Raw genomic sequence first — 72,089 nt, 5'->3', positions numbered from 1 at the left:
TCCAGGGACAGGAGCAAACAACCGGCATGATCCAAAGACACCAGGAGGACCTTGAGAAATTAATGCATAAATTTTGTACAGATTATGAGAGCTAAGAGAATTATCAATGGTACTAAACTTGGTATTGGATTTGCATATTGTTAATTCTTGCTGCTAGAATATTCCTTTCATCCAATATTTTGTAGTGGATGAATGTGTTTCTCTGTAGTTGGGTTGCTGTGCTATTTTGATTTAGATATGTGGAGGTGAAACTCTCTTGCTTGGTTAAGTTTGTAGACTTTAGAGCTCAAGCAAATATTAACAGAAATTTCAATTTTCTTAAGCAAGTTTATATTATGTACCTTCCATTTAGACAAAGTTGTTTAGATGACAAAAACAATGAGATTAAAAGTATGCTACTATTTTGATTTATAGCTAATTTTGATTAAAAGTATGTTATATTGTGTACCTTACATTCAAAATATAAGAATCGGAAGATTTTAGTTTGTTATACTTATGCTTATCTAGGCTCAATAGAAACGCCAATTCAATATTATTTGAAGTATTGATTTGACTCTTCGAGGGGAGAACCTTTTCCTATTTGAAAATGGTATCAATTTTTATTTGCGTGGAGAAAAAAACAAGAGAAAATGGGTCAAAGAGATTTAAATGTGCAAGAAAGAGTGCATGCCTTTGCTTGCCGCTAATTAGTTGTGAGAAACTGAAAAAATTAAGTCACCACAAAAAATCAATCATAAGGCAAATGAAGGTAGAAGGTGGAGGTGGAGGAAGGTATAATAATTTTTATCAAGCGGTTCACTAAAAGGGATTATTACGTGAGATTGGAACAAGGAAATCATAGTATCTATAAACAAGGAATATCAATTATCAAGTCAAGATGAAGTTGTGGTTTCCAAATGCAAAAGGCCAAAGATCAAGAACAGACTATTTAAAGAAAGATAAAAACCGTTTGACTTAATGTGAAATTAGTCAATTTCCTATGTGTCTGAATCGTGGGATAAGAGTTACTATGTGCTAATATCAATTGAAACAAAAAACAAAAAATAAAAAAAAGGAAATTTCAAAGTGTTAATTTTGTAATTGCATTTGAACAAATTGTCTATGTATAAGTGTATTTGACTGAGTATTGATAAAATTATGCGATTTATGTTCAAATACTTACATTTAGAAAATAAGTTAGTAACAAAATTCAGTAAAAAAATAATCGAACACAAAAATTAATTAAAGTTCGAACCTAGAATCAATTATTCAGTTATGTATACTAAATATATGTATGTACAGCATTACATCATCAGGTATTTTTTTTTTAAAAAGCTATTACATCATCAATAATTTATATTAATTATTACATCTTACATCATTAATAAATTTATATAAAATATAATTTTTATTAATGCAATTGTTAAAATATAAATTTTCAATTGAATAACAATAAGATAATAATTAAATTATTCATATTTGTATATTTTAAAAATATATGTAACAATTTTTTACATAAATATATGTAACATCAATATTTGTACATACTAATACGATTAATGCATTAAATAATTTCAATTAATATAAAATTTTACAAGTGTAATTTATGTGTAAGAAAATTCTAATTCAATGGTAAATTTTGAAATAAAATTATCTAATTGAAAATTATAGAATGATTTAATAGTTAAAGTAAGTTATATTAGTGTAATTTTATTCCTTCCATATAAATTTATAATAATCTCTTTGTTTTGTTCAAATTAAAATTTGATATTTTATTTAAAGACAAGTATACTAACATTTTTAATTTAATATTAATTATACTTGTATGTTTTTAATATATATTAATTTTATACATTGACATCTTTTATTTTTTTAAAATTTACACTTATTATTTTTTTACTTATTAAATATAGTTATTACGTGAGTTATACGAAAAAAATTATTTCTTTTTCTCTTTTGTTCTTATAAGAGAACATTTGGTGACTAACATTTAATAAGATATAATTTGTTTATCATATTGTGTATTTTATTTTATTAATGTAGTGTATTTTTTTATCATAAGTAAAGAGATGGATTATAAATCAAATGGATAGAATAGTCATATTCTCTTCCTACCTTGTCCTCCCCCTCCCCTCTTCCACCACTATCATTGTTGTCATTGCACTACTAATGTCATCATCATTCTTTTCATTTTCATCATTATCATTACCACTCACCTTCACCATTGTCACCACAATTATCATTATTGTCACTACTCATGTAACTATTGTCATTATTATCATTACCACCACCACTATAATCATTGTACTTACTATCATTGTTGTCATCTCGGTTGTTACCACCACTACATATCATTATTTGGTTCGCGTCATACACAAAACATAATACACAATATTTTATGTGTGTGCCAAACATAGGATAGAATTTTAGTTTATCTTATTTGAGTCCTATTCTTATATTCTATTATATCATATTATATCACCAAATGGACCTTGTAAAGTTATTGGAGAAAGACTATAAAATCCAAAAACAGATTACTAATATAAACATATTAGTGTTTTAAAGTTAATGATAAAAATAAAATTGTAATAAAAATAAAAAAATATTTTTTACACTAAAAATATAAAAATACAAAATACTTTTTTAGGTAATAAAAAGTATTTAATAGAATATTAAACATTATTTAACCAATGGGTTTAAAACTCTCCAAAGCAATACTAAGAAAAGGCTAATACTCACCACAAAAATACATTTCTTTGTCTAATCAAAATAAAGCCACCTATACGAAAGTTTTTATTTAGACACAAGGTGAGTTGGATAGTTAAGAGAGAAAGAAAGAAAAAAAAGGTTGCGGGTTTACTGGTTTGATCCTTTCTATTAACAAAACTAACATTTTAATATTTGTCAATACAAAACAAATACGAAGGTCGGAAACCAGAATCTATAATCATTCTGGATTTGATCATTTCGGAAGCCCAAAAAGAGGTTCAGAAAGCAACTTGGAGGTGCAGGAAACAACGGCCCAAGTTTTCCCGTCAACGACATTTCTTTTTCCAGTTTTGATATAAGCTTTTTAAAAGGGAAACAATAAGGCCCAGCCCCAAGCCTGATTAACAGTAAAGCCTGTCATGTAATTAAATTTTTTAAGTACAAACTCTTTTAAATATTAAAAATAGATTTTCAATTCTATAAGTGTCAAAAACTTATGTACTTCCAAACGTTTGTGATTAAATGACAGTTAGTATATATCCTATTTTCTCTTAGAAAATTACAATGACAAAATTGTATGAGATGATAAAGTTTCATAATTATTGCAAGTAAAACAGAGATAACTGGAACATTTATTTTGTTTTGTAATTTTCACGCAAATTTATTTCATGGAAATAATAAATTGGGGAATTTCTCTTTTCTAAAGCGAGGTATTCAGTTAGAATGATAAAGTGAGGAGTTGCAATCATTGATTAAAAAATTAATCAATTGATATTATAATTAATTGCATACATATGGGTAATAAATTGGGTAATTTTTTTAAATCTCAACAGTTGATTTTGAAATAATGATTATAATCCTTTTAATCTATAAAGTAAAAATCTAATTTTAAAGGAGTTACATTTCAAAGTTAAAATTTTACAAACAAACACACGCAGAAGCAGTTAAGCTCATAAATATTTAAATCAATATGAAGTAATTAATGCGTGTTTAGTTTAATTTAATTCAAAGAAATCATTTTTTATTTTTTTCAGTTTGAGCTTTTAAAAATTAATCGTTTTTTTATAAAATTTATTAGTTACTGAACATGATATTACATGAATAAAATATTTTAATCTGTAAGAAAAGTTGTTTTTTACCTGATATTTGTAATGATAATTTTTTTTTACTATATAAGTTAATCTATAATCAATAGATATATTAAATCTGTTCAGTTGTGACCACGTGTTGACTGAACGGTAATTGAATCTTTATTTTTATTTTTTTTTCACTTTCTACTCTTTCTTTCCTTTTACACTTTGTCTTCGTGTTGTTTTTGTTAATAACCGTACATTTGCACGAGACCCATGATCTAGTTACTTTATATATACATTGGAATTGCAATTTTATTAGGTATTTTGATAAACGAAATTGTGTTTGTCAAAGATATTTTTGGAACAAAGAATGGAGTGGGAAGAGTAGAAAACTGGGTGAGAATAACAAAGCCCCCTAGTTATTATACTAAATTATGCCTTTATTATGTTGTTGGGCTCACGAAAAGGATGGGTCATCTAGTCTCTGAGAAGAAGGGGTGATGCTAGGTGCACTCAACACTTTTTTTTGGTGCACTCAGCATTTTACGTAAAAAGACTTTAGTACCCTTGGCTAATTTTTAAAACATTTGTGCACCCAGACAATGCTTCACTTTCTCGCGCTTTTGCTATTCTTCTTCTTCTTCACCCAACACTTCCTTCCCTTTCCCTGTGGCGCTGTTGTTCTTCTTTGTTTGCAGTGTTCGTTGTGCTGTCGTGTTTCGGGGCATTGCGGAGTTGCAGTGACGTGCATTGAGGAGCTTCCTGTGAAGACCTGCGCCACCGTCCACCGTCGAGGTAAGCGCCATTTCCGTTTCTTCTACTTTTGTGTTGGTGTAGTTAGGTTGATCTGCTAGGGATTAAGTTGATCCGCATTATAGGCAGGTGAAAAAATGTAGATGATCCGCAATTGATTTTGATGATCCGTAATGGAATTTGATATATGGATCAAGTTGATCCGTAAGACATGTACTGATCAAGTTGATCCGTAAGAAGCATACGGATCAAGTTGATCCGTGAGCTTCTTATGGATCAACTTGATCCGTAACATGCCTACAAATCAAGTTGATCCGCAAGATGCTTACGGATCAAGTTGACCCGTAGACTTCTTACGGATCAACTTGATCCTTATGTCTCTTACAGATCAACTTGATCCATAAGCCTCTTACGGATCAACTTGATCTGTATGACCCAATTTAATTAAAAAAAATGATAAACAGGTTTAAATTGATGAAATATGATTTTTATTAGGGTTTAGGGTTAGTTTTGATGGTTTTAGGTTGAAGTAGAATACAAATGAATAATGAAATAAGTTTCATATGATGCTGTAATTTTGTGATGCTGATATTGCTTTGAAATTTGATTATGCTACATTTGACTATTGGCATTGTTTGGTTTGTGTTGCACTGTTTGGTTTGTTTGATTATGAACATGTTGATATTGGTTTGAAATTTGTTTAGTTTGTAATAGTTTTGACTTTAGTGGAGAACCTCAATAAATCAATTTAGGGCAAGGAATGTTTTGATGGTTTATCCCAAAGTTGCAATCTACCTGAACCTCTTTTAATTGAGGAATCTTCCATTTGATTCACTTTTTGAACACATCTGTTGGTGTTTGTACACAGTCTTAACCTTGCATTTATCTTGTAATGTAGTTAAAAAGGAGATTATTGATATGAACTAACAGAATTCTCCTTCCCAATTATGGCCTTAACCCAATTCTTCTTTGGCTCGCATACTTTAGTTAACTTCCATAGGCCCATCAGCATCCCTAATTCTTTAGGTGTGTATTAATGTAAAAAGTGTTTCCATTTTCCAACCAATCTTCAAATAAAAACAAATGTTGATGACTCCCTCTTGAAATCCAAAGTTCCTTACAAGGTTTAAGTATTCTCATAGGGACTAAGATACTAATACTAGATAAGATTAAAATTAATGATAAGTTAAAATTTTAGCAATTTGGCTCTAGCTTTGAAGTTGGTGCCCATTTGTTTCAGCAGTATTCTACAACCACTTCTATATCTAGACAAGGCTATATTTGGCTTTGGCATGTTGGTGAATCCTCTCAACTTAAAGAATTAAAAGCTACAAAACACAACATATCTAAACTATTTTTACCATCCCATAGACAAAAAACCCAAAGAAAAGCCCAACAATCCTCATAGGAAATATACACAAAGTTACTCCACCTTAAAAAATAAGATACACAAAGTTACTACCTGCTGAATAAGTGTGTCCCACTTGACAGAACCCATTTCCTCCTATAGTTTTTCCTTGAGGGGCTTTAACCTTTCAACCAAGATATCACAACAAAGCCTAACAACTTCATAGCTTGACTCTAATGTTGTGCTTCCAACAGTTAACCCCCCTTGAATCAAGTTCATCGTATCAATTTGCACAACCCTCACTTTGTCCAAAAGACTATCAATTCTATGACATTGCACTGCACCAAGTGCAAATGCAACCATATGTTTCACCTTTGTCCATAGACCCTGACCCAATTCAATCCATCCAGGCAGCAACAAATTTTTCCTTGTATGGGATTATCCATGTTTCGTTGACATAGTCAACAAACATTGGCCAAGGTGAACAAGCCATTTCAAATTTCATCAGGCATTCATCGAACTGCTGCTCCAAAGGACAATCAACCAGACTTCCCAAGCATCTATGACATACTCCCAAACATTTTTTTGACCAATTAATGATTTACATTTGGCCTTGACATTCTTGTTTATGTGAAAGTTGCACAACAAATTTATACACTCAGGAAATACAGTTTTCACTACATTCATCAATGTTAGGTCTCTGTCAGTCACAATAACTCCAGGGAGGGCATCACGTCTTAAAAATATACCTCGGAACCATTCTAAAGCCCATACCACATTATTAAGATGTTTACCCTCCAAATATGCAAAACCAGCAGAGAATGTCATTCTTGTTGGTGTCACCCCAACAAAATCAAGTAGTGGGAGTCTGTACTTGTTTGTTTTGTAGGTACTATTTATCAAAAACACCAAATTACATGCATTGACTAACTTCACTGCATCTGGGTGACACCAAAAGATGTCACGTACCACGTCTTCATCTTTTAATCTATGCCATTGAATATATTGATCCCGTTCAAGAAGCTTCATTAGATGTTGCATTTCAGTATCACTTCCTCTAATGGAAGAACGATATGCATTTCTTGCATTGTATATTTGTTTGATGGTTGTACAACTATTGACATTGTGCTCCTTCAGAGTTAGCAGATGTTTCTTGGTTTCACCATTGACTTGATCATATCAGCAATAAGTGTCTTTTCAGCTTTAGTCAATCACCCAGCGTATGGATGTCCAACTAATGACTTGACCAATTCATGATTATGATTCCTACACATCAACTTCACCATCCAACCACTGGTTTTCCTTGAAGCTTGAAGGGATACACACATTTCCTAGTCTCAGTATCTCTTCTAACAAATTCTTTTTTCCTACACCTATACTCGTCACTCCTTTCACAACCAATTAACACAAACGAAGTCCTTCCTCTACTACTAGTGTTTGTGTCAGACCTTATAATGACCGCCACAAATCCGTTTTCATGAGTAATAATTTTCTACTACTAGAAAATTTTAGATTTCTACAACACATTCATTTTATTAAATCACTCATAATAATGAACATTATTACCTGAGAAGTATTGAACGCATCCGAACAATCAACTTGAGGTTCATTCACACCACATTCTTGTTCATTTTGATCATCCAGATCAACTTCTTCAGACATTATAGTGTCATACATCCATTGATCTTTGTCCATCTTAACAATATATCATAAATTTCAGCACAGACATACAGCATCTAACCGCACTATACATATAATACAAATTTCTACATAATAACTCATGATTAGTAACTGCACTATACATATAACACACCTAATCTTTTACTGTCAGTCACAATAACTCATCATTAGTAAAATGCAAAAACCCTATATCATTCTACACGTATAAGCAATTAAATTATTTTTTAAAATGACAATACAAACAAAGTAATAATTAAAAAAAAATTAAACTTAAATAAATGTTACAAAATCAAAATCCGTATAAGCTTACGGATCAAGTTGATCTGTAAGGCTTATACGGATCAAGTTGATCTGTATGCTTAATATCAACATACAGATCAACTTGATCCGTACTAGCCTTACGGATCAAGTTGATCCGTATGATTTACGGACCACCCCACTCACGCACACCCAGCAAAAATGCAGAAATGCGTACCTTGTTTGCCATCGATGTCGAACCAACCACCGCAACAATGAACACCGACCCCTTCACCTTCACCAAAGCTCACCTATCGCAAGAAATCACACGGAAGAGAGAAACACAAGAAAAAAAAAACTTCACAGCAAAAAACACTGTGCACCTAGCTTTTTAAAGAAGAAGGGACATTTCTGGCATTTTTAAAAAATATTGGGTGCACCAAGCATCAGCTGAGAAGAAGCGAGACATGGGCTTCAAGAGCCCAGTTTTGCAAGATTCAAAGGCCATTTTCATGGACCACAGTCGAAAAGGCCATATGGGAAATTAGCAAATCTTGGCTATTTTACTATTTACCACCATGTAATTTCTCATATACATGAACAGTTTTGAAATCCTGTTTAACAAAATAAGAAAAAAAAATCGGGGTCGGTGAATTGATGGGTGAAATATATATTTTAAAACAAATTAGTATTATATTTCAATACATTTAAAAATCCTGGCTATTATGATCTTTACTTTCTTTTTTAGTTAATGGGCCTGCAGAACCAATGACTTTTACGCACACGCAAAGGAAGTTTTAAATGAAAGTTGTGTGTATATAAAACAAATAAAATACTGAGTTGGATATCCATTAAAAAATCTGTATAAATTTTACACCATCAATCAATTGAAATCAATTTTGGTGTAGCATTTAACATGTTCATAACCAAAGTAAATAAATTTATCATATTAGATGATAAAGGATTGAATAACAGTATAAGCAAAAGCTTACTATTAGTGCATTTACTTTCTTTTTCTCAAATAATTTAACTCTAACAGTATATTTACTTATATATGCAATCTTTAAAGAACAAAAGTTCCTAAATTTCAAAAGGTTAATAAAAAAATTTAATTTTCTAATAATAGAGAAGTGAATCCCTAGCCCCTACCTAACAAAGAGAAGCCTAATAGAAATAGGATTAATTATAGCATTAAGTAAATCAAATTCCTATCGGAAACAGTATATTCTAAACAAGTAAAAACAAGTGTATGTGTAATCTGTTATTAACTAGAATAATCCTTGTTTTGAAAATTAAAAACTAAACATCCAATCCGATACACGTACTACATGCATGATGCAACCTCCTATAACATGTCACTTTCTCTAGCCATTACATATCATGAAAATTGAAAATAAAGCATAGATAATTATTTCTTTCACTGTCATCAACGATTTTATCGATGTTACACACTCCATTACAACCAATACATTAGTAGCTGAGCTGAAATCCGAAGAAATTTAATGAACCGTTAATTAGGGACTCTTAAGACATAAAATATATACAACTATGTATACTCATCAATGCTGATTGCTGAAACATTTCAAAGTTTGAACCTATCATATACGTTATCATTTGATAAGGAAAAGTTAATAAAATCACTTGGCTAGATTATAATGTACGTTTTGATTTGAATGTATCATTAAGGACAAAACAATGACAAAAAGAGGAACACATTTTGTGGCTTTGGTCTATTTTTTATGGTACCTTTTATTTTTGCAACTTGTGCCTGCTTGCATTTGTTTTTTCTAAAATTATACGGCTGAAATTAGGAATAATCTTCATAAAATGGTTCACTTTATGGATGCCCATTCAGGATACTGGGGATTGCTACTGAAAACTATCCCTCAAATAATGGTAGAAATGTTAAAAGCTAACAGTTTGGAATGAATTATAATATGATTCATGGAAAGTTCCATGAAAGAACAACTCAAATCTCTGCATGGAAAATTAAATATGCAGGCATTTATATGATGTTGTATGAATAAAGTTCATTCCAGAACATAGAGGAAGCAACACATGTTTGTCATGTAAGAGTCAAAATAATAGCATGGACCAGTGAAGCATCTTTGTTTTGCTTGTAGACAAAGATATGTTAACCAAAAAACAAATTAAATTGTTCCTCTTTGACATTGAGGTCCAAGTGATGTCAACAAGGGGCACAATAACTTGTAATTTTACCTTCCCATCTTTTGTCTCTTCTCCTTTTTACTTTTTTAGTGAGGGAGACTGGGCGATTAATTTGCGTAAAAATGGCAAATTAATATGATTAAGATTAAGATGTTCACTCCAATTTTCTGGTCCAAATGCAATGTTATGTGGAGCACCGAAGTCTAAATTGATGTACCTTTTTGGGCTTATTGTGCTGGGTTACCACTCTTTTTTGGTTGATTAATTGGTGTTAAAATCTAAAGTCAATAATGACAGCGGGCCATCATGCGTAAGTAAAAAGGGATCGAAAAATTAGATTAAAAAAAAGATTTAAGAAAAAGCCCACAGAAACAATCAAAAGGGAAAAAAATATAACTTGGAAATTAAAATGAGATGAGATATGAAACTTTAGGGTAAATACTGTACAGTGCAGTGGCAATTATTGGTATGTAAACAGATGATTGACAGTTACATTGTTAAGATATATATATATATATATATATATATATATATATATATATATATATATATATATATATATATATATATATATATATAATGAATGAATGATTCATTATTATGTTTTCCTATGAAAGGAAAAAGAAAAAGGAGAGGAACGGTGTTAGTTGGATGATTGAAAATTGGACATTCACTATGTTAATTAGTTTACTTTCAAAATGATATAATTAAAGCGATAAAACTCCTTTAGTAGTTAAGCAGATGAGTACAATAACAATGTGGAGGTATATGAATATCTTTTTGATAGATGGTGATATATCAAAATATGTACATATGATCAATGTGTTCTCTATATAACAGTTTACGAAAAAGATAGAAAATAGCCCACTCAGCCTAAGGAAAAGATGCACAAATATATCTCCAAAGGATCTATATCAAACATGAAATAAAACGAAAAAAACAGAATGTTCTGTTTCTCGCACACCATATATGGGTTCCCAATCTTTTCATTAAACAATAGATTATGTGTATTAACTAATTTAATCTTCATCATTCGTAAGATCACAATTGTTTTGTTGAAAAAAATGGAGAGACAAAAAGAGAGAAATCAATGTCTTATGGGAACGCAGGAGGGCTACTTGCGGTAGGATATGACAATGATTTTCACCAATAATGTTTCACGTGCAGAATTAGAATAATAGGCCCCACAATTTGGAACATATCATTCGTTAAAATCGAATTATGTAGTCCTTGTTGTCTAGAGAAAAGGACTTTCTTTCACAATTAGATCATTTTTCCATTAAACAAGAGATAAAGATAAATTATTAAAATAAAATATTACTAATAGTCAATAAATATTGATCCGTTGGTAAGGATTAGACTCGAATCCTATAATGACGCATGTTCGAATCCTGTTGTTAATATAAAAAAGTTTATTGGTAAATAATTTGTATTTACTTTTTATAAGTGTTTAGTGAGTGTTGAAGTATTTTTTAAGTCCTGATGAGCTTCGAATATCTCATTTATCTAAATTTTCTTATATAAAAAAAAATATAATGTTAATTATTTGATGTTCAAAAGAAACTTTGAAAAAATTGTTACTCGGTTAAGTGTCCTTTTCAGGCGGGTAATTGGTGAAGCACAGCACAGATAAATACACAAAGTTGTATAAATATATGATACTACTATAATGAAAGGAGGAATGGTGGTGGTACCATTGCACCAAAGTCCATTGTGTTGTCAATAAAGGCTGCGTTTTATGCTCCTTTTTCTAAATATGGGAGAACAAACTTTAACTAATCTCAAAAAGGTGCACAAACATCTATAAAGACCATTGTCTAGTGAGTTTTTGTGACCAAGGAAGACCCCCAACTTCTTTTTTCTTGGGGGAGGCTTGTGTTTTTAGATTTGTTTGATAAGGGTATTCAACTTAATTGCCAAGAAAAGCTAGGTAGGTAGGTATCTGACAAGATCATAAAACCATTGACGGTTTGCCAAAACTCACTGATCAAATTCCAAACAAAGAGCAAGATTAGGAGAAAGCTATGATTATGAGATCCATGATTTAATTGTATATTAAATTTGAAATTGTAGCTAGCCCTCTTTGGACCTACTACAATTACGGCCACTTGTTTAATAGTAACGCGAATGTTTGTTGAAAAGAAACTGACCATGGTGAAATAAAGAGGAACAAAATGTTAAATTGAAGAAGTGTTTGATAGAGGATGAGTTTTGTTTGGCCTTCTCAGTGAAAAGTTTCTAACCCTAATTACCCTACCACGACTTTGCACACGCATTAATCACATCTTCAGTTTTCTTTACTTTTTGGTTATTCTCAGGCTACAAATTAATAGAGATAATTGGCACCATATTAATTATTATATTAATCATAGATTACTTGCTATTTTTTTTATCATTCATAAAGGAATGATTACTTGCTATGAAGTGCCATAGATGGTGATCCTTTGCTAAATATCTTCCAGCATCACATTCTGAAGGTTATTGTATTTAACTATTTCCAGACTCGACATTAATTTGTTAGGCTGATCAGAGAATATATAAGCTTTGCTAATTCTGTAATCCATGGTTCCTCCCAACACTTCTAGTTCGAATGTATGTTAATTAGCTACATTGATAATTTGTTATCCCAAGACCAATTTAATTAGGAAAATGTTAACTTTTTATTTTCCTTTCAAAATAAGTTTCTTCCTGTCTTTTTTTCGCACACATACATAACAATGAAGAAAAATTTACATGAGCCAGAAATAATTCATAGATTTAAAAAATTATAGCACCTGATGATGAAAGCGTTGATAAAGAAGAGAGGAATTTAGATTAAAGATATGTTCCCAAAGTGGAAAAACAAAGATACATGAATGTGGCAATATCTTAAGTTCTAGAGAAGTGTAGAAAATCGTATTAATTCCAATAAACTAAGCTTAGTTTGTATATAACCGTGAAAAAGCTGAACAGATCGAAGTAGTGAAAACAATATTGATTTCATTAAATTAAGCTTAGTTTGTATAACCGAGAAGAAAGCTAAGTTTGAACCCACAATTCATATTGCTTTCACGGGCTCCACTACAGATTAAATTATTAGGACTTTCTGTTGATTTTCTACAGCATGTGTTTAGAAACAAAACTGCAAACGTAAATCAATTGAATTAGATCTTCTCGTAACTATATATCCCAAATAGTTTCCATACAGATAAAGGGGTAATTAACTACCATGATAGTGACTGTAATTTGGAGTGACCTAGCAAGATAGGCAATTAATTAATCATTAAATATAACAAACAATGTTTTAGAAAAATCCAGAATGCATAAATTATTTCGTGGAATATTCAGCCGACACTATTGAGAATTAGGAATTACGGGGACCCTAGTTTTCCTAAGCAACCCTGATTAGTTTTTTTTTTTTTTTAATGCAACCCTGATTAGTTATGATTTTAATTTTCATCCGTAAAGATTTTTATAGTATTACACTACTAGTATTAAATAGTTTTTTTAAAGAAATTATTAAATATTTTTTTAAAAGAAAGTATTAAATAGTTAGAAACAAGTACTTATTCTGTTACTTTTTAAGTGTAAGATTTTTTGAAAATGTTGTTTTTATTTATATGTCATTCGCAAAATTTAAGATTATATTAATTATTCTTCTATCAATTATATTTAATTATTCTACACATTCATTTATTACGGAGTGAGAAGAAAAAGAGATAGAAAAGGAAACTTTGCTACTGTTTTACTAGAATTAATAAAAAAATTTATCTTTATTTTTCTAAAAACATCCTTAAATGTTAGAAAAATATTCACTCTTAGTGTGCTATAACACTTTGCAACAATTTTTTTTTAATTATTTTTATTGATAAATATTTTGTATCAATATCAAGATTTTAAAAAAATAATTAAAAAATATTTTAAATATCTTTTCAAAAATAATTATTACAAAAAGTCAATCATTTTATCATAATTTATAATTAAACCACAATGGTATGAATTTTTAAATATTATCTACATTTTAATCAAATCCATTAATTATATACTAATTGTGATGTGAATGTGATGGACATACACTTAAGTTTTTTTGACAGCATACATCTGATAAAGTCATTTACTACATTAATATATAATTTTTTTAAAACTACTACATTAAGATCTAATAATTAAGAAGTATTCAAACCACGTTAGTTACCTTTTAAAAAACATGTTGATTAAGAAGTCAATAAAATGATAATTTTATTATTAAAAATTATAGTAAACTTGGATTGAATATTACCAAAAAGTGTATTGATAATATTTTCTATGAAAATTTTCGTTTTTAATTTTTGGCAAACATTAATTAATATGATTATAAGATACTACTTAAAAGACTAAAAGTGAATTTTTTTTAATAAAAATTTGTTATTAATATATTCTCATCATATTTTGTTAATAGACCAAATCATCTTATCTTATTTTCTTGGTTCAATTAAATCTTTGATCTTTTAAAAAATTCATTTTAATTCTTTACCTTTTCAAAAGGATGATTTCGGCATTTTAAAGTAAAGTTAACTCGTTAGTAATATTCAAATACTTGGCAGCTAAAAACCACTCTGCAATTGCACCACCACATATCCACCCTCATTAGCCACAAACACCCGCACCACACTTGATTGGAAATTTGACGCACCCAACTGCGAATAAGCAGATTTGACACCAACCAAGTTAACCCCATGCTCATCTCACATTTGCATTCTTTGGCATTCTGCACATACACAACTCACCATATCCTTCTTCACAACCTGTCAAACAAGTCCTACATGACCTTTGTATCACCACTCCTAGTGTAAGCAACAATCAGCAATGAAGGTATTGGCTCCATTCAACACACAGACAACAAAATTCCTAAAAGCTAACAACATTACACGAACAATCCAACACAAATCGCGCAACAAGTTCACTCCCTCATTAAATTTTCATCTCAAAACACAACCCCATGGTGGCACTGGACAACGTTATTGGCCGTCAGGGAGGTGTTGGGGTAGCGCATCGGGACGATGTCAACGACCTCTTGTCACGTTCGGCATCGATGAGGACAATGTTTCAAAAATAAAAGTAGATTAAACCCTAATTCAGGAAATTGGGTTTTTTTTTTTTTTGAATTAGTTTCCCATCATTTTGAGATCATTTATTCTCATTTTTTTTATTGTGCATTCTCATTTTAGATTGTGGGTATGATTAATATTCTAGATTTAAAGATATTTTAAATTGTGAGTGTAATTGATATTATGCATTTGAATAGTTTTGTTATATATTGTTGAGTTAGAGATAAAGATGATAGAGAGAGGAAGAGAGAAGGAAAAAGATGAGAAAAAAGATAAAGAAAAAAAATAACTTAATGGTGATTTTTAGTTATTAATATATTTATTTTATTAATGATATTAATTTTAAATGGAAAAAAATTATTTTGAATCAACTTAAAGAATCAAAATAAATTTTATAAAAGATAAAGAAATAAATTAAATAAAAGAAAAAAAAATAAAATACCAAATAAATCATTTCTTTTTTCCCACATACATGTTAAATACATTTGGTACTCATTTTACTATTTATTAAAGTACAACTATTAATGTAGGCCTTGTGCTTAGAGTTTGTCGTTCTGGCTATAGGAATAGATTTTTGTTTTCACTTAGAATGATTTCCGACCAAGATTTTTGTTTGGACTTGAAATTTGGGAGCCCTTGTGCTTTGAACTTGTACGCAAGTGGTTAGGTTTCTATAATGGAGGAGTAGTCGTTAATCCTTGGGAACGTAATTTAGATTTGAGATATTGCGAATAACAAGAATTGAGAAATCGACAATATCTTCTGGTTACCGTAACCTAGAAAGAGAAAGTGGCTAACTAATTGTTATATATCTTAAAATTTAAAATTTAAAATGAAAATATTTTGATTGAGAGGTGAAAAATTATGTTGTACATGATATTTTTTTTCTTATGTTTACAGAATAAATTCTTTTTAATCAATATTCTAAGAATATTAATTTACAAGATCTTATAAAAAAGTGGCCAATTAAGAATGATGTTTAACTTTTATTTTTTTATAGACAAATATTAGTAGTATATTATGATGCTGGGAGCTTGGTTATCACTCCAACCCTTATGATCTTTTCCCCATCACCAAACAACCACCTTATGACTCTCAATTGTTAGGTTTTTGTGCAGGTATATTTTGTATTTCTGTTGGCATTTTGCGACAATTTTATTTAAAAGAACAGTCATCACAATAGTATCAATCATTAAAAAGTATATATTCCTTTCAAAATTATAATTGCATTTGATTAAATGTAATTATATTTTTATTGGGATATTTTTTTGTGTATTATATTTTTATTAAGATATTATCACTTCACTGATATGTAAATCATATCTCACATATTTAAGTGAGGTATTAGGAAACAATGAAAAAAAAAATAACACTCCTTCCATTTTATATTAAGTATTGCATTAGAAGAAGAAATTTTTTTATAAAACAAGTATTATTTTAGTTTTTTAATGTGATAATAATTATTTTTTTCATTTATACCCTTAATAATATTTGTTAGAATATTGCTATTGTGTTGCATGGTTTCGAGGAAAGAAGATTAAACCTAAGTTAAATTTTGTAAAATTGCTACACAATTTTTTCTTTTATTAGTTTTTTTTTGTCCATAAGAAATCTAAAATTACACTTATTTGGGATGAAGGAAATACTTGTAGTTATTTAAAGTAAGATAATATAAATTTTATTCTATAATATAATAATTATTCTAAGAAAAATGGAAATTTTTATATTATTTTCTCAAGGATTTATATGCACCAAAATATTTTTTTTCTTCTAATACTTTCTTAATTTATCATTTCTTATCTGAACTTGTTATAACTTTCATTTGCTTTTCTATATATTTTCTTATATATTTTTTTGGAATAAAACACACAATTAACTCTATTTAAATAATGATTGAATGAAAATATTTTTTTTAAAAAAAATAAAAAAACACAACTTTGTATTTTCAAACTATCATTTGTACCAATATATGTTTACTCAATATAGTATCCATTAATTCATTCTATTTCTCATTTATTTATACCTTTTCTATTTTCTATTCTTTTTTTATTTCTATTCACCTATTTGTTTCTTTCCTGTCTAGCATACTCTTCAATAATAGATAACGTGATTATATTCTCTATAAGATTTGATAATAGAGACAAGCCTACGACTGCAAGGTATCTTACAAATGCAAGAGGGAAATGAGTTTGAAATTATCAAGTTCTTGTACAGGCCTTTCAAATTAGCAAAATGTGCAATAATTAATAAATATCCTTGCATGAATACAATTTTTTTCCAATTTAATCCTTAAATTTGTATCTTGCTGTCATTTTATTAATTCGTTAAAGCTAAAGTTAAAATTTCATCTAAGTCTTTGAAATTAATTTTTTTTATTTAAGTCTCTAAACTTATGTTGTTATTATTACTTAACTTCCTAGACTAGGGACTAAAATGAAAAAAAAAATATTTTTAGGAACTTTAAATGAAATTCTAAAAGTTTTCAAGAATTTATTTTAGTTTTTTTTAAGTTTTAAGGATTAAAATGACAACAAGATATAAATTAGTCATTTATTTGTTTAAAAATAGAAAAGTTGTTACCTTGATAGGATCTCTCTCCCACATGTCGTTCTTTACCTCTAGAGCCATTTTCATCCATATAACAGTATATAGCATGAAAGGATCTAAACAATGGTTGCTCTATGAAAGCACCAAAGTGTTGCACTTATACTATGTTGTAAAAGTCAAATTTGTAATGCTCTAGCTTTAGTAGAACTCTATGGAGAATTGTTACTTATTGGTTTAATTGTAATTTTCACCCTAATTCTTATTTTATTTTTATAAATTTTATCTTCAATAAGTTCATTTGATGTATTTTATCTTAACTTCTAAAAATTTACAAATTTTTAGCTTCTACAATTTGTTTGTTAATTGATTAATGAAAAGTTTGTATGTCATATTGATATAAGCGAGATATAAATGTGTTTTTATTTTGTTAGTATTGGTTTAATTTTCACTCTAATTTTTTACTCTTTGACAAATTTTACACACAGATCCTTTTATGTATATGTCCCTTTTTCAACATTATGTACATGAATACTAAGGATGAGTATACAGATCTACATTTGCGAATTGGTTCATTAAGTCTATGAACCATGCATATAATAAGTCTTTTATTTTTTAAATCAACATAGTTATATTGAATTTTTTAGTCTATCTGGCTAAGCCCAGGACTTCATGTGCAAACTTGCGGACTACTCACGTAACCCCCCTAAGTCTAATGTTGTGCGTTTTATTTTATTTTATTTTTTAAAAAAATCTACATAGTTATATCAAACAGTTGAGTTTAACCTTTTAAGCCTATGGACCTAGCAAGATTTATGCATGGACTTGCGAACTATTGGCATAACCCAACTAAGTCTAATGTTGTGTGCTTTGGATAAAAAAAGGAGAAGGGTCACTTACTCTCACTTAACAACATTATACACACTTAAGATTCAACCTCATAGAACTCAAAACCTAATTGCACAAATCCATCTTCCTTTTCTCAAGTCATCCTTCCTTGGCTTTGTCGTACCGTTGGCCGCCACACCTTTCTTCGGCCACCTTTGCTTCCATCCGACCCTCCCTGCGTCACAACACTTCGTAGTTCACACCAGCCCTCTTTCATATACACTCGCTCACACCAAGTTTGGTCTTCATTGCTGGATCGTCACACTCGCACCATTGTGCTCGTGCCTCCGTTGTAGGTCACTGACGACACAAAACAACATAACCCTTCCTTTGTTTGCTCTTTCATGGTGCATCTTCCTTATGATTTATTTGGATTGTGGTGAAAGGAGAAAGGAAAGGGGAGAGATAGCGGGTTCAAATCCTCCTGCTAGCAAAAATTAACAATACCAACAACTTACATTTGCTAATAAAAAAATGATTGATTTGGACCCATGAACCAATTTGTTTATCCGTAGGTTTTGCGACCAGATATAAACCATAAAAAACTATTTATTTGACAAATTAAACTTATCCAACCTTTTTAAAACACAAGTTTCATAGTTCCTACATTAAACAGATCAAACCAGTCCATATACCCACCTCTACTCAACAGCCCCCTCCCAAATTTATTAACTCAAATGTCCCCTTTTGTGCATAGGTGTAAATTTGGTTTTGTGGAATTGAATTCACACTGTTATTTTTTCTTCTTCCAAATACTCATTAAGAATTCAAGTCCCCTAAACTTGAATTCTTAAGGTTCTTATTTTCATTTTTATTATTTTTGTTTTTTTAATTTATTTGTAATTTGTTTTCATATTTATTTGTATTATTGTACCCCAAAATATATTTAAAAACAGTCTTCAAGATTGTGAAAGAATATTAAGAAACATATAGTATTTTCATAAACAAAAATTATTTTCTTTTTTTCTTCATTAAAAAAGCTAGGGTAGCGACTAATTTTCCTTGGAAGAAATATTAATAGTAAAAGCGAGTATAAAATAAACAATTCGAATTAGAGTTAGGTAAAAGCGTAAGTGATGCAGTCATATAACAAAGCCACTAATTAGTAGTGTAGGATTTGTTCGGTGTCGGTAGCAATCATCAATCGTCATCTAACATGTTTATTTTCCTTCTAGGTTTGAATAGTATAGATTAAAAAATGAAGAGAATTTCCTTGTTTATATTTTAAAATTATTAAAATTTCATAGGGATATATAAGGAATATTTGAAAATGTTTACATATTAACGATAGTCTTTCATTAAGTTATTTTATAAATTGTTAAATAAAATATTTTCACCAAATTTTAGAAATTAATGAAAAAATTCTTGTTGAATTCCCTCATTAATTCTTGTGATATTTTTTTTAATTATGTTATTGGTACAAATATTTATTACTTTTATTGATGATTAATCTCTATCAACGAATTTGACTGACTAATTTTTATGGAATTTTTATTTTTTTAATTATATTTTTTATCTATAAGACTTAAACTCAATATCTTACTTAAGAAAATTGAGTATAATACTATTCAAATCAACAATTTATTAGTTTTTCTTCTAACATTTAAAATAAAATTTACTTTGTTTAGTCCATGATCTTTACCCCAAGTTCCCAACTACCCTAAACGAAATGAAAGGAACTAGGGATGCTTTTTTGTGATTTATATATGGGTCTCCCGAAGGGTCAAAATCATAAAGTGGTGATTCATGCATGCTTACAACAAAATCGGGGTCAGTTATTATAACATAAGGACGGAAAAGACAGAAAATTTTTAGACAAGAGAATATTGGGTGGGATTTTGGTCTTTGAAAGAGAGTCGCAAAGCCTTTGTTAACGGCATTGCTTTGGTTTTGGAGCAAACTTTAGTATCATCTTAAAAGCTCGATATAAATCGTTGATAAAGTATAAACTATACATACTTTCTGTCACTTTATATATCATTTTACTTTGCCTTTGCTTTTAGAGTTTTTGTTTTTAATCTTTTATAAGTAAACGTGCACACGTACGTGTGCAAGATCAATGGAGATAAAACAGAAAATAAATATTGCAAGGTTGAAGAGGGGGAAATTTTATCTTTATTTTTAATTACAATTGCTATATTGTTTAGTAAGAAAATATATGTATAAGTTAATTTTTATACATTTATTTATAAAAAGAAATATAATATTTTTTGTTAAAAACGATAGAGATGATAATAATAATCCTGGCTAATTTTAAAATTTTGTCTTGAAGCCACAACAGACGTACATTATTCTTTCTTTCTTCTTTTATATAGCTAGCAACTGTAGTTAATAAAAAGAACTTTTACCTTATAAAATGATGTCACTTTAATAAGGTAAAAGAGATTTACCTTCGCCTTCATTGGGGGCAACGTCACTCCAAATATGATAACTATGCTCATTTATTTTTTGAGTGAAATATTTGAACAAATTACACGCCTTTTATTTATTTTGAAAAATTAAAGTTATAATTTAATAACATATACTTTAAAAAAGAAATAAGTGAATATATGTTAGCAACCATGAGTACCAAACATTTACTTATATTTTAGTTAAAAAAATAATATGATAGTAAATACGCTTTATTGTATTTAAAAATTATAACTTATTATATAACATGTCCCTTTTTAAAAAAATAAGTTGATGTATATATAAGTAAATCCTATGTATATTGAGACAATAATAATGCAATTTCTAATTAGTTTTGCAAGAAATGCAAGTTCCAAATCTAAGTTAGGTCAGACATTTAGTCATCCTAACAAAGTCAAATTGAATACAAAAAATAATGTAAGCTTCAAAGTTAGGTTAGGACATTAATACTTTTAAGGAAACCGGTTTTGATGTGATATGTTGTATCGATCATTAATACTAGGGGGAAAAAATAGATCCATATGCCGTTTTGAGATTGCAAATTTTGGGAATGACCTTTTATAATTTATAATATGTTTGGATTAGTCTCATGAGAAATCAAGTTTTTTTTTTATGATGAAGGTAAAACAATAAATAATTACTTATAATTTTTTATGGTATTGCCATGATTTTGTAAATAAAATTGATTTTTGAGTTATCCTAACACACTAGTTGATATGACTCTCTTTTGGATGGAAGAGTTAAATGATATCTTTTCTCTTTTGCATAATAAAATTATATAATTCTCTTCTCAAAGAGTTTACACAGGATTAATGCATTTTTTTTAAAAGAAGCACGTTGGTTTATTTCATTGCATTGTTATACACATCTTACATAGTGAAGTTCTATATTATTCCTCTATACTTTTGATTATTAATTAAAACTAAAAGTAGTTTATAGTAAAAATTTAAATAATTCTAAATCAATTTTTAGATTTGGGCCTCATCCAATTATATTCATGAACCCAATCCAAATCTAGAACCATAGCACAAGAAAATATTTTATAATATTTGAGTGTTTCCCACCAAAGGAGTTAATTTTCCAACCCCTCTTCTTCATGATTCACCATAGTCAAACCATTTCAGGTAAACCTACTTGCACCTCCCAAATGTGCTCATTGCACCGATCTTTCTAAAAAGAAAGCGACGCTCTAGTTATTTTTTACCAACTTAACTATTGTATTGTTTTTGCAAGTCACTGTTGCAAAAGACCTATAAACTAGTTTTGTTTAACAACTTGGACTATGACTTTATTGTACATAAACTATATTGTGTTGCTAGAAGTTATCAAATTACGTTTTCCGCTGTATAATTCATTGAAATTTGAAAATATATCTTTGAAAGTGTTTATGGTATTAAATTAAAAAAAAGGTTTGGCACAAAGATTTCATGTGCGTATATTTCTTTGATAAATGTTTTTGCTTTGTTCATATTCTGATTCATTTTCCATTAACTTCGATTATCATTTGTTTAGAACATGAGAAGATAGAGAAAAAATATATAATTAGCAAATTGATGACCTAGAATAATTTAGAGTTGGAGAAACTCAATGGGTGTAGCTTAGTTAATAATATAAAGCTGAGTTTGATCTCGGTAGAATATATTTTTGAAGAGGGACAAATAACTTTAAGTATGATTAAGTCTCGAACTGATATAAAATTGAAGGAGCCAATTTTGTTTGAATTAAGCTGGCCTTTTGGGTGTGCCAAAGATAGAAAAACAAAAAAGTAACAAGCGGGGATGGAAAGAAACAAGAAGGAGTATGGAAAGCAACAACAAGGATGGAAAGGAACATGAAGGATCACAATTTTCTATTTCTCCAAATTTCCAACGTAATATATGGAATCAAACATGTTGAAGATCTTCAGAAGGTGGGGCAAAATGTGTGATTTGTTCATTGCAAAACAAAGGGATAAAAAGGGCTTTGGATTCGAGTTTGTCAGATTTGAAGGGGTACAAAATGAGAAAGAACTAAAATGGAAACTCGACTAAATCACCATTGACAACAACAAATTGCACGTTAATTTCCCACGATACAGGAAGATGCTAAGGAAAGAAAGTGTGGCACAACAAAGGAAGGAACAAAACCAACAACTTAAAAATATGGTAGTTAAAAGGATTGATGGAGATAAGGAAGGCACAAGGAGGTCCTATGTGACAGTAGCAAAAGATACATAGTCCCAACAAACATAAGCTATGAGTGTGACTAATAACAAGAGGCTGGAAAATGGGGGTAAAGCAACAACAACAACTCATGTGGAGAAGAGAGAGTGGCTATGCTCAGGTCTTGTAGGTACCTTAATAGACTTAATTAAGTTCGGCAAGATGTTGAAGGCTTACTTAACGAAGGATGGGGGATATATTCCTGAACTACTTGGGAGATGATTTGGTTCTCAAAAGAGGAACAACGCTATCAAAGGCACAGGGTCTAATTGAATCTACAAATGAAGGAGTTATGTCCCTGTTCAGCTTTATACAACCATGGAACCCCGATATAGTCACAAGTAAAAGACTGTGTTGGATCTTATGTGAAGGAGCTCCTCTCCAAGCATGGGGCAAGCAACTCTTTACGCATATAGTGAATTTGTTTGATACCTTCTTGGCTTTGGACAATGAAACTACAAATATGGAATGATTTGACTAGGCAAGCATACTTGTCAAGGTCTCCTCCCCTTTGCCAATAGCGAACAACTACAACATAAAGGTAAATGGAAGCCTACACCACATTAGAGTTATAAAGGAAGATAAATCACATGTAAATCAGTGTCTATGTTGGCTATGAAAGCAACAAGGTCATCTTGGTGATGAAGACTTAGTTCAAAGTGTGGAGGGAATGGATGTTTAGTCATCTTCAATGGAGTGCTCCTCAGTTGAGTTCGACGTCAGCGAGCACCACTTCCTAAGTTCTGGTAGGAACAAATGCTCTATGATAGGCTCTGGTCTTTATTCGTTGAACAATAATGGGAAAGACAAAAGGGGTAATGAGGGTGATAGTTGTGCATCACTCTGACTAGAAAAAAAAAACAAAAGCCTTAGGGTTAGTGTGTCTAATACACAAACCCTATTTCAAATTGATAGGGGGCATGGGGGAAAAAGATGGAAAAAGTGCAAGAAAAAAGGCTATAGAAAAGTAAAAGGGGAGCAATAATGGTAGCAAAAAGGTGGGTACAAGCAAAAAGATGTTGAAGCACAATGGGGCTGAGGCGATGGGATATCTAGAGTATATTCAAATTTTGAAAAGAGGTTAACCTAATGTTGTAGTAGAATTTAGGTCAATGCATAATTTGGCATGTAATAGTGAAGGGACTTTCAAAGGGAGTGTACATGAGCCATTTCTGGGCCAAATGGATTTTATAAAAATCAATAATGGATCTCTTATTAATGAAGCTAAGAATGGGCCTATTAACTTAGAAGGGGCTACAAAGGAGGCATATCTTGATAATGAAGACACAACATCCCTTATCTTTTTTACTTGAGAGAAGATATAGGGATTGTTTAGCAACACCTCTAGGCAGTCATGAGGTAGCTAATGGGGTGACAAGAGATCCACTTGGACAAAACTACTTAGAAGAAAGCTCACAAGTCCATATGGGGAAGGGGAAGAAGATACAATTCTCACCTAGTAGAATTTTGAAGGGAAATAAAGATAAGGGATAAATTTGTCTTGACTCGTGCTCTCCTACAACCCAAGTAAAGGTGGTCATTAATTTCATTCGGCTCAGGTTTCAAAAACAATTTATTACATTAGGATTAATAGGGTGCAAGGGATTCATTCTAGTAATAGGTTGGTTGTTTGGCTCAATGGCTAAGTAAATCAAACAAGGCCTTGATAATTTCCACCTTATATATGTACTTAAACAATTTAAGAATCATGCAAAATCAAGAAATTAAGGACAATCATTCTCTCACAATTATAAGGTCACATATCTCATCGAGCATTTATGAAGTGCTCAGCTTACCATACCATGATTTCCATTCAGACGTGCTAAACTCTTCACTCTTGTGCTTTCTATTCATACTTCATCACTCACAATGACTCCTGCTCACAAGAATCAAAATTTTCACAATCAGTACACGGTATAACTCATTCATCAATTCATCCAGAACAAGTCGTGGCCAATTACTGATTTCTTATGTCTTTATCATGCAATTTTTATTCAATGACTAAAATTAAACTATTAGAATTAACTGCTGAAATTAAATCAAAGAAAACTAAAAAAGGAAAAATAAAGAAAAAAAAAGAATCCTGGTCAAAATGGGCCTTAATCCTGTATGGGCCCTAGATCCCAAGCTCTCTGAGCATCACTGATGTTTGCAACATAATCATCATCAGCTTCAACATCTGCGACATCATCAACAGCAACACCAGAGGTGTCACCCCCTTCCCCCTAACAGAAGGAAGTTGGACTCCAGGCCGAGTAACTTGAGCTAGGAATGCCTCTGGTGTCATCATCGACTGTTGGAAGAAGAGATGGTGGAGGCTCTGCATCAATAGGTACTGGCCGTGGTGGAAGCTATGCAACATAGGGAGGAGCTGTTTCGACTGAGTAGAAGGCAAAGAAGTCTGGCCGACAGGTGGAGGAGAGATGTCTGAAGAAGGGATCGCTAGTGGAGGAGCTGGTGGAATGTCTGAAGTGGCTCGAGTCCTAACCTGTTTTGGCCTTAGGAAGACATTAGAAGAGTTTACAGGATTCACAGCTGGCTTGACCTTATCTTCTTCTAGAAACACAAAATTCAGGTGCCACCCAACAAGGTTAGTTTTTTTTTCTCAATTTCCTCCACCTTAAAACAAGTCTTGCTATCATTGGGATGCTCAATCATCTCAAACAAGTTGAAGGTGGCTTTCTGGTCCTTCACCCTCATATCCAAGTTGCCTTTCCCCATGTCCACAACACACTTTGCAATCAGCATGAATGAACGACCCAGAATCAAGGGAATCTCAGCATCTTCTTTAATGTCCATGATTACAAAGTCCATTGAAAAGTGAGTTGGCGGACTTTGACCAGGACGTCTTCAACTACCCCGAAAGGTCTTGTGATGGAACTGTATGCTAGCTGGAGTGTCTTCCTTGTAGGAGCTATCTTCATATTTTTTATTCTTTGGCACATGGACAAGGGCATCAAGTTGATGTTTGCTCCTAAGTCAATGAGAGCCTTCCCTACGGACACATCCTAATGGAGCTTGGGATGGTCACATTTCTTGGATCTTTGAGCTTGTGTGGTAGCTTCCTCTGGGAAACTGCACTGTAATTGTCCTCTACCACTATGCTCTCATTGTTGATATATCTCCCTTTCTTTGTGAGGAGGTCCTTTAGGAATTTGGTATACAATGGCATCTGCTGTAAAACCTCTCTAAAGGGAATGGTGATCTCCAACTTATTGAAGATGTTTAGAACACGAGCAAAGTATCGCTCCTTGCCTTTCTTGGATGACACCAAGGGATATGGAACTTTCTTCACTGGGACTGAGGGTATCTCCTTTCTAGCCTCTTGAGCTAACTGGCTCTTAGTCTGGGTCTTTGTGGTTGAGACCTCATCACCACTCTCCTTACTCTTTTTTTTTTCTTTTTCTCCATTTTCTCTATTTTCCTTTTCTCCTTCCTCATCACTCACATCCTACTCAATTCTCTTTTCCTTCTCATCACTTTCCCTCCTAGTGAAAATTATCTTGCATTCGTCCTTAGGATTCTTCTCAGTGTTGGCCACAATGGTTCTGGTGGGTCTTTCAGCCATTTGCTTAGCTAATTGGCCCATCTGCATCTCTAGATTCTTGATTGCTGACTCAATGCTCTTTTGGTGTGACAAGGTGATTTGCATGAACTACGCCAGCATTTCTTCCAACTTAGTGGTTTTTTCATAGAGGTTGGGCTCTTGGTTGGGAGGCTGATCGGATGGACCTCCAACCTTGGCCCTAAGAGAAATTTCCTCTCTGATCGAATCCTGGGGGTCCTCCTTGATGGAATCCTAGATGATTCTGATTGCCCATGTAGTTGACTTTGTTAGATGGATCATCTTGAGCCATGCATGAGCTTGACTCATGAGCACCACCACAGATGTTACATCCCTCAATGTGCATGACTGAAGATAAAGAAGGTTGCACTGCATGCAGTTGTTAAGGGAGATTACTCAGAGTTGTTGTGAGGGTCTCTCCAAGGTCTTGGTCAGGAGCTTGTTTTGAGCCAACATAACATCTTGAGAAGTGAGCTCAAGAAGACTTTTCTTTGTGGGTGTGTAGGCTCGATCACGGAGGATGGCATGATCACTGACTGCAATATCCTCTATCAGCTCCACAGCTTCTTCTAAAGTCTTCAGTTTAATCTTCCCATCAGTGGATGCATCGAGAAGCTGCTTGGAATGGGATCTCAAGCCATCAATGAAGATGTTGAGCTAAATCGGCTTGTTGAACCCATGTGTAGGAGTCTTCTAGAGTAACCTATGGAAGCGGTCAAGTGCTTCACTCAATGATTTGTCAAGGTGTTGGTGGAAGGATGAGATTTCCACCTTTCCTTCAGCGGTCTTGGACTCTGGAAAGTAATTCTTTAGGAACTTCTCCACCACCTCTTCCCATGTCCGCAGGCTATTCCCCTTGAATAAGTGAAGCCATCTTTTTGCTTCACCAACCAAGGAGAAAGAGAATAAGTTGAGGTGGATGGCGTCTTCTGGCACTCCTGCTATCTTCACCATGTTGCAGATTTTGATGTATGTGGCAAGGTGCAAGTACGAGTCTTCGCTTAGTAGGCCATGGAAAAGATTCCCTTGGATCAACTAGATGATGGAATGTGGATATGTGATGTTGGCCATTTAAACATCCAGTCTGGCTATGCTTGTGAAGTATTGAGGTGTAGTAGAGTTAAAGTAGTCCTCTAGCGTCATCCTCTAGGGACGATTTTTTGCCAATATGTGTTTTTCAGAGAAGGGATATGGACTGGTCACATGAGAAAGAGTGGACATCCAGATGATGGTCATCTCTCTCCTTGGTTAACTTGTACCTCTTGTTGTTCTCTCATTCTTCTTGCAACATTGTTCCTTCTGCAAGTCGCTTCGATCTCTAGATTCAAGGGAACAAGGTTTTTCCTAGCAAATGTACCTTGCATACAAGAAAAAGAAACACTGTTGTGTAGATTATCAAGGTAAAAGAATTAAAAAAGAAATTAAATAAAGAATAAAAGAATCAAGAATGATTGTCCGCAAATTGGGGTTTGTAACAACCAAGTGCGTAAACCAAAGTCCTCGGCAACGATGCCAAAAACTTGTTAACTCGTTGGCAAGTGTACCAATTCGTTTTAAGTAGTAAAAGACTCGGAAGTCCGAGTGTCAAATCCATAAGGACTTTGATTGTACTTAACGTGATACAAACCTAATTTTTAAGCAATTAGAAGAAGTAGAAGAAATAAGAGATTGTAAGTGTGAAAATTGGAGTAAGAGATAAAGAAAGAAATAACTAGAAAAAATAAACAATAATTTAAATGTAGAAAGATGAATTCAAAATTTGATAATGTTGACACCTAGCATGCCAAAAGTACTTGTAATGTAATGTTAATGATTTTCTCTATCTAATGAAATCCATGTTTCCACCCACATCTACTAAGACACTCTATCTTTGGTTTCCCACAAGAAGAGCCTAATTTATTTATTCTTTTCTCCCAGATTTCTCTGCAAAGATAAAAATAATAAACCCCATTAAGATTAGAGATGCATAAATTAGGAAAAACAAACAACAATCTATTTCTACCAATGAATTTATTTAGATACTCTTCCCCAGTTCTTTAGAAAAACAATCATTTTTCAATGCATTATCCTCTAAAAGTTATATGGATGATTAGGCCATAACAAACAGAAAAACAAAAAGAAGAATAATAGAAACAAGATTGCATTAAATATATAATGCAAAAGAGTTACATTGCAAGAGTTTGGTCTGCCAGCCTCCCAACAAGGGGGTTTAGCCTCTCATAGCCATGAGAGGTTTTACACTTCATGGGCTAATGTGGATGGAAGAAAGGGCTAGATCACTAGAGGAAAGAAAAGGGGGAATGGCTAAGAAGGAGGATTTCCCCTATTAGAGGTGCTCAGGCTTTGGATTTATTCACTAGAGAGCTCTAAGACTCGGTGTGTATTTTCCTTCTGCTTCCTACTCCTTTTATAGGCCTAATGCAACTTACTTTTCACGCTGATTTTGCGCTTAGCACGAGGTCTCACGCTAAGCACACCTTTGGGCTTCTTCGTGGACTTTCTTCGCGTTAAGCTTGGATTGCACGCTAAGGGAGCTATCCAATTCTTCCAACTTTTCTTCAAGGATTTTTCATTCAGTTTTTGCATCAATTTTGCTCTGAAGCACTTGAAATATTCTACTTTTGACTTCTGCTTATCAAAAATTGCAAAGATGTTAATTTCTTCATTATTTCATTAAAATCAATATTAAAGTGTAGAAATTACAATCATTATTAGCCAAAATTGACTATCAAATTAACTCAGATTTTGCAGTTATCAGTGAGTTGAAAAAATGTTTGTAGGCCAAAGAAGCATGGAGGATTTGGGATAAAAATATCTTGGATATTTTAATGCAGCACTTCTAGGCAAGTGGAAATGGAATTTATTTTACCATCAAGATGCCTTATGGGGCAAAATCATTGAATCTAAATATGGGGGCTGGGGAGACCTTCTTGATGGGAATGTGCCAAACTCATCATTTATATGGTGGTGTGATTTATGTGCCATATGTGGTGAAAATGATTCACCAAATTGGTTTGTCTCTAATTTCAAATGGAATACTGGTGATGGAAGCAAAGTGATATTTTGACTTGACAATTAGTTGGAAAAAAATCCTCTAGCTATAGCTTACTCGAGGTTTTTTTCATTATCAAACCAAAAATATGATAATCTTCGTAGTATGGGTTATTGGGATAATGGTCTATGGAATTGGAACTTAGAATGACCCCACTTTGCGTGGGAGGAGGAAGTTTGTATAGATCTTCATAGAAAGCCTGATACTGCATCCCAAATTTATCAAATAATTCATGGATTTGGTTTCTTGAACCCAATGGCAAATATACGACAAATTCAACATATTGGGCTATATATGAAGTTGTTGAGGACACTCATGCACAAGACATCTTCTCTAAAATTTGGAGCATGCACATCCCACCTAAAGTGCAATGCTTCATTTGGAGGTTGGTAGTGCATAGACTACCTTGCAAGAAATACTTAAATAAGAGAGGAATCCAATTATCTTCACTATCTTGCCCTTTTGTGATCTGGACATTGAAACTGTCGAACACATATTCTTTTTATGTTCCTGTATCCAAGAATTTTGGTCATTTTGCTCTCTTTGGCTTGATGAATCAACATTGCTACCTTTATCTCTTAAGTTGCATTTTCTGCAACATTAAGGTAGCCACTCTTCATATCTAATTGGTCAAGTGAGAATGGTTATTTGGGCGCCAATCACAAGGAATATATGGAAAGCATGTAATCTGTGTTTTTAAAAAGCAAAATTTAGAAAGACAAATTGATACAATATATCATGTTTTTTGCTTGGTTTTGGTTGGAAAATCGCAGCTGAGGTTGGGACCTTCCCTCAATGGCAAGTGAACATTTGATCTATGTGAAGCAAATTTCGTGATATAACCAGACCTACAAGTTGTAGTTTCATATTTAATCATTAATGGTGTGTGTCTCTTTATCTTGTTGGCATGCATGGGACATCCTATGTATGATAATTTAATTTGGTTGTTGGTTGAATAAAGATCATTGAATTTTTGGTGTAGGCTACATTTATTGGTTGCCCAGCTTATTATCCTTATGAAGATGCATGATTGTGATAACTTTCGCGTCTCCCTTCATTGTAGGGACTTGTGCTATTTTGGCAAGCTAGGAATATCACGTGTAATTACAAAAGAATAATGCTAATTGGTGGAGACTTAATGTGGATCATGTTACGTTTGGGTTGCTAGCGCTTTGGGAGTTTACTTTTATTAACATCAATTGACATGGTTTGTATTTCTGTTGATTTCATAGGTTATGAAATATTTACATTCACTTATTAATATCTTGTAAACTTGGGAATGATGGGTGATTTACTGTTAGGAGAGAGAAAACACCTCAACACTTGAAGGATTATGTTTAAGGAATTTTGACACAATTTCGGTTATTTGGTAGTGCTCCATGATGTTAGTAGTAGTAGTGCTCAATTCTGTTATGAGCAGTAGTGTATTAGGATAATTCTGTTAGTGTTCCCTCTGTGTGCCTAAAGGATTTTGTTAGTGACTTTTGTCTCGTAGTGAGCACATATAACTATATATATGCATTGTATTGATAGAAGGGAAATAAGAAGAATATAAGCAAAGTTTTCTCTCTATGTCTTAAGCTTTTCTACCCTCTTCTCTCTGCTTTTGCATTTCTGCTTCTATTCAGGTTCATAACATTTGGTGCTTTCATTGAGCTCCAATGGTGGAACCTGACCGATGGAATCCCATCCTTGACCGACTTGAGGCCGCCATTGCCCACTTCACTGCCACCTAAGCCTCCATGGAAGCCAAAATAGATGTCTTTCTCTTGAAAATGGATAACCTGTTAATCAATCAACACCCTCCATCTTCTTCTTCTGCGCAGGCACCCCCCGTACACGCACCCATGTCATCGCCGCCACCCATGCCGATTCTACTTCCATGCCCTGCGATGATGCAACAAAGCCAAGCACCCATGCCTACTCCTCATCTCCCCGCCAACAGCAAGCACCACGTTCCCCACACGTCCTTCAGCCCCCGCTGGGCCACCATCCCCTAGATCCGTAAGTAGTACCCCAGCCGCCACATCCTCCCCTCGGACCTCCGCTCATTCCCACTTGTCACGTTCACTGCCAAGGTTAGCTACAAGGAGCTCGACCAACCCTTCCTCCTCACCTTCTATGCCATTATTGACGTCGTTAAATGGCTCTGCTTCCGCAATACTAACCTGCATTCGCGCACGAGCTATTTTCCTTCACCCATTTTAATTTGGGATCCCGGTTCTACTTTTGAAATCATGGTTGTAGTCCCAACACCTCGAGGACAAGGTGTTTTTGATGGGAAAGGAATGTTAGGAGAGAAAAAACACCTCAGCACTTGAAGGATTATGTTTAAGGAATTTTGGCACAATTTCGATTATTTGGTAGTGCTCCATTATGTTAGTAGTATTAGTGCTCAATTCTGTTATTAGAAGTAATGCATTAGGATTATTCTATTAGTGCTCCCTTTGCGTGCCTAGAGGATTCTGTTAGTGACTTTTGTCTTGTAGTGAGCATATATAACTATATATATGCATTGTATTGAGAGAAGGGAAATAAGAAGAATATAAGCAAAGTTTTCTCTCTATGTCTTTAACTTTTCTACCCTCTTGTCTCTGCTTCTGCATTATGCATTTCCGTTTCTATTTAGGTTCATAACATTTGGTGTTTTCATTAAGCTCCAATGGCGGAACCTGAACCCCATCCTTGATCGACTCGAGGCCGCCATTGCCCACTTTGCCGCCACCCAAGCCTCCAAGGCTGCCAAACTAGATGTCCTTCTCCTAGAAATGGATAACCTATTAATCAGTCAACACCCTCAATCTTCTTCTTCTATGCAGGCACCCCCTACACATGCACCCATGCCGATGCCGTTGCCTATGACAATTCCGCTTCCATGCCCTGCACTGATGCAACAAAGCCAAGCACTCATGCTTGTTCCTCACCTCCCTGCCAACAGTAAGCACCATGTGCCCCACACGTCCTCTGGTCGCCGCTGGGCTCCCATCCCCTGGATCCGCAAGCAGTACCCCAGTCGTCGCATCCTCCCCCTCGGACCTCTACTCATTCCCCCTCGTCACCTTCGTCGCCAAGGTTAGGGACAAGGAGCTCGACTAACCCTTCCTCCTCACCTTCTACGCCATTATTGACGCCATCAAATGGATTTGCTTCCGCAACACTAACCTGCATTCGCGCACGAGCTATTTTCCTTCACCCATTTTAATTTAGGATCTTGGTTCTACTTTTGAAATCATGGTTGTAGTCCCAACACCTTGAGGACAAGGTGTCTTTGATGGGCCAGAGAATGTTAGGAGAGAGAAAACACCTCAACACTTGAAGGGTTATGTTTAAGGGATTTTGGCACAATTCCAGTTATTTGGTAGTGCTCCATTATGTAAGTAGTAGTAGTGCTCAATTTTGTTATTAGCAGTAGTGCATTAGGATTATTCTGTTAGTGCTCCTCTGCGTGCCTAGAGGATTCTGTCAGTGACTTTTGTCCTGTAGTGGCCACATATAACTATATATATGCATTGTATTAACAGAAGGGAAATAAGAAGAATATAAGCAAAGTTTTCTCTTATGTCTTAAGCTTTTCTACCTTCTTCTCTTTGCTACTGCATTCTTCATTTATGTTTCTATTCAGGTTCACAACATTTACACTTGTATATAGGTTTGGATACCCTATGTCTCCTCTTATAACGAAATATACCTTTTGCTGATACAAAAAAAAAAAGTTTTTGGATTTGAATCCAACGAAACTGGACCAATGATTAGTCATAAACTTTAGTCTAAAATTATAGAAAAGAATTCACTTAGCATGTGTCTAATACTTGTGAAAGATGAAGCAATGAAATGAAAAGAGAATGAAAAAAAAAATCAAAATGATTTCCTTCCTTTGTTTGGCATTGTGTTACAACACAAGGAAGAAATTGCAAATAAGTTTATTGGACCCACCTATATGACAATCCATCCACTTTGGGTGAAAAAGACAAGAAAATGATATTGTGTAAGTAAAATATCAATTTTTTTTTTACACAATTTTATCAAATTGAATATCATGTTTTTATCATTATACATATACATTATTTTTCCTTTTACTTTCTACACATTCAAACAAGATAAAATAAAACCTTTGTACTTTTTCTTTTATTTTCTTAGTCAAACGACCTAAAAATTATCTCACTTTTCTTTCTTTCTCTTATTTTCACTTTTTTTTTATATTTCATTTTCTTTTCCAAACTAGACAAAGCTTCAATAAATAAAAGTTTTGTTAGATAGAGGATTGAATATATCATTTATTTTTTTTTCTCCTCTTAATCATCCCATCTACCTTATATATTTTCTTAAGTAATCAAGTATTTGAGATATTACCAATAAAGATTAATCCATTTGATACAGATTAAACTCATATATTACAAGAACATGAATTTAAATTCTATTACTAATTAACATGAGAATCTCATTTATGAATAATTTATAAATAGCCTCATAAGTGCTTATACAACTCAAAAATTTGATATAACTCTAATGAGTTTCAAATACTCAACTCACGTTAATTTTCCTTGTTAAAAAACACTGGAGATATTCTTATTATATAAAGAAAGTAAAAAGAATAATAGGAGAATATTACGCCAGAATTTAGAATTATTTTTCATTAAACCATTCTTCTTATTTGACAATTCTATCCAGCCAAGGTTAGTAAGTTAAGTAGTAATAACTGAAATCTACGTCACACCCTTGTCAAATACTCCATCTAGTTAACTTTAGAAGAAAAAAAGAAAAACATATATAAATAGTAGTACTAAAAAAGCCATTAATTAATGAAAGGAATAAATGAGAAGTGCATGTCATGCTTCCGTTACTCAATACTTGAAAACGAAACCGTTCTTTCTGAGTCATAGCCTTTCCTTTTCTTTTCTCTCGTCTGAATTTACCTGATCCCTCACGCGTGTGCCTTCTGCGAACAAACCAAACCAAACCCAATTTTGCGCTTCACCATTTGTCCATTTCTGCTTCAACCTTTTCTTAGTATTTTTCTTTTTCTTTTGGGTTGAAAGTTCAAAGGGTAACGGTAAAAGTTATTATTTTTATTTTTATTTTTTGGGTGGACTCTGAACTGTAACGTAACGATGCACTTCTCAGTTCTCACTCTCTCTCTTCTGCTTCTGAGATTCTGGCCAATGAAAACGAGATCTTTCTTTCAGTCCTTTTTTGATAGGATCTTTTCTCAAAACTTTCCTTAGCATTTCCTTTCTTTACACTCTGCTTTTTTCCAGCGGATCATGATCATCCTTTTGATTTGGACATGATTAAGTAAGCCCAACAAGTAACTTCATCAAACCTCATATATTAAGCTTCTTTCTCTTTTATCTATCAACAAATCTCAATTTCCCTTTTAGGCTTTTGGCATATTAATTGTTTTAGAATAAATTTCCTTGAACTTTAATGATATTCAATTTAATCCTACGTACTATCGAATTTCCTTTTGTTAACATTATTTTTTCAGAATTTATTTTAACATAATATTGTACAGAGAAAAAAAGGTATACACTTACAACATACACTTTTTTACTAAGTCATTTAATCGTAATCATCATATATAATAATTAAATTTATTAACTTTTAAAATAATTATAATTATCTAAAAGTAATTTAAATGATAATTTGTGATTGAATAATAATATAAAACTTTTAATACATAAATATTAAACTTTATTATATATCTTTTCTGTAATCACGAATGATTTTAGACTTTTAATATTGTATGTAAACTTAAATATATTTTTAATTTATATTAAATGATTGAATTTTAATTTTGTTTTCTGTATTTTCTTTTTTAATTTTCATTTGTCTAAAATATGAAATAATTATTTTTTATTCTTGTAAGATAAGTAAATTATTGTATTGATCACCATAAAATACTTTTTTCGGTATCCCTCCACAATATGAAATCATTAATTTTATTTCTAACATTCATTTTAAGATAAATAAATAAAAATTATTTTAAGAGTTTAGAATTTTTTTTTAAAGATGCCACAAGCTGACATGGTACTAGAAATACTAGTAACTATCACCTGAGATGGTCACTTGAGATATTGTTAAATACATAAACAATTAATAAGTATAACATGATAACACATGTCAAAATAATAATTTGAAAATCTTAAGGGTTGAAAATTAAAGAAAAAAATTCAAATACCAAAATCAAAATTCGCTATTTCACATAAGGATTAAAAACATATAAATTAAACAAATTTACTTAGGGTAAAAAAAAAATAAAAAAATGAATGTAATAATGCTAAATATTTACTCCGATCCGTTTTATAAGAATCAAATTAGAAGTGGTGTTTAATTTTTTTATAAGACATAGTCCATGATGTCTCTTGCAATATTATTTTTACAAATATATCTATTATTAAAATTATTTCTCTTAATTCATTAATCAGCTTCTAAAACACATTAATTATAGGACTTTATTAATGCTAGGGGTACTTCAATAAATAAATAAAGGACATATTTAATGGTAGGGGTACTCTTAATAAATTGAATCTAATAAAAAAATCAAATGGAGTAATTTAAAAAATGATGCAAATTACCCACTACTATATTATAATTACTTTATCGCTAGCCAATACACTGAGTAAGTTCTGTGAATATTTAACGGTTGTTATTACACTATCCCTCGGATCCACTTGTACGTACCTAATTACCTAACATGACATATGCTTTAACATAAAAGTTATAACTAAAATTAATTTAAATATACATTTATAGCTATATATGTTTAATAGTTTCCCCATAAATAACTATTTTTTATGTTTAAGTAGCTAGTTTAATTTTGTGGGATAAATTATGAATCACTATGAAGGCGCAATTTAATTGTTGATAAATACAATCATGACATTGCCAATGTTCGTGAACAAAGTACAAAGCAAACGACAAGTCAAAACTGATTTTCTTTTCTTGACAGACAATAAATGTATATATGTTGTACGTTACATGAATATGAATAATGTTACATTGTGGAGTCGATTTATTATGTGGCATGGTGGGGTTGAAGACTTGACGAGACCATGGTGGTGTGTTAATAATATATAATATATTATATAGTTGAAAATATATATTGAGTGACATGTCAAGTGTGATTATTTGATCATTTACAAAGAAATGGAAGGAATCTTGAGGCGATATATGGGGCCAGCCAAACAGAATGCAAAAACAAGAAAAAACAAGAAATGCGTGTGAGGATATGCAAAAACTATGTTATGTGTACGTAAGATAACTCTAGTAGGCAAAAGCAAAAATAGTGTTGATATGTTTGATGTTTCCCAATGGTGTTGCAATAATATCTTCCACGGTCAAACAAGTAAAACCCATCATTTCGTACGTTTTTTTTAACCTCTGAAAAAAAAAACCCAACGTTTTCCTTGGAAACCAACCTGTTTGTGTGTAAGTGTAGCCTCATGCGTTTGGTGAGGTCTTCCACTTGCCTCATACTCTTCATGTGTATGCTTGTCTCAAATGTAACTGATCTATTCTCCTGTGTAATGTTGAACCGGTAAAGTTATCTATTATGTGTTTATTCTTGAACCAATAATGGAAAACAATGTTTTTTTTTTATATAAAAAAGTAAATTATACTTCTTGAGACCAAACATAATTTTCTGTTATTTTTACTGTTTACAAAAGTCTACTTTAAATGAAGCAATTAATTTACAGAGTTGTCGTATTTTAAAACAACTAAGAGAAATTAATGTGAGAATAGAAAAAAGAGGTATAAGAAGAAATTTGACAACATTTTCAGAGAGTCTCAGTATAATTATTTACTCTTTAAAAAATGTTTCACAATTGTAGTTTCAGCTGCAATCTCTATATTTTTGAGTTTTCTATGACCTTAATTATGACGGTATTGACCATACTTGTTCACAATATCAAAGATTGGGAAGAAATTCATCGCTGTAGTACTAATAAATAAGTAAATAACACACCCAAAATAAAAGTGGTGAGGAGGAAGGAAAACAAGGAAACAAAAAGAAAAATATAAAAAAAGGAAACAAAAAGGAACGAGCAGTTGGTTATGTTATAAAATAGTAAACAAATGGCTTAATTATTGGATTGACTTTTCCATTTTTTTTACTCGAGAAGTTTGAAATGAGATAAGGGATCAAATTCATTAATAATAACTTATAAATTCAATTATTCAATTATCTCGTAGAAAAAAGAAAGATCCATTTGGTTGATATCACATTTTTGTTTCATGCATCTCATTAAGTTGATACAAATCTTCCTTTACTCCAAAGCGATCAACACAATAATTCCTGCATGATCTGCTGATTTATTTATTAGCTTAATTTGCATGATTAAGAGCATGTCACTTGTTGTAATGTTTACACCCCCATCCCTTCGTGCGCATGCAGCTATATATATATATATATTGGATTCCTAAAAACTTGAGTATGTGCAATGTGATTTTAATTTTATTAATTTATTAATATATATCAAGTGGTTCGACTTGTACAAGACACTTTATAAATGTTATTGTAGTGGAATACAGTCATGTCAGTCTAGATATATTTTAAATTCCAGTCTCAATTGACGGTACGAAAGTAAAAACTCAATACGTTTGATTGCTTGTCATTGTTACATAAAATAGAAAAAAAATATAGTTAGACACCTAAAATATTATTTTATATCCGGTGAGAGAAAAAAAATGTATGATATATGATAGAAAAAGAAAGATATAAAAACATGAGAGTGTTTAAAATAAGAAAAAATAGTGCGAATGACTTTCATTAAAATCACACGCCTATGTATTGTCATTTTTTTTTAATATTTTTGTAATTCTTTTAATCAACATTTATTTTTAAAAATTTGCAAGTGTTACACGTTAGGTTTCGTGTAATTTGTGCATCTCACCATTCAGGATAAATATTGAGATGTTTAGGCATTATTAACAAGAGGCTAGTTGACGTTGTTATTGAGATATTTAGGCATTATCAAGAAGATTTTAGTCAACACCGTATCGTTATTGACATATTTAGGCATCGTTAGCGAGATGCTACATTGTTACAAAGATGTTTAAGCATTATTAGCAAGATGTTAATTGACACCGTTATTGAGATATTTTAACTTTGTTAATTAGCAAGATGATTAGCAAGATGTTAACTGACACCGTTATTGAGATATTTTAACTTTGTTAATTAGCAAGATGATTAGCAAGATAACTGACATCGTTATTGAGATATTTAGTTAGTAAGAACCTATGCCCGATAATTAGCTAGTTAGTCTTTAACTTGTGACGTAATAGATGCATGTGAGTTGTTTGATGTTTGATAATTTGTAGATTCGTGCCAAAAAGTTCTAAAATGCAAGAGAATTCCATTTAAAAGATCTTTGTAAACAAGTATTTTCAAGAGTTTTCGTACCGCGAGAAACCTTCTAAGCATTGAGACAGTTTTAATAGTTATACACTCTCAACGTTAAGTTTTTTTTTTTTTACATGGTTAATTTCTAAGAACCATTCTTAATATGATTTTTTAGGTAGTAATTATTGTATGACACTTAACAATTCAAAATTAATTATACACATGATTTATAATTGGATGACCTTTAATATATATCTTAATTTTTTTTTCTATTTTCAAAACATTTGAAAATGATTGAAAACTAAATTTTTTAATAAACATTCAATCTTTTCTATCTCTTAATTATATTGACTAATAAGTATACGTTGGCATAACAATGAAGATAAAAAAAACTGTGCTGTTTTGGCCAAATACTCAAACCTAGAGAGTGGCGACTTAAATATGCACTAATTAATACTACTAGTGGTTAATTAATACAATAGTAATTAAACATCGATCCTGAGAAAGAAAAGAAGCCAAGGAAGGAAAAGAAAATAATAAAATTAAAGAAAAAAGGAGATGGTTGAGATGAATGATTTTAACTTTGGTTTGTTGGCTTTCAATTCATATAATTTCCGTTTCCCTTTGAGAAAAGCAAAAAGAGGTTCAACAAAGAGACAAAGAGAATGTGGTTTTTTTTTTTTTCTTCTCTCTTTCTCTTCAGCCCAGAGCCCGAGAGAGTGTGGCAGAAGAAGAAAACAGCAACAACAACACCCAAAACAAAACACCACGCATTGCATTTTTTTATTTTTTAGTTTAGTGACAACCCACACGTGCGGTTCTCGAACTGCATGCACACTGCACACATCATGGACTTTTCTAGAGAGAGAAAACCGAAACCCCCCCTTCTCTCTTCACTCTCTTAGTATTATCTTTCTCTCGCTGAGAAATCAGTCTCAAAATAAGGACCCCCTGACCTCATTTCTTCACTTCCTTCCTCTCTTTCTTCACAATATAGAAGAGAGAGAAACACACACACATGAAAACATAGTGAACAGAATCCTCGTGTGGGCTCGCACCTTTTCTTCTCAAATTTTTTTGTTATTGCTGTGTGCCTTCTCTCTCTCTCTCTCTCTCTCTCTTTCTCTCTCTGTTTCAAAATTCTATTTCCTATTTCTCTCTTCTTTAAAACGTTGCTGTTTTCTTCTCAATCTTGTAACTCAACCCCACCGTGTGTGTGTTGTCTCTCTTTCTCTCTCTTCTGTGATTCAGTTTCAGTCATGGGTGGGTAGAAGAGAGACAGTGAATGAGTGAGTGTACAACAATACTGCGTTAGTAAACTGTTTTCATTCCATTTTCTTCTATGCTTCTGGTTCTGGCATTGCGTTAGTTCCTAGGGGAGAGAGGAACCTGTTTTGTGAACCCTTTTGTTTATTTTTGATTTTGTTTTTGACACCACCATGAGTTCTTCACAGCACTTGAACAATGTTGGTGAAGGTAGCAATAGAGACATGAGTTTCTTCCCTCCTTCTTCTCTTTATGTGGGTTCTTCACAAACTCCTCCTTTGTCTATGGGACATGAAAATGGGGTAGAGGGTTCAAAGCCTGAGATGGGTCTTCAGATTTTTGGGTCCACAGTGTTTCAGCCCTCGGAGTGCAGGGGAACAAAGAGAGCCAGTGATGAAGAAGGGGTTGAGATTGAGAACAGGAACTTGTGTTTAAAACTTGCTGATGAAGCACAAGCTAAGAGCTCTGCTTCAGGGAAAATCAAGCTTTGTGCTAGAGGTCATTGGAGGCCAGCTGAAGATGAAAGACTCAAGGAGCTTGTTGCTCAATATGGCCCTCAAAATTGGAACTTGATTGCTGAGAATTTAGAAGGAAGATCAGGTAATTTAATTGTCTAAAAAAATCTGTTTTTAGGCTTAATTTGTTTCAAAGTTTGTGTTTTTAGTACCATTTTCTGAAGTTAATATTTACAAGGACAAAAATCTGTGTCATTGTGTTTAAAGAATCTAACTCTGCATGTCTTTTTTCTTTTGTCTATTTTTTTTTTCTTAAAAAAATATTCTGGTTGCAGGAAAAAGTTGTAGATTGAGGTGGTTTAACCAGCTAGATCCTAGGATCAACAGAAGGTCCTTTTCTGAGGAGGAAGAGGAGAGACTTATTACTGCACACAGAATGTATGGTAACAAATGGGCCATGATTGCAAGACTCTTCCCTGGAAGGACAGATAATGCAGTGAAGAACCACTGGCATGTGATCATGGCTAGGAGGCAGAGGGAGCACTCTAGCAGTGTGTATAGAAGGAGAAAACTTGTCGTTAATGAAACCCTTCCAAAGGGTTTGGATCTGACTCTGTCTAACAATGCAGGGAGTGAATCAACCATCTCAAGCACCATTGATGAATCTGCCTCAACTTGCACTAACCTCTCCCTAACTCCCTCCTCAGCCAAAGTTACCCCTCCTTTTCGAAGACTCTTTGACCATCCTGGTCCATCTCAGAATCACCAAGCCTTTGGATCATTAATTGGTATATGTTATCTTGGATCATGAGTTAATTGAACAAAATACATAACTTGTTATAACTCTTTTCTTCAATTTTTACGGATAAAAAAAATGTTACCTTGTATATGTTACATTTATGTCTTACCATGTGTTGTTGTGTGGGATTGCAGGGCAAGCTAGAGGGGATGTGAGTTTTAACAAGTTTTGTGGTGCTTCTTGGAAAGGGGTAGCATATAAAAAGGCAGATCAAGTGGGAAAGCTTAAGGGTGTGGACCAGTCTAATTTTTCAGATGCAAATTCAGAAGTATCAGTATCTGAGTCAGTTGCCACCAATAGGTCCAATGTCTCAATTTCTGAAGAGAGTGAAACTGTGGGTGATAAGATTAACATGCCATTCATTGATTTTCTTGGAGTAGGAGCTACCTAGCAAAATTTGCTGATCCAAATCTTCGCCGAAAGAAACAACAAAAAAAAGCTGAGGAGTTAGGGAAGTGAGAGAGGGAAGAGGGGGGCACCGTTGTTGTGTTGGGTGGAAATGGGTCTGCTGTAGTGCATTCCCTTGTGTACAGTTGGTTCCATAAAAGGCAAAAAAAAGTAAAAAGGTAAAATAAAAATAGAGGGAGAAAAAAAGAAAAAAAGAGAGAGAGAGAGAGAGAGACATAAGTTAAGTAGAGAGGTGGAGAAGTGGGTCTGTTATGAACTTATGAGATTCAAAAAAAAGTATAATATTATTTTCAAACTCTTTGGTTTTGGAACTGTTCCTGCAACAGCAGAGGCAGAGCCCTTGTAGTTTATTATCCTGTGGGTGGTACTTTTGGCACTTTGTTAAATCAGAAGGCAAAGTTTTCATCACTTGGACTCCTTTCTATCAATTTAACCAAACCTCTTTTGAACGAGTCACTCTTCTCGCTCACACTGCTGCATTGTGTCTTTGGGTATTGTGCATTATTGTTTGGCATTGCGTTTAGTATTAGTAGCAGTTTGACCATATTTGACATATTGCACGGTAACTCTTCTAAGAAAATATAAATTGAATTTAAGTTTAAACACACACACACGGTGGGTTATAACAACTGTAGGGTAGGGTAATAAATAGTTCAACAGAAAATGGGAAATTGTGTCATGACTATGTTTATGTTTATGCAATAAACTGAAGAAACTGTGTAGCGACACAAAATTAATAAAGAAACTATGGGTTAGTCCAAAGAGGTAAGTTAATGTGGTACCCACTTGTTTTTTTGAAGTTGGTGCTTAAGAGAGGAATAAAGGAGAATATGTGAAGTACCAAAAATCTGGTGAGGGACTGGAAACCGTCCTCGTCGTATCGTTTTCTCCGAAAACGTGATATTGGAGTTCAGCGTGCGTGTCCGGTCTTAAATAATAATGAAATAAAGACATGGCAGTAGTAAATTTTTGGTGGGTGAGAAAATTTGTTAAGCGACATGTTAGAGACACGGGTTTTCTTTTTAATATATTTTTTATGTATTACTGTCAACGTAAATTTGTATATTATTAATTTTTTTTCTTTAATCCTCCTGTTCCTCGTGGAAAATAAAGTTTCATAAAAAAATAATTTCTGTTAATGATTAAACTGGATAATATTACATCTTAACTTCAACACATTAATAACTTATGTTCAATCATTTGATAATTAATTTTTTAATAGATATTTTTTTAAAAATAAATATAATAAAATTTAATAATTTATTATATGAGATAATATTTTATGTGATGATAATATAGACAAAATTTATATTATCATATTTCAATTAATTTTTATTAGTACTAAGTAAATTGTATATGAGTTTTCTTAATATTTTATACTCATTTTTTGTTGGGATTTATGCATGGAATTCACTAGATAATAGTGTTATTAGTTTCAATAATTGATTAAATAACAAAATCATTCATATGCACATAATAGTAATAAGGATCAGCAAAAATAAATTATTAATTTATGTGCCTTAATTATAATATTACACTGATTTAATCATATGATACATTTTTGTTATTGTTTATCATAACTACCTTAAAACTCATATCAATGGTGATTAGTAATTAAGTGATAAGTGAAAAATTATTTTATATTATTAGTTTATAACCATTAAACTAAAAGAAATATTTATGAATGCATTTATGTATTGAATAAATAGTGTGTGAATAGAACTCGTGTATTAGAGAATTTATCATGCACAATGTTCTACTACTAACTGAGTTAGATCCTTTGATAAAATAATATATATGTTGATAGATTAAATGATTTTTATATTGTTATAATTGTAATATATAATAATTTATTAACTTTTATAATAATTATTTAAAAAATTATATCAACATTAACTTCTGATTAATTTATAGTGTAAATTTTTTTAAACTAATAATACCAAGAAATTAAACTATAAATATACTTGCAAAGAATCATAGCACTTAGACCATTGATGTGGTGCTTCAATATAGGGTGTTCTAATATGCAGGTGTAAAAATGGATTTGTCTTCTTTGCTGTCCCTGTGCTACTCATTCCCTCTCGTGCTTGGCCTTTATTGGCATTTAAGAGAGATTCAGTTACCCAAGTTAATCCCAGCAAGCTTTTAGGGTGTTGTAAGATGCAGGTGTATAAAATATTATTAGGATTGGACTTTACCACTCGACTAATAGTCCCTTTTATATGCTTCTTTACTTCTTTGTCTTCGTTGACATTAAAGAGATTTAGTTACCTGATTTTACTCGGTCAAGCTTTTTGGATCATAGGTGTAAATCCTGAATTTATGAAAGGATATTGCATATATCTGCAATCACCATAAATCCATGTTTCCCCCCATCTTTTTAGTACTTTATCCATCGAATTACCTATAGGGTCATGCACAAAATTGAATTTTATGCTAAGAGATATTTTTTTAGTAAAAAATCATATATATCCTCTAGAGAGATTCATCCTTGATTTATTAAAGGATATTGCATATATTCTACAATCATTGTAAATTCATGTTTTTTTTTATTTTTTGTTTTTATATTTTATCGATCGAGATACCTACACATATATAAAATTGAATTTTATGATAAGAGACATTATTTTTGGTCAAAATCACAGATATCCTCTTTTAAAGTTATTATATAAAGTTGATCTTTGAGGAAGGATGAGAAAAGAAGAAAAAGAGAAAAAATAGTGAGTTCAAATATTTTAAAAGATATTTCTAACAAAATTAATATTTATCAATAAAAAAAAGACATTCTTTACTTGAATTGAATACCTCTACCATATGTGGTAAAACATTCTCTCTTGAATATTAATTCAAATGCAGTTCATTATGATTTTTGGGGAAATTTATATGTCGGCATGTCCCATCCATGCAAAGAAAATATGTATGAATCCAATTTAATTGTATTTTGGCTATGTTTTGTAATTTATAAAAAATCTTTTGTATCATTCTATGGGCCACTATCTAGACGTCGAAGGAGTCCAATTGCTCGGTCATTTGTGGAGTGGAGCAGAGGGTTATTGGGCTTCTTTCTTCTTGTTAAGTTCAAAACTTCGTCTTGCACTTGCCAGACGTAAGCAAGGAAACTAATTCACTTAATGTTAAAGATGTACTGGCTTAAGCTTTGACAAATTAAAATTAGATACATTCTAAGTTATTATCCCTAGACATAATAATTTTATATATATTTGAAGTATTTAAATTATTAATTATTTTCAAAATTCCTTTTATATTGAAGTTTCTTTTTTATCTTGTTAAATCTCAACTTCAATTACTTTTAAATTGCTTTTATATATTTGTTTGTCTCAAATCTCATCTTATATATCAAATTATTTTCTTGATTTTTAATATTTTATATTTTAAATTTAAAACCACCCGATCTACTAATGACGATGAATTGATAGTTTAGTATTATGTGCATAATATTTAGGCTAAATCTCACTTAGAGTCCATCATATTTTAGCATTTTTTTTATTTGGTACATTAAGTTTTAAAATTTTTATTTTAAATTTTTATGTTTTTAAAATTTTTGTTTTGATCATTTCTTTCATTTTCCGTTTAAAATGTTAATGTTCTGTTAATGTTTTAAATTTTGAGGAATATTAAGTATAAGTAAAACAATTAATTTAAATTAATAACAGCTAAAATAATTTAAATTAGGAGAATTAGGTGGTTGACAGATCAAGTACACGTCAAGCCCACCTTTAGAAGTCGCTCCAAGAAAATCTTCATAATCCACAGAAACATGGCTAGGTGCCATTATCTTGTTGTATGTATATTATTTTCCTTGCATGTTGTCGTGGCCATATTTTTACGGTTGGTAAAACTTTATCTATTAAGAGTAGTCGACTAACTTCTTTAAAACTTGACCTTCTTGTTGGTGCTTTAAATCTTCATCATCTTCAGTTATTGAAGTGATTTATTTTGTTTTGAATGTCTTCGATGCTTTAATTATTAAAACTTAGAACTTATTGTTGGTACATTATTAACTAGAGGAAACATGCCTATTTTTTCCGAAAATACCTTGTTACCTTCTTCATCAAATCTAAGTCTAGTCGCTGCAACTAAACACATGACCTTATTAGCTCGGATTGAAGTTATCGGTTTTGCAAGTACAATATGTTTCTTCCTTATTTGCAAGAAGATAATAGTTTGTCGATTTTTTTGGATATGTAGAACCATTTTTACATCAATGTGAACAACATTATACATCGACTTAAAACTTCCGGTAATAAGGAACACTACTTTCCTCAAGCATGGACAAGCAAAATCTAAGGCAAGCTTTCTTGTTACTATCCTTCATATATATAGCTTTAGTCCACCATTTGATTGTCGACCTAAAACCCCATCTCTTAAATATTTAAGCAATGTTGTCTTGCCCATGCATAAAGCACATGATATAGATCACATAGTACTATGCTTACTTAACGAAACATTGCGTCGTTTACCAATGTCTAACTCAACTATTCTTTGACAATTTTTTTTTTCTTTCTTATGGAAAGCATCCCCATTTGATTCATTAGCCTCCAAATCCGATAAATGACATCTAAAGATACTGAGTAAGTGGAAGCCAACAATTTGGCAGTGCCACGCTTAAGTTTCCCCTTACAACTTTAATAACAATTGAGAAACGACTTTTTATTGTCCAAAAAAGAATGCTTTTTCTAAAATGGTTGTCTCATGATGTAGAATATTTCCCACTACATACATAAATTAAAACCCAATATTGTAGTGTAATAAGGAAAAAACGTAGAGGCACATTTTTTACTCGACCCACTAATAGAAAAAATGAAACAAATCAGTATGCAACATTTTAAAAGGGACGTCACCTTCATGCAACATGCCATGCACTTACTTCTTCATCACCTTCGATTGTTTGTATTATGTTGTGTTCTTGATTTTTTTTTCCTTAAAAAAAGATATTATTAAAACTAGGTGTCAATTTCATTTTCCTTCTACAAGTTCTTTATTCCACATACCTGCTAGCAAAGCATCAATATCATCAAGACAAACTTCCTCGTTAATGTTGTCTAGATCATCGTCAGAAAGAGCATCTTCAAACTTATTTTCATAGACATCATCTTCTTCATACAATGGACATACCTTTAACACCGTGGGAAACATGCCACTTGTGCTTGAAGAAGGATAATCTAATTCAATGGAAGGTGCTCTTTTTTTCTTATTATTAAAATAAAAAACAATTGAAAGTCCTTTATTACAGTTCATCGTCGATTCTACAGTCTCAATGACATTAATTAGCATCATTGCAAAACGCGTTCAAATCAATATCCTTGTGTATTGAATGGAAGAAAAGAGAGATATTCAAAAAGTAAAGAAAACATGGATGGCCTTTGTTTTCATGTGGAACATCAACATAAAAAAACAAATAAATAAAGTGAAATTAAGGTTCAACACCTTTTCTCAGTGGGTCGAGACCGCCTTCTTCATCAGCTTTATCATTTGAATCATGTTGAGTTCCATTATGTGTTTTGTTTCCGTTGTCCGTTGATAATTGGTTCTACGCTATCAAAAGGATTGGAATCATTACAAGGGTGATTCAAATCAATATTCAATGCATGTTGAACACGTTCAAGATCGAGAGAATGTCAATCAACTTATGGAAAAAAGGAAATTTATATCAGCAAAGACACACAAAATATTAACTTCCGATTTTTGGAGGCAATCATTTTATGTTTGAGGAAGTTCAGTTGAGTTGGCAGCAAAAATTTAGTCCCCGACCCTTTGGTTGCACCACCATCATGTGTTTTTTTTTTTTTTTTTCTAATATTGGTCCTTCTATGTTATTTAATATGTAATTTTGATATTTTTATTTTAAAATTGAGATATTTAATTCTTATATTTTAAAATATCAGTAATTTTGATTCTTTTATTTTAAAATAAAAACCTTTAATTTCATATTTTAGAAAATTTGAAAAATTTTAGTTCCCGTATTTTAAAAAATTTATAATTTTGATTTAATTTTTAATTTTACTTGCATTTCATTTATTTTATTTCTTATCTTTTAATTAATTTAATCATTTATTGATGATACCTTAAATAGATATATTAGGTTTAAGGTTCAATTGGATAAAAAAAAAGAATTATGATAGAAAAAATTAGAAATTTAATCAAAATTATAAAATTTCTAAAATATAAAGACTAAATGTCTCTAATTTAAAACAAGAGAACTAAAATAAGATATTTTTTAAAATGAAAAAATCAAATATCTCTATTTTAAAATGAAAGGACCAAAATTACATATTAAACAAAATAGAAGGATCATAATTACATTTAAGCCTTTCTTTTTTATGAGTAATTAATAAGAAAACTAATTTATGAAGAATATTATCATATTAGTAAAATTTAATATAGCAAAATACATTTTTTAATAAGTGTAAAAATGTTATTATTTTCTTTTTATAAATGAGACCGGAGGATTTATCATTCACAACATAGGACATTGAAATTTATTATGAGCTTCAGTAGTTGTAAATTTCTATACATGGATATCGGAACTCCCGACACAGAGGTCTAACCTGTTTTTAGCTCAACAAAATATGCAAGCGCAAAATAACCACCTCAAAATGACTGATTTAGAACACTGAATCTATCTTAGATTTACAAGTGTACAATTTAGTAGACATGTCATGCCCAACCAACGGAACTTTTATATCTCACATGGTTTTTCGAAGTTTTTGTGCCCCCTAATGTTTCTTAGAATATTAAAAAGATAGAATAATCCAACACATACTACAAACATTTGGTCGGTGAGGGTACCAAGTAGCAGAATTATTATTCCAGTGAAAAACACACATAGCAGCCATGCATTTCCATCAAAATCTTAAACTACTTTTAATTGAAGTGTACTTTATACATAGCAAATTGTTCTTTTAATCACTATACATTTATCCGATAGACTATGCCCACATATCAACTTCGAGTAGCTATGTCACAGAAAATGGCTGAGTTGCATTTTATTTTTCTGGACAAAATCTATTAAAAAAATTAATGTAGCTCTGTTGTATAAAATATACTATATATATGTAGCTACATTATTGTTACAAAAGATGTTTGATGCATATAGTCTCTATTTTCTCTCCGTTATACTAATATTGAACGGAATAAAGTATTCGAACGGTTTAATCTAATTTACGGAAATAAATTAATCAATCAAATAATAAAATGACAATTGAAATTATGAATGTTTTTTTTACACAGTAGCAGCAATGAGGATTTGAACCAAATGACCTCTTGCATATACTCTAACTCCATGATCCTAGTGCATTAATTGAAATTATTCTATTGCTACGATGGATTTTGCACTTTAAATAAAGAATGAAACGGCAAACCGAAAATATATGAGTTTAAAGTTGAGAAAGATTTAGGTAAAGCCACCAAAGCAAGTTAAGCAACGGTTTGTGGCCTAATTTTACATAAACGGCCCACTTGTGTAATGAAATAATTTATTGTATTTTAATAAATGTTAGAAAGAATCAAATAGTAATTCATGTTAAAGTATCCTCCTTTTTATTTAGAAAATAACCTCCTTTACTATATTGCATATATGAAATTTTATTAATGTATTTGTTAAATATTTTAAAATTTTAATACAATAATATATATATATATATATATATATATATATATATATATATATATATCAAATTTTAGATATATCAAATATTTGTAGTTATGTAATCTTATAATTAACATTTACTTATGTACTGTTTTTTTTTTTTAAAATTATAAGATTACATAACTACACATTTCCTAGCCAAGTATTTCCAGAAACCATTAAAATCAAGCGATTGCATGTCTTAAAAGCTCTGGTCTCCAATTACAATGTTCATTCTGTTAATTAATTAATGTGAGTTGTATATTATATTATAATATTTATATTAGTTAATTATATTTTTATGGATTTAATATAAGTGATTTAATTTTGTGAATTTATTAGACTATCAATAGAAAATTATTATGAATAAATGAAAATCAGACCCACTAAGAAATAATGAGAATTCTAATAAGTTTAAAACTTGAGACATAATTATAGTTCCCAATACACCAAATGAGAAATAGTTTTCTTCTTTCTCTGAAGAAAAAATCAAGGTCCCATAAGAAATAAAGAAATTTGATTGAAGAAGATCATCAACCCAATTGTTCGTAACTGTTCTCTAAATTTTGGTACATTTGTTTGATCAATCATTATGGATCTAGGTATTTCTAAAACTCTTCTTAATCATCTAACATAATATGTTCTTGATGATTATTGATATTTTATAAGGATCCTTTAAAAATCTAAATTCTGTAACGACTATATTATTCTGACTAAGCATTGATTAGCACAATTGAGGACTTCACAATCTGATTCACTCTTCTTTTTAGGTTAATTTCTAACTAAGCTTGGGTCAGCTAGCTATTATAGCAAGTCTTTGGGGAAAAAAACTTCATATAATACATAGAAATCATGCATAAAATGTTGTTACACCTTAGTTGAATATTTGGCATAGAGATTCTGTATTCACAACAAAATGATAGCGCTCACATCTTGCTGTGAAGTCAACTTAGATCAGTCACCTGCAAAGTTATGCACATAAATGTTAAATTTTACTATAGCTAAAATTAAAAGGTTCAGTGTTAGTTTTAGTTGTCCTCTGATATGTGAAGTTTGAAGTTAAATTATGAGAGAAAAAGAGAAAACCTAGCTACTTGTGTATTTCAATTTGCTCAATCTGAATTAATACAAAAAACAAAAACACAAAAGCTCAATAAGGACTACTTAAACTTGTTTAGGCATGGTTTTATTTCCTTTCATCTTGGTTACTGTTTTGAGACCAAATTAGGGATAAGTACCAACACAATATGAGGCAAATCATCAGCATTTGACCTCAGCATTCACGTTATTCCCTTTCATCTTGGTTAATGTTCAGTCCTCTATTATACGGTGGTACTCACTTTTTCTTATATTTAAGCAATTTTGAATCCTTTTTTGTACACCTTAAAGAAAGGAGAACATTCCGCAGATTCACTGATTTTACTTGCCTATCTGGGGATAACTCTGGTTAAATGGTTATGGGTTGTTTTTTCCCCTCTAGATTGGATTATAACAAGTACAGATTAATGAATGGGTTCAAGTTTGAACAAATTAATAGCAATCAACAACTTCAGTTCCTGACTGCAGATAATGCCAACTATAGTTTGAATATAATCGTTGAACTTGGAAGACAATAATGATAGGGTTCACAATCACAAGATAATGCATCAATAGATCAGCAAATCTTTTCCTCTCCAATTCCAATCCAATCCAATGTAATTACAAGTTACAGGCCCACACTGCAATCACTTTATATAACTCATAAGGCAAAGAATAAAAGGAATAGAAAAATACTTGGAAACATTGAATTGTTCTTGGCCATTTCGTAGAACCGTCAAAAGAATTATGACTCCACTTGGTTGCTTATGTGTATGGGTTTTCTATTTACTGTCTTTTATATAATTAAGTTGATAGCAAGACATAGATTTTTGTTTTAAGAATGGAGTTGTTCTAGATAACCAAAATCTATGCCAAATTGCCAATAACAATCATACCGTTGGGAGGCAACTGCTCACGTTACTGAGCTTTGAATTGAGCAATTTATTTATGGTTAAATAGTCACTTTTATTTTTAAATGTGTAATTTATTGATAAATACGTTTTTAAGAGATGAAAATATAAAATTTAATCTCTGAAAGTATAAAAAGTGCGACAAATATATCCGACCGTTAATTTTCATCCGTCACCGTTAATAAAATAGCTTACGTGACACATAGAGATGAATTTGTCACTCAAATGATTGTTTGTCAACGTGGTCATCTCTAATTGTCAGTATATGAACATATTTGTCATATAATATTTTTTTGACTTTTAATGATAGATTGTGACTAATTATTATAATTTTAAAAAATTTATAATGATTGTGATAAAATTTTTGGGAGAGTTATATCATACTTGTAAGTGTTTGTTTCCGTTATATAATTTTTAAGTTTCATCAACAATTGAGACATCCATAAAATATTATCAATGGAAACAAATTTTTATTACTTTGACGAATTCTTCTTACTTTTCTTTAACTACAAAAAAAATCAATCATTTGGTTGTTAACTCTTGAATAAATGTTATCAACATAGAAAAAAAATTTACTGTAAAATAATAAGAAAATCATTATTTCTAATTAATCAAATTACAAATTATAATAAAAGTTTGTTAATTTTTAAATTAATATTTTTAAAATGAAACACAATTATTTGTTATTCACCGATTATTTAAAAAATCATAACCTTAAAAAAATCATTCCAAGGGAGGTGAGTATTTTTTACAAATTAAAAGTGTCATTGCAATTACAATTTTTCCTAAAATTTATTCATGAATTTAATTTAACTATAATATTTTACAATAAGTATTTTTTTTTACTTGAACCTTTCATAAGCATGGGAGTATAAAAAAATTATTTACGAATTTATAAAACGAGTATTCTTTTTTCTTTTAGACTCAATTTAATTTACGAGTTTGTTAAAAAGAATTTCGAGAACCAAATTTTGTATTTTCACTCTCGATAACTAAATTTTGTATTTTCATCATTCAGAGACGTATTTGTCAGCAAAATGAAAAGACGAAAAGTCAAAAAAATATTATATGAGAAATATGCTCCTATACTGACAACTAGATGACCACGTCGTTGACAATCATTTAAGTGACAAATTTATCTCTCTTAGTCACGTATGCTATTTTATTAACGATGCCGGACGAAAGTTAACGATCGTATATATTTGTCACATTTTTTACATTTTTGAGACTAAATTTTATATTTTTATCTTTCAGGAATGATTTGTTAGTGAATTACAAATTTAGGGACAAAAGTGACTATTTATCTTTTACTTATCTCCAACCTCCAACCTCCCTAAGTGCTAAAATTTAACTTAAACATGATCAACAAGAAAATCAGAGCATAGTACAATAATTGAAGTTCCCTCCGAGCATTGGTAATTTTTTCATCAACAACCAAAGAAATTTACAGAAAACATTGCATGGATGCCCTCCTCAAGCCCCTTAATTGAACACACTGTAAACCATATGATAAAATTGTGAGCGGTTCTACTTTGCAAAACCAAAACTCCTATTTTGTAATACAAAGTACTAACTTAGCAAATGCACCACTAGGAGCTGAAATTTTGACTCACAAAAGAACAATTCATAAATTGTACCAATACCTTTAAATATGCGAGAATGGAAAACAGGTCAGAGTCATGAGTCCCGAGTCAACAGAATCGCCTCGTCGTACGAAAAGCTAGGGCTTCTGCGGAGCTCCAATGCGAGAGAGAACCGATGGATTTCAGATAAAACGAATTCAGAAACTTAGGATGATTAAAATCGAGTTCAGAACGAGTTCAAATTTGTGAAAAGCCTGTGAGAACAAGTTTGATCTTTTAGAATGAGAGAGATAGAGAGCAAGCGAGAATAGAGAGATTGGAGCGAACGAGAAGTGTGCAAGCTCTGTGAGAGAACGAGATCACGAAATGGAGTCGCGGGAAAAAGTGCTTTAAGAAAGAGTTAGTAGTGTTAATGGAAAAATATAAGTAGGTGTTACAATAGTATTACTATTGATCACGATCTTTATGCCAAATGGGACGTTATTATAAATTGGGGAACCCACTTTTCATGTACGTATTTTTTTTTAATATGCTATTCACCAATTACTTAAACATTTACTGACTTCGATGCATGTTGAAGTGTTCTTTAAATTTTATTATCACTACTACTACACCTATGGTCAACTATCAATAGTTTTTTTTGCCAACTTAGAAAAAATTCAGACGTGACGGCATGCATTTATTCTCGAAGTATCCATCAATGACCCATTGAATTTATGTCTATTAATTACTCAGTTTAAAAAAAGTAAATTTAAGAAGGTTGATAAAATAAATTAAGAATTTTTTTTATTATATACTTCCTTCTGTCTTGAATTTTTTTAATTTATTTAAAGAATATGATTTATCTTTTAGCAAATAATTGTTTGTGTTCTTTTATTACACTTTGGGTTGAGCCTGATGAGTATCAATGTGATTTTTACTCGTGAAACTTTGATATAGGCTTGAGTCATTGGACTAAACACAACAATGAGTGACTTCACTATATAATAGTGCTTCCGGTGGGGGATGTGGATTGTCTAATCATCTTTGGGTTGAGCCCCTCGTATGGGGTTGAGCTTAGTGATCATAATTGTGAGATTGATTTAATTTTCTCATAAAAATGTTTACCTCTTTAAAATTATGCACTCGATTCTGAGGGACAATGTACCCTCCAGTCGTCATTGAGCTGACTTACCTAAGGACATGTTGACTCGTTTGTTGACCACCCCCCCCCCCCCCTACGAATCTAGTATATTCAGACAATATTTAAAATCGATTTTTTGTCCTTATCTAATCAGATTTTAACATACCTTATAAGATATTGTTATAACTCGTTGCATTTCATCATATCTTATCTCCAAGAGTTAAGGAGATCATATATGATAAAGATTAACACTTCGAAACTGCTATGAAACCTAGGCTTGGCCTAGTGGAAAGGTGAATTGCACACTTTGATGTAGGCAACCTCTAACCTTAGTTGAGGAAGCCCATCTCGAAACATTTGGCCCCCCACTGTGGGCCCTGGTGAAATCCTTCTCGATATCTTGTTTGGAGATGAGCTTTCATTGGGATGAGATCTCAAAACAATATGGTGAGTCCGAGCAACTATTTTGTTGAAATTTGATTCAGAACATGTCATATTAGACCTCAGAGGTAGTTTGTAAAGGCTTTCTTTGACAACTTATCCTAAATGGTAGTGGTGGAATTCCTCAAACACTAAGTTCATGATCTCCATCTTGTTCGCCTTAATAAGATCATGTCAAACAATAAATTGAGCACTTAGAATAGAATAAATAAAAGGAAGAAGAAGGGATTATCTAATAAAAGAAAATATTTAAGTAGGTAAAAGAAAATTCAAATTTATCTAAATAGCATAGAATAACAAATTAATTTGTTAATGAAAAAATAAAAAAATAAGAGGCTATATTGCTCTTTTAGTTTCCCTTTTTATTTACATCATTCAATTTGGTCTCTCTATGTTTAAAATATTTAATTTGATCCTCAAATTTTATAAAATTATTCATTGTTATTCTTTTGTCTGATTTCGTTAAGGTTGTTAATGTTAATTTTAAGACAACATTGTAAATCTATATTAATGGTATTTTGATGCATCTATCTCTCAATATATATATACTAATGAATAATAAAAGTCTTTGTTAATTATTATCAAGATTGATCTAATGATAAGTAAAATTTAAAGTAAATTTTAAGATTTTTTTTTACTTTGAATGTGTTGGGTCTTTTTACTAACATATTTGACTTTTTTTTTATCAATATACGAGACCCATTTTTCTTTATAAATACTAGTAACAAATATTATTTTGCTGATAGGCGTAAAGCGTATGTTTTAATTGCTTTAACCTTGAGACCACCTAATTATCCAACCTCATTATTTGTATATATGGATACTATGTCTATATTAATATCTGACCTTTTATGTAATAAGAAATATATATAAAAAAATAAGGCTATGGATACGTTATTCACTAATTCTTTGAATATACAAGTAATAAGTAGATGATAAATTAAGGCTTACACACATAATATGAGCGGGCGGAGGATTGCAGGGATTGTAAATTCTGTTTTATACAGGAAACGAAAAAGAATTGTAAAAGTTTCAAAAACAAAAAACAGAAGATATGTCATGCTTAAATAGATGAATGACTTGCAGCTATTTACAAAAAATCCTCACTTTGACTATTCGTAAATCCATATATATGCATTTGATTAAATATGTTAAAATTAAATTGTATAATTTTCAAATTCGACCTTGGGTAGAAATAATATTTTTATCAAATTTTACTTATTTTTTTATCGAATTCTAAATTAGTCATATGTATCTCTTTTCAATGAGAGATTTAAAACAAACAAAAAAAATCCTTATACATGCATTTACTCTTTTGTGAGCTAGTATACTTTCACACTAGACCTGTGGGATACATATTTTATCATTAATTTTCAAGATGTCCTAACTCGATCATTAGTTCATTTTGCCTACAGTGGATAGTTTGAAAACTTTATTCCTATTTTGTACGATCAGATTGTTGTTAGGCCAAGATCACTGAATTGATTATTTTCAAGATGAAACCGCCATCATCCAGCAGGATGCCTCATCACTTTCCACTACAAGGGTAGAGTATTAATGAATTGTGGTTGCTCTTTTGCATGAAAAGAAACCATACTTATAATTTTGTAACTGAAGATCAATTTAATTCATTGAACATAGACTTTGTTGCTGTCTGTATGAAACTTAACAATTGTCAGGCTTCCCCTCTTTTGCTCCTTGAGAAAGGAATAGATGGGAAAAAGATAGACAACCCAAGTCAAAGAAAGTTAGATATGTTTCCAACCGAGTGCTAATTCAAAGCTTCTGTCTCACTTTTGTTTGTTAATTCCCCACCGCCACTTCCTTGCCTATTTCTTTGATCTTTTTAAGGATCAAAAGTAAACATTCCATGTGGTCTTCATTATTTGTTCTTCCAGTGATGTACTTTTTTTTTTCTTTATATGAAAATGCAGCAATTAGGGAAACAATAAATTTTATGGAGTGAAAACAGCGATAGTAGCACTTAACCGCGTGTTTTAAATCAAGTTCTGAATAATTTCTTTCAACCTTATTAAAGTATGCGTGATTTGTTAAGGCATTGCTTGCACTCGGATGATAGAAGGTTCCTCACTATGAAAAGGTACTAGGGAGAATCATTGTATGCAGCTTTACTTTTAAATAGTAAACAGGCTTTTTTCAGATTCAAATCCATATCCAACTTGTCACCAGTGTGCAACTTTACCTTTATGTCAGGATTCACCCTCTCATGTTGTCTTTTTTTTATTATTATCCATTTACAGGAATTGAAGATGAATACTTTGAAAGTTTAGAACAACTTACCTAATATGTTCAAGCAATTGAGTTACACTCCCTTGGTTCTCTTGATTATTTTAATTAGAAAACATATTCAGATGCATACCGAAGAACAGATTGAAGAATATATGGAAGATAGCCAAGATACATTAATTACATGTGTGTTTGGAATTCGATCTGAAACGTAAGTGTAATGCGTCACATCCTGCTAAAGGATAAGTTACTCTTTGTAGCTTCTCTAGAAATCAAGTATAAAACGCAAGTCTCCCTTAGTAAACGCGAAACCAAATATATATGCTTAATTTACTCAACTTGATGACAATAGAGTTTGAAAAACATATTTGTGCTAAAAACAAAGATACGAAGGTACAGTATATATATTTGCTAAGGTACATATATAGATATTGACTTCTATAATTACACAATAGATATTATGTCTATTGTTTGAGACACATGAAATTACGAAGTAATAGTTAAAATGACATGCTGAGCAGACAAAGGCAATCAGAGAAACACGAAACTGAAGCTTCCTTTGCTGCTAGGTTGATGTGTTCATACTTATGTTGGCTTTGATACCTGTAGTAAAACAAAATTTATAGATCATAATTCGCAAGAAATGAAAAGAAGAAAAAAAAGTTATCCTGAGAAAGATGAGAAAATCCTAAAATTAATTGATATCCAAAGTCAAAAGAAAAAAGAAGAAATTAAAAGTGACAACACATTGTTTGGAATATATAGAAGCAATTGATTATGCTATATATAAACGCCAACCAGAAAGTAGCTTTCGCCATGCCGAAGGTTCTGCATCAAGAACCCAAATTCATTGGTGGGAATTGGCACTCCAGAGGAATGAACTAACATTACATCCTCTCCGAACACGGTTTTGAGGTCTATTGGCCCCTTTGGAAGTTCTGTTGCAATCCCATTGAGAAACACTGTGATGAATCCCGAAATATTAGTGCCCCCATATCCTATCCACCGAAATAAAACAAAAATTAGAACCTCAATCATAACTAATTGGTCACGTAAAATAATGATATAGTATATGGTTCAATTTAATATTTTAATTTCCACATTGTAAAGCAAATTAAGCAAGCATATCCTATATATGGATGTTTCACCAAACGCTTTGAACCTCAATATATTCCTTAAAATTTTAGGCCAATTACTGAAAATTAAAGTGTAAAATAGCCATAACAACAAAATCTAATGAACTATACATACAAACGGTTACCGTGGCAAGTTTCTTTGATGACCACGTCATTAGTATCCAATAATTTATGAAATTCTAGTTGTATAAATATTCTAGTGTAACCTTTTTGATAATTAATAGACACAGAAAAATAGAAATAAATATGAGATGAAATAAGTAATGTAACGGAAAAGATAGAGAAACATGAATTGGGAATAAATATTATAAAAAATAATATTATTTCTGATGAATGTGATCGATGATGAACATTGTAGATTCCTTTCAACTAGTAGCATGGCGTGAGAGATGCATATACAGGGAAGAAGTAACCAAATTAACAAAAGGGGGAAAACAAACAAATAACATGAAAACGAGGGTAAAAAACAACAATCTGCGGTTTGGAAATCTTTGTACAGAAGAAGTTTTGAAGAAACCCGAAAAAGAAGTGAAAGAATAAAAAGGAAGGAACAGAAAGTGCAAAGGAACAGAAAGTGCAACCGGAAAGTAGCCTCACGTTTTTCCGGAAAGTACAACTTTCATGCGATTCAAACACAGAACTGTCAAATCAGGGAAAAGGTTGCTACTTTATTCTGTAGTCCACCCAAAACCCAGTCAGCCGAAAAATAAGAACTTTTTACACACAAAAACACAATAAATTAGTATTTAGTAATAACCCTTCAATTAATTTCTGTTGTACTTTGATTTTGATTAACTCCAAATTAAAACTTAATTAATTATAAAACAGAATTATCTCTAGTTAAAAATATATATAAGAAAATTCTATAAGTAATAACATAGGCAAGCATGCAATTTAATTACCAGCCTGGTAGGTCAAATTTGGATCAAGAGGAGGGTAGAAAGCTGATGATGCAGGTGAAGTGTGGTGATCAGGGAAACCCATTTGAGAAGAAACTGAGAAGAAACCCTCCATGCCTTGTTGATGGCCACCAATTACACCACCACCACAAGATGAAGAAGAGGAACCAAGGAAAGCGTAAGATGGAGAAGAAGAACAACCAAACCCCATGGTTGAAGTAGCACTACTTGCAACAACAAGGTTTCCTTGAGTGGTGTGATCAAGTGGAATTGCACCACCAACAAGAGTCTGAGCCTGAGCCTGAGGGTGGTCAATGGTGGTGGCGGTGGCGGCGGCAGCAGCCTGCTGCATCATCTGGCGCTGGCGGCGGCGGGATCTCGAGCGGCGGTTTTGGAACCAGTAGAAGACGTTGGCGTCGCCAACGGCGCCGAATTTCTCGAGAAGCCTCCTTATTCTGACGGTTTCGTCCTTGGGAGGGTTCACCATGCCACTGTTGAAGATGGACTCGAGAATGAGGATTTGTTCTGGCTTTGGAGTCCACCTTGACCGAACCGCTTCACTCCTCTCGGTGCCTTGCCTTGGACTCTTTGCCTCCTGTTGTTGCTGCTGCTGACCCTGATCTTCCATTCCAATGCACTACAAAGGAATAAGAAAATGGTTGATGAACCTGAAACCTAGGTAAAATTATTAATATTAGACATACAGTATCTCTGTCACTGTGTTGTGCATATATAAATAAAAGGACACGGAATACTGTAAACTCCTTTAATGTCATTTTTTTTTATAATGATATTTGAATACCCATTTAATTTAAGTACTTGTGAACATCTCTTATTTTTGTCTTTCCATTTCATAGTAAATCCTGCAATATTTATATTTATATCTTCTCAGATATATATAATCTTATGTGATGCGGGATCAGCACACAATAAATATTGAGAAAATAAATAATGTAGTGTTAGTATAAAATATTTTTATATTATCAACTAATTATAAATCTCAATATAAAAAAAATCGTAATATGTAATAAATTTATTAGAGTTTATAATGTTCAACTTAAAAATCATACTAGTAACAATTTTTTATCGATTGATATTCTAACTAAAAAAATTACATTATATCCCTATTAAATTGATAAATATTAATGTCATTTAGTTTGATGTTTGAATGAATAATTTAGAATTGTTGAACTGGCGTTTAATTGGACTTTGGAGACGCGTTTGTAACGCAGAAAGTTATATTAAATTGGTCAAAAAAATAAATAAAATTGTAGAAACTATATGTAATGAGTTTTTCTTGGACACAGAAAATTACGTCGAACATGCGTTTAAACACGTAACCAAACATGCTGGTAATGGGAATGTGTGTCCGTTAATTAATCTACTACTGTGTTTTAGAATTAGAATGTGTACACATTGTGTGAAATTGATTCTTCTTAGTACAAAACAAATAGACTCTTAATTTAACTATAGGAGTGTAAATTAATTAATAAATAAAGAGGTGGTGAAGATTGATCAGTGAAATTACCTTAGGGTCCTTCACTTCATGCCCGTTCTCTCCTGTATATGGTTCTACACTCCTCTTAGTTAACCATAATCTAAGTATAGGACTCCTGAATATGCACCCGTGTTGTTCTTAATCATATTAAACTCTAGGGTATGTAATTTGTAACCTACTCGTGCCATCTTCAGATTAATATACCCATTCTCAAATGTTATATCATTTCTAAAATTAAGGTTAAAAAATGAAATGAGTTTAATTTGAAGCAATTCTAATTTCACGGTACAAAATGTACTTTAATTTCTTAGAAATGTCAGCACCGCATGTGTATGCTATTATAATGACAAGTTAGCAAGACATTTTTTGATGGAGTAAATGGTGCAAATCACATATCTACACATAGAGATCTCGCGTGTGGATACTATTTTTAGAATGGATATGAACCACAGTCAAAGAACCGTTGGTTAAACCAAGAACTCCTTCTAGCTAGGAAGGTGGTAGCACCCGTCCAATCCCTCATATCCTCATTTTCTCATTACATGCAACCCAATTTTCTTCTCTTAGCTACCAATCTTTTCAACATAATTTTAAAAGAATATATATATATCAATGGTACACATTAGAACGAAGCTATGTGTTCCCTTAATTTGAAAGTATTTATTTGAATTATTTGTTGAGAGTTGTCTTAACTTATCTACAAATTAACCAAGATATATTAACTGTAATTTTATGTGTCACTCATATATTATATTGTACTTCTAAACAAAATTTGAAAATTTAAGAAAATAATAGTTTCTGACTTTTTTTATTTTATGATATTTTAACTATAGCACACGATTAAAAGGGATTTGATTGAAATGCATTAATAATTAAATATTTTTCATGTTGCCAACCAAGCTTATATTTTTAAAAAAATGTTAATTCTTGTGAAAAAGACTTTTAAAGTTATATTTAAGATGTTATTTAATTAATTAATAAGATAAAATTATTTATACTAATCATATAAAAAAATAAAATTCAATAAAAAAAATTTGGCTGCACAATCTTCATTTATAATTATTTGAACATATATACACCATATAAATTAAGTTTTTTATAACCCTAATTAAAAGTAGTTATTTAAATTTAAAGTAGCTTTTAAGTGTAAATTAAAAACCCATGCTTCATTATTGTTGTTAATTTTAAGCTCCGAAGCTTGTCATTTTCTACTTTTTTCCATTTTTTTATAGAAATAATAAGCATATTCTCTACAGTAAGGCCATCCCCGAAAGGATACTCTTCTCATTGTCTTTAAGTTCTTCAATATATTTTAACAGTACTCATTTAGGTTATAAATATATATGATAATTTTACAAATGGTAACGCATAATTCCAGAAAACCCGTATTCAAAGCGAATTTCCGTAACATCATTAAGACAGTCTTCGTAACAGGTCATAGGCTCATGCTTTTGAGAAGGTCTAAACTTTCCCCTTTTCACATTGAAGGAAATGATCGAGTGGTTTTTATAGATCAGGCCAGAGTACGAGTTTTAAGATTATATATTTGCCTTTTCTTTTGCAGTACCTGTATATCGATGGAATGCAAATGTATAGGATACTTTTCATATAGGTTATGTTAACATATGTCTTTAAGTAGATGTTAAGGAATACAAATAATATTTATCATTTTATATATTCTTTTATAATTCACATATATGTTTTACGAGACAAGTTCATCACACTCAAACTATATAGATAGAATTAAAAAGATTAGTATATTCATCCTACCAGTATTTAAAATGGCTATATATTCATATTTGAACTCGAGACAATTGATTGATTTGGATGAAATAATTATGCCCTAGTTGATTACTGTGTTTGGTAATTTATATTAATTACTTAATTTATTTTTTACATATTAGCTATTAATTATATGTATTTTTTTACAACATATGTATTTTTATTTAATAACTATATTTTTAAACTATCAACATAAATTTTAGGATGCGCACGTTAATAATATCCCTTTTTATATTCGTTATAGTTGCTCATTAAGAGTACACAATTCTCTGACTTTAATTAATGGTACATCTGCCTACGAGCAACATATATTATTGTATAGCATAAAAATAATTTATTCCTTTCCATAAATATTCCTTATTCATTTTTATCATACACATTTTCTAACATCAAAATATTTCAATCCCAATATATTATGCTTGTATAGTATTTAGAACGAATAAAAGAAATTCAGAAAGCCATTTTAAGGTCATACTAAAACTTCCGTAAAATGATTTATGTGGAAAAATGTAACTGCTAGGTGAGTATTTGGTTCTATTTTTCCTACGTAAAAAAAATTATAATACACAAAAAGAAAAACTGTTGAAAATCTGGTGTTGGATAAATATGAAAACATAATTCTTTTTCCTTTGTGCGGTCTATCCTTATCTGAAGTTACATTTGACACGTGCAAACATAAATAAAAAATATATACATAATTTGATTTTCATATTTAATATAATGATTGATGTCTTAAGCGGTTAATAATTTCAGGATCACATTTATTGTGTATAAAGAAATTTAAAATGTCTTTGGTTTCGGTGATGATTATATTTTGAAAATGATTAGTCTTTTTGATTGAAAAGTATTCATATTACACTAAAAAAATCAACGTCTCGAATAAAATATGTTGATTACCTATTGTTTCTCAATAAAATTATAAGCAATCTAAATATATTAGAGGATCTCTAATTAGGTGTAATTTAAATAACACATTTTAAGTTTTTTATCTTATATTAATTAGTCCCTACAGTTAAATAATTTATACATGATTTATTCTAATGATATAATTTTAAATTATTTTTAAATTATTTTCTTAAATTATACTTAAATGATAAAAAATATTTTTTTATTCATAAATAATTATACTTATATAAGTAATGAAAGCTTAATTTTAAGCGGTTTAATATGACACATAAATCGCCTCTAATAATAAAAATATTAAGCAAAGATATCTATAAATAAGTAATGAACGTTAAAAATACTGTTATAAAGAAATTACTTTTGTACAGTTTTTTATTCGAAAAGTGGTATACAGAAAAGGAGAGATAAAGAATTGTATAAAATGTTTAGTTAATGCTATAGAAAGAGATAAAAATAATATTAAAATACTATAAGATAATAATATAATACTCTGATATACTCATATAAGGTGTAACATAAGTGAATAGAAACTTAATTTTTTTAAGGATATGTCAAAAGTTCGATTAACCTTTTAAATTTTTATTTCTTAATTTTCATGCTTAATTCACATATAACTATATTTTTCTTTCTCCATCACATGTCCAATTACTACGGTTTTTAATATAATTCATTTAGTGTAACTTAAAAATATTATGAAATACTCATCTCATATTCAATATATGACTAAAATACTCTACATCAATCATATCATGTGATCATATATGCTAATAAGTCATCAGCTAATGAAAATATTTAATATTTGAGTTTTGTTATGATTAAAAAATAATGCCTAACATATGGTGTAGATCATTACAAAATTTTATATGTGGACTGGTAATGAGATCACAAAAGGTAAAAAAAAAAAAAAAAGTAAAGACGTTTTTATGAGAAAAATTTACTAATTAACTGAGTGAGAAATGTTAATGATACTCTTTCTAAGACTCTTTTTGATATTATTTGTATGATTTATTGATATTTATTAAAAATCATTAATTTTTATGAATTTTAAATGATTTTCTCTCCTCAATGATTTTCAATCATTTATAACCAATCACAGAAAAAAAATATTAAAAAAAGAGTATAAAGAATACTTTTTATATTAAAGAGTATAAGGAATACTCTAATACAAAAGTCTTACTGAGTTATATCAAATGGATGAAATAGATATCTAATCAATCAACTAATTAGAAAACAAAAAACTATGACTTTGGTCATAGAAAAAGTAAATCTTAATCATTCAACTATATTTGTATGGTTAAAATTATTTTAATTAATTTCAATTTTAATCATCTTTTTAAATTGTACTGTTTATATTTTCTCTTGTTATGCTTTCGTTTCTCACTAGACTAAACTCATTCAATTAGAATCTTTGAATGTTGTTTAAATTGCAAGACAACTTAATTAATTGATAAGATATAAAATTAAGTTGGATCTTATACGTGTATATGTATGATCATGAATGTTTTGTCCAATATTCTCTTGAGACAGTAGATTTTTCGTAACATGGCATTGACATTATTCAATCATGAACATGCTTTATGTGGGCTACGTGGTGAATTGTTAATTAATTCAAAAATCAAAAGTCCTTCTATGCAGAGCGCTTGTTTTCAGGAACACTATAATTAAGGGAAGCTCATGACCAAGCTGAAAAAAGTGCATTTGACCATGTAACTCATATTCTGACCATATATATAACTCATATATCCTAGTGGCTGTTGATCGAGGTATACTTACCGTGTGCAAGTGTGGATCCGAGAAACATATATGTTCTGACCACGTTACTCGTATTCTGCCATGTTTGATTCACCCAAATTATATAAGCACTTGTATTGTTATCTGGCACACGCCCTGGGCTATAAATTATATTTACTGATCTCGTTCATGGTCATGTTTGGTGGGTGGAAGCATTAGTAAGCTAGCTAGGTTGAATAATGTAATGGTCAAAATGGTTAAAGAGGGACTTGTTGTATTTTAACCAGTGATTGCCAATTTGAGTTGTGGATCAATATAAAGTTAAGTTAAATAGTGAAAAGGAGAGTTTTATTTAATATTGCTCATCGTGATCATAGTTGATTAATCAATGGTTTCAAATTCGAATTTTAACCTTCTAATGTAATTATGAAAAATATTTTAGGAAAAAGTTTTATTAGACATGGTAGTTAAATCTTATTGAAGCAAGATTATATTTTAAAAAAATATTCATAAGATGTTAAATATTGAAATAGAGAGAGTTTTATTATTCACGGGAATCATAACTGATTCAATGAGTAAAGCTCAATTGGTAATTCATGTTGAATTTGTGAGAATGATCCAAGTTTAATTCCTCTGTAGAATACACTTTAAATTTAACTAAGTCTTAAATTATAGATTAATTTCATAGTCGATTCAAATGACTAAAATTCAAAATCCTACAAGATATTCATACACCCTAATTATAATGGTTAGTGAAAAGAAAAAATAACTTACTCGAACATAATTGTCTTTTATAAAAAAAATATGCATAGATGATCTCAAAATAAAATGATAAAGGAATTAAGAAATAAATCACCATAAAAAGAGGGTAAAGGAATCAATATTGATGAGGAATGAATGCAAGTTAAAGAAGCCAAGGAAAAAAAAAGATGGGGGAGGAGGTGGTAGCTAGGGTTTGGGCAAGTGCATGTGATAATATGCATGGAAAGCTGGGTCGCAGTAAAGGATGAAGCGAAAATAATGATAGAAAGCAATAAAAAAAGGGGGAACAATCCAAAGGGTAGGTCGAGAAACCGTGCAATAATTTATTAGTGGTGACGCTAAGCAAACACAGGTTACAGTGGGTATGCCTCTGCAACCCTTTCCCCTTTCTCTGCAACCTTTTTTATTTTATAATAAACGAAAGGAGGGTAAGGCCTCTCTGAGAGGTTGCCCTTGAACCTCGAACACGTTGCTGCCACCTCTTCCTGGAGTTGTCCCTGCATTCTGCAGTGCTATGTTTTTTTCATCGTGTTCTGTGAGAACCCCCACGATTTTGATCTTCTGCTTTTAGGCACAGCGTGTTGAAAAGGATAAATTACTCTCTCTATTACCAAATAACTCATGTTTTAGCATTTTTAAAAAGATTTCATACTGCACTGATTAAGACTAATGTTCAATTTTTCAATCATTATCATTAATCATCAAATAATTACTAGTAATGCATTTATGGAGACGTGCGAGTAAGAATACTTTATTATAATTATTGTTCGTGTAAACAAATTTTAAACATTAACTATTTTAAAATAGATATAATATATTCAACATTTTTTTATGGTAAGTATTAAACGTTAATCTTAATCATCACGTGTATATGGTATTAACTATATAGTGTCTAAATATTCTTCTAAAAAATATATAATCTCTAAATATTTAAGTTTTTTTTATCAAACGAGAATAAATTAATAATACTTAAATATATGTCATGTACTCATGTGAATAATAGTCTCACTCTACCTAATAATTTCTTATCGAGAAGTATTACTATGAAGAATAAACAAAATATAATTTATGAAAAATAAGGAAATAATGATCAATTTTTATTAAAAATAAATTTACGTTTTAGAAAATGGGTCCTGAAAATGAGTTTAAATTAAAGAATTAATCTCATTTTGTATAGAAAATTGAATCCCTGTATTTTAATACATTCATTAAAAAATATTGGATTAGATATGCTATTAGTCCTTTAAAAATACACTATATTTTAGTTTAATCATTTGGGAAAAAAAATGCATTTCATCCTCAAAATTTTAAAATATTAGATTTTAGTCATTTTCTTAACTCTATTTGCTTCTATAGTTAAATGAGACCACGTGGTCTCCCGAGTTAGTGATTTTGAAGTTATTTGGCATGAAATAACTAAATCAAATAATTAAAAAGAAAATTAAGTTAACTAATTAAAAAAAGAATTAATAAAACAAGAAAAAATTAATAAAAACAGAAGGTTGGAGAAGATAATGTTCCTGTAATTGATCTGATTCGTTTGGAGCTAATGCAATTGGTTCAACTCATGATTCCCATCGAATTTGTCCACAGTATTATCTCCTACCTCTTAACAAAGTTAAGAAAAGCACTAAAATCTAGTATTTACAAATTTCTAGGGAACAAATGGAAAGAAAAAAATTTAAAGGACTAAAATAAAATCTGATATATATTTGAAAGACAAAAGTATGTTTAACCCAAAATATTTAAGTACTTAATTTTATTTAGTTGTGTAATTTTTAATAAATTTAAAATATTTTTTAACTTATAATAAAATAAAAAAAAATATATAAAATAAACAATATAGGTGAAATTATTTTGAAGTAATTTTTTTTTACGAGTAGGAGAAAATTAACAACTTGTCACATTTAAATTAACTCTTTAATTTAGATTGAAATAAATATAATAATAATTATTTTTATAAAAAAGCTCTGGTTAGTTGTATAATTACTTATTTATATATATTAAAATAATGACTCTTGCTAAACACATGTCATCATGTTAGTGTTTTTTCTCTCAATAATGTTTTATTTATTGCTCATAGATATTGTCTTGGAAAAACAATCTTGTTTAAGATATTATTGGATATTAAATATAAACATTTTTCTTAAGGAGGATTTTGTTTTTCTTTGTAGTGTCTCAGTTAGACCATTCACTACTTCACCTACAAGTAAGTATCCCCTCATATTGTATGCGTCTCAATGAGTTTCTATTAAATGTTATTCTTGCTTTCATTAAATAGGGGTGGTCGCTTTGAAAGTATCGATCAAAATAGATATAGTCACTCAAAACACCGACCAAAACAAGTGTGATCGCTTATAGCACCAACCTAAATAGGTGTGTATCTATCCTATTGTTGATTGCTCCTTCTCTTTAAATTTCTTTAGGAAAGCGTAAGTTTTGGACAATTTCATAAAAAAAAAACTACTTGAATAAAGGATGAAGGGAATACAAATACAAATCAAATTAAAGAATTTCATTTTTAATTTGAATTATTATATGAAATTAGACCAGTAGTTGGTATGAGTTGGCGATAAAGTTTAAGAGTGGTATATTGTGGAAACCTTTTGGTGGAAGAAAGCATGGCCTCAAGCCTTGTATAGTAGTTGCATACTCTTAGGTGTTACTCAATGGGAGTCTCTCATTTTGGTTAAATTAATAGTAATTTTTTTGGATTTTATTTTCATTTAATTTAAGTGTGCCAATTTGGTAGAATGATATTGATAGCTTAACCTTATAATATGACTCATTCCCCATTTTCAATATATTTTTTATTTGATTTATTTGTTGGTATCTTATTCTTGTAAAATAAGCATAACTAGCTTTTACTTTCTCCACATAAAATTTTGGGTGGTTCAAATTACATTTGTTACATTCAAATAGCAAAAAGAAAAAACAATGCTTGATCTTTATTTTATATGTACGTGTATTCATATCAATTTTTTAATATATAATAGTAATTAATTAATTAATATATAAGAGTAATAAATTAAAAAAAATGGAATTGTTATATACCAGCTTATAACTATATTTAAAAGTCGCTTCAAAAAAATGCTCAAAAGTCATTTTAGTAAATTAACTATTCTAGTAGCTGGTTGCATTCTTTAAAATGTCATTCTAATGCTTTGTTCAGATTAGCTAGAAGTGAAACAGAGAGAAAAGAAATAAAAAAAAGGAAGGATAAAAAAAATAAAAAAAAATAGAATAAATTTTTTTGTTTAGATGGACAGAAATAAAAAAAGGACAAAATAAAAAAAATATTTCACTTATTTGGATAAGTAGAAAAGAGAGTGAAAAAGTTAAATATATAAAATATTTTATAGTGGTTAAAAATATAATTTGTTACTCTGTTATTTTTTCTTAACAAATTATTTTTTATTTTCCTATATTATAAAAAATATTTAATTATTTAAAATTAAAAGAAGAAAAAAAAATAATGATACACAATGAAGCATCTCTAAATCATGACAAATATGGAAGGATTTTTAAAATAGTGAGATCCCATAGGAAAAAGTTAGAATATCCCTCTTATTTTTCTCTCTTTCATTTCTCTCCCTACTAAATTTAGGGTTATTTATGTGAAGGGTTGTAACATTGTGTATTTCATAATGCATGATTAGATAATTTAAATTAAATTGTAAGAGTTATTAAATTTAAATTTAAGTACCTACAATTAATTAATTATGAGGTTATGATTTATGGTGTTTATATCTATGTTTATATTTATGTTTATACTTCAACCATATTTTATGTGTGATTAGTTAGTTCTAGAGTGTTTGGACCTTGAGTGATGATAATGAGGTGAGTCAGTTTAGTGAGTTGTGGGGTGTAAAGAGAGGGAATGGAAAGAGTCTCAAATCCTTCAATGGACCATTTCAAATTTGAACCAACAACTCAAAACACTTTCATTTTACTTTCTTCTTTCTTTCCAAGCAAACCCTTCATTAGAGAGCTTCAGACCTTGTCTTCCATGCTTAAGGGAACCTTTTATGTTGTCCCCCTTCTATTGGTGGCTGGTTGTGGTGGTAAGGAACCCCTCTCTTTCCATTTTCATATTCATTTTCATGATCCTTCATACAGCGCCTTTGTTTGATAAAAGTGCTCATTATTGAGGTTCTAATGTTGATTCTACTTTTTTTGGGGGTTTGGGTGTTGTTGTTAGGGTGAAGGAAAGTCCTCACATTGGACCCAAAATTTTCTCCTTCTCAAAGTTACACCCTTGGTTTATAGAGGTAAGAGAAGTTAAACCTTGATTGATCTTGATGTAGGAATTCTTTATTTAGCTTTGTATTTGTTCAATTGAGTGTTGATTTATGTTGTTTTGGATTTGCATTAAGTATTGGAATGAGTTTTGAATAATTTGTAAGTGATTGCAGGGGTTGGGAATTCTAAAAATGTGTTTGGGTCAAGAACCCTGAAATTGCGAGTTGCAAAAATGTTGGACGAGTTGAATATTAGTTTATCACCAAGAATTTTACTCGTTGGGAGAGTTGTGTGACCCTGTAGGTGATCTAGATGACTGAATTTGAAAAGTGATATTCATGAAAGTTGTAGTCTTGGATGTTAGCTAACTAATGGATTTGGTCTCACTTAAAAATATTGTGTATAACTCTAGAAATGACCAAATCAATGAACAAAGGTCAAGTTGTCGGTAATAAGTAAAAGTTTAGTATATATTGTAATTTTAGGCATAGTATGCTTCCAAACTAGGTATTTCGGTAAAAATAAAAGTTAGATATAATCTTCTTAACTTTCAAATGAGACAAGAACCAACTTAATTGAGTAAATATATCTTTATTTATCTAGTTTATAATCTATGAATGTCATAGGTGCACAATAGAGAATGAAGGAAATAGTAACTCAAAACTTATGAGATATTTTTACAACCTTAAACATGAAGTATAAAGTTATTATAAATGGTAGATTAATTCATATTTATCATGCGTGGTATAGTCTATGATTTTATTGTTGCTAATATATCATGTTATTGTTGATGATATTATATTGATGATGAAATAGTTATGTTATTTGATGAGTGTCTTGAGTTGTGTTGGTTGATTTCTTGATGATGATATGAGATGTGGTTTGACATGATGTTGTTTTATGATTAGAGTTGATTTTATGTTGAGATCGTGAGATTTACATACATATGAGTTTTTGGTGAGTTGTTTGCAAACTTTCTAGGTGTTGAAATGTCTTACTATGCTTATTGAACTATAGGTGAGTTCATAAGCATGAAGAACATATGAATGATGAATCTATGATATTATAACCTTTTTATGGTGTTGAAATTGGGGAATGAATATGTGATGACATATAATATTAATTTGAATGATCATAACATGCATGCACTGATGAATGACATTGCATGTGAGTAGGCATACAATGTTCATCATGTGAGTTGACTTTATGTTGAGATCATGAGATTCACATACATATGAATTTTTGGTGAGTTATTTGCAAGAATTCAAGGTGTTGAAATGTCTTGCTATGCTTATTGATCTATATGTGAGTTTATGAGCATGATAAATATATGAATGACGAATCTATGATATTGTAACTTCTTATGATGTTGAGATTGGTGAATGAATTTATGATGGTGTATGACATTAATTTGAATGATCATAAAATGCATGCACTGATGAATGGCATTGCATGTGAGTAGGTATGTCCCAAAATAGGTTAAAGTCGTTGCAAGCCTTATTGAAGTTAAGCCATTAATCATACTCATGCATTTTCAATAAAACCATACTTTCTCCATAAGATTAATTTGAGTTTCCTGAACGGTCAAGGTGTAACTATGTTAAGGGATGTACTTAGGTTAATCGTTCAAGGTAAAATCATCCGGGTGTAAAGAGTCAGCATGACATAATATGATAGTTAGACATGTACATTGATAATTATGACATGAGAATGATGTATTACTTGATGATTCAAGGAAATACATTGATGTCTGATGATTGATGGATTTATGATGACAATGGTGTATGATTATTGAACATTTATGTAATGGTTGATGAACTGATGATTTTATGAGATGCCTTGTTATGAGAACTCCAAGCCTTATGCTTTATGCATGATTTTTACATATTATGCTATATATGTGTGGTAGTAAATAATACTTTAATTGTTAACTTTTATCCCGTTTTAATATGCTTGTTTTCGATAAAAATTATCCTTGCGTTGTTGTACATGTGATTCATATCTTTGATGATCTCATATCTAATGTGCGTGGGGAATAGATGGCTAGGAGGTGGTCTTGTATCTTTGAAGACTTCATGGATATGCACACATGGATGTCAAGATGTGTTTTTTTTTTTCTATTGCTTCTTTCTGGCTAGTAGGTGACCTCATGTGAATTCATT

The 72,089-nt window shown here is 30.9% G+C and overlaps 3 protein-coding genes across 3 annotated transcripts in view; 2 read left to right on the top strand and 1 right to left on the bottom strand.

The window, feature by feature from the left end:
• Positions 1-433, top strand: part of LOC114399077 — a 1,040-nt gene extending 607 nt beyond the window's left edge. The window contains exon 3 of the mRNA XM_028361179.1: positions 1-433. This exon is cut by the window's left edge and continues 92 nt beyond it. Coding sequence (XP_028216980.1) covers positions 1-55 — 55 coding nt within the window. The 3' untranslated portion in view covers positions 56-433.
• A 39,440-nt stretch (positions 434-39,873) lies between these two features.
• LOC114398234 (transcription factor CSA-like) lies at positions 39,874-42,352 on the top strand. Its single transcript, XM_028360412.1, has 3 exons — positions 39,874-40,882; positions 41,073-41,525; positions 41,671-42,352. Exons 1-3 carry the CDS (start codon positions 40,456-40,458, stop codon positions 41,925-41,927), a joined length of 1,137 nt encoding a protein of 378 aa, XP_028216213.1. The 5' UTR covers positions 39,874-40,455; the 3' UTR covers positions 41,928-42,352.
• Positions 42,353-57,348: 14,996 nt separating this feature from the next.
• Positions 57,349-59,714, bottom strand: LOC114399811 (WUSCHEL-related homeobox 11-like). The gene is made up of 3 exons (XM_028362025.1): positions 59,013-59,714; positions 57,773-57,972; positions 57,349-57,577 (listed from the first exon to the last, which is right to left on the bottom strand). Exons 1-3 carry the CDS (start codon positions 59,635-59,637, stop codon positions 57,560-57,562), a joined length of 843 nt encoding a protein of 280 aa, XP_028217826.1. The 5' UTR covers positions 59,638-59,714; the 3' UTR covers positions 57,349-57,559.
• Between the last annotated feature and the right edge of the window lie 12,375 nt (positions 59,715-72,089).

This window comes from Glycine soja, chromosome 19, assembly GCF_004193775.1.
Source record: "Glycine soja cultivar W05 chromosome 19, ASM419377v2, whole genome shotgun sequence".
Classification (NCBI taxonomy): domain Eukaryota; kingdom Viridiplantae; phylum Streptophyta; class Magnoliopsida; order Fabales; family Fabaceae; genus Glycine; species Glycine soja.
This window is presented reverse-complemented; position numbering and strand designations above follow the sequence as displayed.

Coding starts and splice junctions, on each gene's coding strand:
- LOC114398234 (XM_028360412.1), top strand. CDS start 40,456: ATGAGTTCTTCACAGCACTTGAACAATGTTGGTGAAGGTAGCAATAGA. Junction 40,883..41,072: donor GAATTTAGAAGGAAGATCAG/GTAATTTAATTG, acceptor TTCTGGTTGCAG/GAAAAAGTTGTAGATTGAGG. Junction 41,526..41,670: donor AGCCTTTGGATCATTAATTG/GTATATGTTATC, acceptor GTGGGATTGCAG/GGCAAGCTAGAGGGGATGTG.
- LOC114399811 (XM_028362025.1), bottom strand. CDS start 59,637: ATGGAAGATCAGGGTCAGCAGCAGCAACAACAGGAGGCAAAGAGTCCA. Junction 57,973..59,012: donor AAATTTGACCTACCAGGCTG/GTAATTAAATTG, acceptor TTCGGTGGATAG/GATATGGGGGCACTAATATT.